The sequence below is a fragment of the Acomys russatus genome, chromosome 24 (genome assembly GCF_903995435.1).
Source record: "Acomys russatus chromosome 24, mAcoRus1.1, whole genome shotgun sequence".
NCBI lineage: Eukaryota > Metazoa > Chordata > Mammalia > Rodentia > Muridae > Acomys > Acomys russatus.
In genome coordinates, this window is record NC_067160.1 from 33,767,332 (window position 1) to 33,839,420 (window position 72,089).

At 40.6% G+C, this 72,089-nt stretch overlaps 2 protein-coding genes across 2 annotated transcripts; both read right to left on the reverse strand.

The window, feature by feature from the left end:
- Nucleotides 1-33,423: 33,423 nt before the first annotated feature.
- Nucleotides 33,424-34,418, reverse strand: LOC127206965 (lysine-rich nucleolar protein 1-like). The gene has a single exon (XM_051166274.1). It carries the CDS (start codon nt 34,416-34,418, stop codon nt 33,543-33,545), a length of 876 nt encoding a protein of 291 aa, XP_051022231.1. The 3' UTR covers nt 33,424-33,542.
- A 77-nt stretch (nt 34,419-34,495) lies between these two features.
- LOC127206966 (lysine-rich nucleolar protein 1-like) lies at nt 34,496-35,079 on the reverse strand (the record flags this gene model as incomplete). Its single annotated transcript, XM_051166275.1, has 1 exon — nt 34,496-35,079. A coding segment is annotated over exon 1 (552 nt), but the record flags the coding sequence as incomplete, so codon positions are not given.
- Nucleotides 35,080-72,089: the final 37,010 nt, after the last annotated feature.

Sequence of the window (72,089 nt, forward strand, 5' to 3'; positions counted from 1 at the left end):
AAGCAGCTATTTATAAAACACTAAAAACAATGACGAGGCAACTCAGCTCCTAATGGGTGTGCACAATGAAATACCACTTACAAGCATGAAAAGAGAGTGGAGAAATGGCTCAGTAGGTAGAGACACTTTCTGCTAAGCTCAAAGACCTGAAGTTGACTTCTGGAACTCATGGGAGAAGGAGAGTACCAATTCTTGCAAGTTTTCCTGACTTCCACACATGCACTGCACAACCCGGGCATGTCAATCACCTGATTCTGGGCAATCGTTTCAAATTCTAATATCTTGGCACTGAAAATGTCACCTTTTCCCCCTAACTTATCAGTAAGGAAAATGAAGTGATTGACACTTTCCATTGCTTTTTGGATTTCCCAAACATACCTATCAATGAATGCTGAGAGTTCTTCAGAATGTAGAGACTGGCGTGTGAGTAAAGAGAAATACATCTTAAAGCTCCTCTGCCCAGTTTTTCCTGGAATGCCATCTATCTTCCAGTTGCTTTACTGTGTGGATTCAGCTGTGTTTTCTGGCTTCAGAATTCCTCTTTGGGCAGATGTCTCATCTTCATCTATTAATGTGTTAATGTGGATGAGAAAACTGACTCTCCTCTTAATCAAAATGTTTTCTTAACTCAAATTACATATGTTCATTTTAGTAGAAGGACTGATGCTCTGTCTTAATAAATGTGAGTGGAAGCAACCTGAAAAGCTGTCCAGAGGTGAGAAGAAGCATGCAAAGACATTATGTTAAGAATTTTCCTCAAATTCCACAGCAGAACCCTTGCCAAACAACACAACTCCAAGTAAATCCCCTCTGTGCTAAGAGTTTTAGTGAGTGCATGCCTAAGCCATTTGCATGCTAGGAGCAAATGCAGAGCACATGTTCCCAACCATGATCATCTGAGAGCAGCGTGCACTCCAGAGCCAAGAATCTGAACACTGGCCGGAAACGAGAGAGGGTGTAAAACGTCCCCATGTAGAAATCTAACACTCGTCCTTAATGTCTACGCTCAACTCTTCCAACAATGGGAAATTGGTTTAACCAATGAGAGGGGTGTGGCTTGTTGGCTGCATGTGAGAGATTTTGTAAAGCAGAAAACACTCTTGCAACAGTACCTTAAAGCCACAAGGTAGGATTTCTGGTTTCATGTGTAGTGAAATGCTCAGGCAGTAGAGCAAATGCTTCAAATAACACCGAAGAGATTAAAAAAAAAAAAAAAAAAAAAAAAAACAAAAACAAAAAAAAAACAACCATAGTTATGCAAAGTTACCAATGCTAATTAATTAATAATAAGATTTATTCAGAATATGTTTATCTACTTCATAGTTGATAGAAGAGACAATGACGCATTTGTAGTAGACATGCCATTTTGTTAGGATAATTGGGGAATATTATAATCAATACAAATATTTTCACTGACTTGCTTGATTAATTTGAGCTTCAGCATGCTGGGGTGCACATAAGGTGGTCAGAAGCCTACTTTCAGGAGTTGATTCTCTCTCCTTCCACCATGGGCCCTCAGCATCAAACTCAGGTCATTGGGCTCACACAACAAGAATATGTACCTGCTGAGCCATCTTGCTGACCCCACAGTAAGATTTTTTGTTATGTATAGTGGAATCTGAAAGAATCTGGTTGTACAGGTCCATGGATAAATTAAAATTTGGCAAAGGGAAACAATTTCTACCTTGGCGGTCTTTATGAGTCAAACACTAGCCTTGAGATAGAGTGTTGCTGCCTAATTTTGCTTGCTACTACTTATTTTTTGTTCCAGTGTGTGATGAGCATGCTGCCAATAAACCCAGAATCACAGCTGTATTTTCCCTGTGGCCAATTCCCTTTACTGTGATCCATGAACAGGATCCTTCACACCCTCTGATCATCTCAGTACTAAGTGAGCAGTGGTGACGTGGAAGACCGGCTGGGGCTCAGCAAGATCTAGGTTTCAGTTCCAGGTGGAGGCAACGCTTCCTTAAACTTGGAGCAAGTTACGAGGCCCAGAAAGCTCTATCTCCACCCCTAACTATAGGGAGGATACTACCCCTTACCTTTTGGAATTGCGGTGGTAAAGGCTGCCTGGGAGACAATGTGGATGATAGCCACTCAGTAAATAGTAGCCATTCTCTTTCCTGGTGAGCATGGTAAGATAGGTTGGTTAAACACACAGGGAGTTTCTGCAGGGAGTACATCGCTAAATGAAAATCAGTGGCATGGCTTCACATCTGACAGGCGGAAGGCCAAGCCCATAGGCCACAGTGAGTGGCCAGCGCAGCCCTCTGCCTTCTCCCGGCAGCACATGGCACCATCTCTGTCCATCTCTCTCCTACAAGTTCAGTTTTCAGTGCTTCCAATGCTCTGCCCTCTGCAATAGCTCAAATCAAACAAAACGATACCAGAACAATCCTGTTCTGAGAAAGGATGAACTTTAGTCCTGACCCCTGATGCTAGGGCCAGCCTAGCTACACAGTGCAGGCTCAAAGGCGCTTTCCCCTCAAAGGAGTGAAACCTGAGCGATTATGTGGAGACAAATTAATTTATATTAGCACGTAAGCAGTGGAAGTAATCACTTTCTCCATTTACTTTTACATGGTCACCACTCGCTGGGAAACACAGAGAGAGGGGGTCCTTTTCATTTGTACGAATGTGACATGACGACAAAGGGTACTCAGAAGTTTCCATGCACGTGTGACAGTTCTTCTCGTAGTGAGGACACTCAGTGGATTAAGTAGAGCAGTTCACTGGGATGCAGAAATTTGGACTGTAATAAGAGGAACAACCATTTCAACCTTTTTTTTTTTTTTTTGCTAATAGTAATAGCATCTTTTAAAGAAAAACTACTCTTCTTCGTCACCATTTTTAGTGGTTCATGAAGGTAAATACGCAGGTACTGAGAGGCACAGATTTTTTTTTTTTTTAATGCTACGTCTATCATGAGACTGCTCCTTACAGCATCACTTCATTTTCAAACAGATCCTTGGATAAAGGAAAAGCAAAGGTGTCATTCAGAAAACAACCATTCAAGTTTAGCTACGAGAAACCCGGCAATCCCATGAGGAATGATTTATCTGAAAGGTTCAGAGCCCTCGCTGTCTCTGCTGAATGAGGCGTATTGTGAGCAGGCAACCGCTCTCTTGGAATCTGGTCACTTACATTGCCAGCTGGTCCCAATCACTGTAGAGATGAAAACCCCCGACTCAAACCGTGGGTGTGATCATAAAGGCATTGGATACGTCACAAACATTTGTTGAGCACTAGGTAACGTGTTAGGTGTTAAGGAAATGGCGGTGAGTGTCTTAGGACTGTAGGTTATGCCAGTGTTTTCTTCATTGAAATAATATATAAGAATGAGAATTCTAATATAGTAGTTAAGCCACGACACGGTGTTTATCTAAGAGTGGATGACAGGTGGTTAATCCTTCTGGGACACAGGCCATCTGGGTTGCACAGAGGGCTTGACTGAATAGGGCACAGCTCTCAGAGGGCACCCTTCGGTCTTCCTGTAGCTTCTGTGTTGTTCTATTTCCTGCAGTGTGTCAGATCCTTCCCCTACAAGCAGGCTCTCAGCACTCTCTTCACTGGTTCTCAGGAACCCTGCACCATTCATTCACTTCTTGCAAGCATTCTGACTCTGGAGGGGGTGACTGATGTGGCTCTGTGGCCTTGGGAATCGTGTCTGCCCTCTCGCTTTTGAAGGGTCTGTGGCTTTCTCACTGTCTTCAGTAATAAGGGCCAATCACTTCTCAGCAAAGCCAACTTGACCAAACTGTGGCGGTTTCCTTCTACAGTGACGTTAAACCAAATAAACAGCCCTGAAAACGCTAGCTGGGGGGGGGGGGGGGCGCATACTGAAATGAGTTTCAGTCACTTCGTATCTTGTTGAATTACATACAGACACAAAAGAAGACCTCGGCAGCCCAGAGGAAATTGTTAGAAGATGAAATGCTTAAAAATTACTAAAATTAGAATTATGTGCCTGTGTACAATCAATTAGACAAATGTAATACCAGAACTTTAAAGTCTTTTTCAGTGGAAAAGGAAATCAGTCATCAAAAGGAGTCAGTGAAAAAGAGCTAATTTTCTACCTAATACATACTTTTTATACTGCATATTGAGTAAGAACTTGGTGTCCGGACTCTAGCAGCCTAGAAATTAAGCCCCTTTTTACTGTGGAGAAGTCAAATGACCTTGGATAATTTATTTACTCTTTCTAAACTTGATTTTTGTCAGCATTGAAAAGAATCAAACTCTGTAGTGACCTCTAAAATAGTCCATTTCCCTTCCCCCTGGGAGTGGCCTATTTGTACAATTCTTTCTTGTTGGTACAGGCTGCAGGGGTGACTTCCTCCCAAACAGCAGAACGTTGCAGAAGAAACATAAGTAGGGACCCAGGTTAGGTTATAAAAAGATGGAGGCTTTCTTCACAGGCATCCATCACTCTCTCTCGTTTGTTTCAAAGTCCTTGCCTTCCAAGGAACAACCTGCCAGGCTAGCAGCAGGCCTATTAAAATTCCCAAGTGGGAAGCAAATACTGTCTGCAGGCATGAGCCAGTGGCGGCATGAACTGTGACCATAGCCAAATGCTTAAGCATGAAGCATGACTTTGCACATGCTCAACCTCTGCCACTGAGTGACACTCCGGCCCGCACACAGATTGTTCAAATCTTGCTAATAGTAGACATGAGCCCAAGGCATCCAGCTAAACTCTGCTGTTTTCCTAATCAACAACAGTAACTATGAGATTATAAGTGTTTATAGGTTTGCCAAAGCGGAGATATTTTGTTACAAAGCATTAGGATATGAGTATAAACTAGAGTGATAGTTCCAACTTCGTTGGGCTGCTGTGATGTTACAAAGAGCCGGAGCCAAGCAGGTACACAGCATAGTCACTGGTAACAATGTTACTCTTCTCTACATTGAGAGGAATCGGGAGATCTTATTTCTAATATTTTGAAATGAAAACAATCTAATCAAATCATTTCAGTGAGAGCAACTTTATCTTTCACATCCAATTCTTCCTATTTATAAGCTGTGGCGTTTAGTACTAGAATTTTCTTAACCCATCCCCTCTCTAAGAGGTGAAAATCTGCTGTGAAACAGTCCAGAGCTTCTGACTTCAGAAAGGGCTGTAGTTTTCTAGATAACCCACAAGCTCCTCCTACACACCCTGCCCACAATTCTCTGCGACTCCTAGAAAAGGAAGCTATCTGTCAGGCTTTCTGTGCTGAAAACATAATTGTGGAAATACATGCTTCTTTATTCATTTCTAAGGCACTCTGGGTGGGCTCTTATTAATAGCCCCATCATTTATGTTCTGTTGAATTCTGTCTGCAGACTTCAATTAATGAAGATACTAGTATTGTTACCGAGTCATTCATTTTTCTAGCCATCTCCTTCACAGCTAAAGTCATATGCTCAGGCAATGGAACATCTGAGCACAACTTACTTCTCTAGAAGTAGGTCATGTTTCAAGATGGGAATGAAGTATAGACAGAAAGAATTACTCTTATCTTTCTCCATGTTTCCTGCACCCGTCCTTGTAGACAGGTGGAAGAAATTCCTTTTATATAAACTGGAAAAAAAATAGCACAACGCTAGAATTTTTGAGCCTCCCCCTTACTCTTTAAGGTGCAACATAATTTTTAAAATGCTATAAAAGTTAGGCCATCTGCCCAGGCTGTGATTCAGCTAGGGCTGTGGCCAACCTGGGGATTCTGCAGACACTAATGGCTTAGTTGCAATACTACTAAGGAGACCAGGGCCTCTTCTTTCAGTAAGATTTTTATGAAAGAAAGCCATTAGTGCACTTGACCTTTCCCAAGGAGGGCGGGGAAACACAAAGGACATATCTTGGAGATGTATGCCTGCCAAGTCCAAACATACTCAGCAGGTGTGCTGGAGCTGATCATGAGAAATTCTATTTATTTTCAGCAAGATAAGCTTACAGACTCCAGGAGCAACCATCTTAGAAGATTGTGAAGAGAAGGTACTGTTTTGCCTCTGTGTGTATTAGATAAACCAAACTCATATTTGGAGAGGCTGTGGAGAACTGAGAAAAGACGTCTACAAACACACCAGGGCTGCCTTTGACCCCATCTTTCTATGCAAACTTGTACAAGTTTTAATCCTTTAAACTTTAAGTTAGAGTATCAAAGTCAAGTGAGTCTAGGTAAAAACAAAGCAAAATACATAGATTTTGTACTTTTTTCCTGTCAGCATATACTAGTTCTATAACAGAGTGGGTCTTTTTTTTTTTTTAAGTTTTCTTTTCCAAGACAGAGTTTTTCTGTGCAACCCTGGCTGTCCTGGAACTTGCTCTGTAGATCAGGCTGGCCTTGAACTCAGATCCACCTGCCTCTGCCTCCTGAGTGATGGGATTAAAGGTGTGTGCCCCCACTGCCTGGCTGATTCATTCATTCATACATACATACATACATACATACATACATACATACTTACATACATATATACATATTCATAATCTGATTTTTTCATATTTTTTAAAAATTTGAGATCATGATTTAATAACATTTGTACCTTGCCTTTTCTCCTTTCAAACCCTCCAATGTTTCCCCTCCTATTTTCCTAAAAATTTGTGATTCCTTTTTTCACTATTTGTTACTATGAATATCCATACATATTCCTAAATATAATCTGTTTAGATCATCCGGCATTGCTTGTATGTATGTTTTCAAGGCTGTCTATTTGGAACTGGACAACCAATTTCTACCTCATATTTTTCTTTTTCATTTCTCTTTTAAAGAATTTTAGACTTCTCACGGAACTAGATTACATTATATAGTGCTTTAACAATAACTGTACCCAGAATTCTAACACTTGCATTTTTTTTTTCATTTCTCTTCCTTTTAGCATGGATTGTTCACAAGGTTTTACATACATACACACACACACACACACACACACACACACACACACACACACACACACAGAGAGCTGCTGATAACACACAGGATCCATTTCTTACAAAAAGAAACCTTCTTTCAAAGGAACACACTGACTTAAGCTGGGTTGGGGGCATTGAAGCCAAAGGCTTAGCATGCCTCAGAGGGCTACACACTAGTCAGGAGGTGAGTGGAGGCAGTAGGTGAGGGAGGGCATGGGGGATGGGCTGGGAGCATCCTGGGCAATGAAACTCTGTACTCTAAGCTGAAGATGGCAAGGAAAGACAGGACCACAACAAAAAGAAAGGTGGTGGTTAAAAGTACTGCCAAATCATTCAAAAAGCATGGAGGTGTCCAGTCACTGGTTCTCAGGCAGGGTTAAAGATTTAAGTATGTGCAAAGTCTTCTTAAAAATCATGTTGTAAACCAAATCACTCATCTCTTTTGTAAGAATCAGCTGGGGACTTTGACATTTGGAGCATTCCGGAGCACCTCAGACCTAGCCTATAAGCAAATTGGAAGAAGATCCCCAGAGCTGGAGAGATGGCTCAGTGGTTAAGAGTACTCACTGCTTTTCCAGAGCTCCCTAGTTTAATTCCAAGCACCCACATGCCATCTCACAACAGTCTGTACTAGAGATTCAACTCCCTCCTCTGACCTCTGAAGACACCATGCACACATGTGGTACACAGACATACGTGCACAGAAAATCCCCATACACATAAAAATAGAATCATTTTAAATTTTAAATGAAATGTGCTCCACAGGGATGCTTTGCCCTCCGGAGTTGAGTCTGAGATCTGAAGCTTGGTGGTTTCCAATGTAGATGTCAGAGCAGGGGCCTGGGAGCTCAGCATAACAATTTCTCAGTTCCATCTCAGACTGCCTCCAGAGCCCACCATGCGATCCTCAGGGTCAGCCAGTACCTGTAGGCTTACTGAACACTGTGGAGTGCTTTGGGCCATCTCATCTTTTTCCCAGATCATTTTTGTTTTCCAAGTGCATTGCCCCTTGGTTTCATCATTTAAAATGTGTAATTAAATTAAAAAAAAAAAGTCCTTTCCAAATACGTTGTTTCAAAAATGTTCTTGCAATCCAGGGAGTGCCCTGATGCCATTTGAAACTGAATTTGTGCTTCTCCTACAAAAACAAAGAAAATAACTTTCGTTTAACAGACCCTCTGAAAGGCTAATTGGGACTCTAAGAAATCCCTACATTATTTGTTCAGATGGTGAATTTGGTCTAATGGGAATGGCTAATTTCAGACCCTTCCTGGCCAAACCTGAAGTGACATGATAATAAAGACATTTTCTATACCAGGAGAATGTGGTCCTACTTGGAGGGGGAGCCTGGTTGCCTCTAAATGCCCAGGACTTGGACTTCTGGCTTCCTAGGTCCTGCAGATGGTGCATTCTGCTAAGGACTTGGTAGACCTTTGACCTCATGGTCTCCATGGTGATATGGGCTCATCATTAAGTGGATTGGGATGAGTCTACGGCAGTTTTAAAATGTGAAAAAATTGGATGTGAGCTTCCACATCACCAAGGATGGGAATCTATTTGAAAATGGACCAGTATTGATCCTGCTGGAAGCAGGTTCCTCAGGATCTAAGAAGCCAACACGACTACAGTCATCATCTTCTTCCTAAATTGGAAGATTTCTTGTTCTGGGCTAACCATCGAGGTTTGGGATTTCTACCAGAAAACACACTTAACATTGTAAGCTAGGAGAAATGAGGTGACTGCCTTCCTAGTTTTGAGCGTTTTGGAGAGGTACTAACAGAGAACCAGAGAGTGAGAGTATGAGTCTCTCATAATAGGTAGGCATAAGAGGATTTTTCATGTGGACAACTTGCCCATTGTTAGCGTACATTTAAAGTAAGGATTGTGTGTGTGGGATGTCACTATGTAAGCATATCTCACAGGGTGTTTCTGGAGAGCTAATCATAGATGTCTTTGCATATTATGAGCCGCAGAGAGAGAAGATAGACATAGTCAGGCAGCACCTCAAACTTCATCACTAGATCAAATGGAACTAGAGATTAGCAGGGTTGGGAGGCAAATGCAGAAAGCAGGAAATGCCTCTCGGCCAGAGTGCGTGTCTAACCACAGGAGACAAAGCATCGCTGCACTTAAATGTACTTTTGCAGCAGGATGAGCATCACATGAAAAACCTACATTCATATTAATCATCAATTAAATGGTCCTAAATTTTTTAAAGAGACACTGAATGGTTGTTGCACATAGGATAATACTGTTGCCAAGAAATAATACTTATTACTACTTATTACTGTGATAAATCATGTATTTAATGATAAAAGAATGAGTGACATTCACCAAATCATACAGAAATAGCAAAAAAAAAATATATATATTGCTTTAGTGAAGCCATAAAGTGTAGTGTAAAACATTTTTAGAAATATTTCTTTCATTTTAATTTTATGTGTGTGTGTGTGTTTTGCCTGCATCTATGCACCATATGTATGTCTGTGTGGGTGCTGGGAATCCAGAAGAGTGTCGGATTCTTTGGAATTGGAATTGTAAATGGCTGTAAGCTGCTGTATGGATGCTGGGAGTCTAAGCCAGATCTGCTGCAAAAGCAACGAGAGAGCTTTAACTGCTGAGCTGTCTCTCCAGCCCCATGAGAAGCTTTTGATTTGAGAATGCTTATAAAACCTTTAGGTGGTAAAGCTTCTTTAAAAAAAAAAAAAAAAAAGTAAGCAATGCAGCTTGATTTTTCTAGTTCAGCTTCGAGCTCTTGTCAATCAGAAGGAGAAATATATAGAAATAAAAGTCTGGACTGCAGAACAACAGTGTAGGTTTTATTAAGTTTTGTGACATTTGGGTGGGCCAATAGTGATTACCTTTTTAAAATGTTTAGTGTTTTGACAATTTCCATCATGCATATAATGCATTCTTACTACTCCCTAAGTCTTACCTCCCACATCTACTAACGACCCTCACCTCTCTGGCTTACCTTTCCTAGGACTGAAATCTTTGCAGACCTCAGTGTTTCTTGAGTCTGACAAATGTGAAGAAAGACTATGCGAGACAGAATGCTCTAATGCAGAAGACTTGTTTTTCTGTCCTACTGATAGGGTTCCTAAGAGTGAGTTGTCTATTGAATAAATCTTAAAACACAACCTCAGAAACCTGCAAATTTTCTAATAAAATTTGACCCTAATTATAAATCATATTTTTCTTCTCTTAGGGCTTAGCACATGTTCTCTCAGTGTTGAGTTCTGATATGCACTTATGATCTCAATAACTTCACTTAAAGTAAGCCTGTAAACCCAGCACTCAGGGAGGCAGAGGGAGGTGGATCTCTGAGAGTTTGAGGCCAGCCTGGTCTACAAAGTGAGTCCAAGGCTACACAGAGAAACCCTGTCTTGAAACAACAACAACAAAACATTTGAATTATATTTTGCCAAATACAGAATTTTAGGTTAAGTTTTTATAATATAATAGAATTTTAAGACGTGAGTCCATTTAAAAATTTATTTTATTTTATTTACAATTTCTGTTATTTATGATGAAAAGTCAGCTTTAGTGTTGGTCTTCTGACTTTAATGTCACTTTTTCATCTGCCTTAAGGTTTTTCTATTTTTTTTCCAGGAAAGTATTATAAGACTTGTGCCTAAGTGGGATTTTATTCATGTTTAATGAACATGGGGTTCTCTGAGTTTCTTCGATTTGTGGCTTCATATCTTTCATTGATTTTGAAAGCAAACAACAACAAAACCCCTGCCTTGTCTCATCAAATAACTCCATTGCCCAGTTCTGTTTCTCCTCTCTGCTCATGACTCTACGTATACACACATTAGCTGTTTACCATTGATCTGCTCATTTCCAACTCTCTCTTGTCCCTCTCCTGGAAACTCACTGATGCACACTATCTGCACCTGATCTGCCAGTGAGGGGGGGGGGTCTCTGGTTCTTGAACTTAATTTGGTGATTTAACATGCCACCTCAGCTACTTAACTACTTAAGGTATTGCAGCTTTTACTTTAGGACTTTCCTTTGGTTATTTTTAGGTCTTTGCTTTTCATTGATGAAAATCCTCTTGTTTCACTTTCATTTTCTTTTCAAACCATGTTAGATTTACCTAAATAATCTTGGAAAAATACTTCTAGAACCAATCCCAGGACTAAATTATCATCCTTAGAAATAATTTAAAATATTGGATTTTAGGAGGATTTTTCTCCCAGGTGATGGATGATGTCAGTGGCTGTATCGGACATTGCTCATCTATGCCATAATTTCAATCTGTCTCAAGGACTAAAATGAATTCAAGCTTGAATAGGCATAGTGATGCATGCTTTTAGTCCCAGAACTTGGTGGCCTAAGGTAGGAAGACAGAGAGTTTAAGGCTAATTGGGATACATGGGGAATTCCAGGCATAGAATTTAAACTTGACTCTGGAATTCAAGGAACAACTGAAATCTGCAAAATTAAAATTGAAGTACAAACTTCAGGGGAAGTCAACAATATTTGAAGTCGTTACTGAGATAACAGCAGCTGATAAGCTTCTGTCTACAGATACAATCTCAGGATCCCAAGCAGAATCCTTCTTAATCTAACAGTGGGATGCAGAAGCCATCCTTGCACTCTGGGTGACATTTACACTCACAGTCTCAAGTTTCAGCAATCAAGAGAGTATCTTCTTCTTCTCCCCGTTACCACTCATTTGGAAGAGCTGGAAACTGCATCATAGTTCATATCTTTAAAAACTTTTAGCTTTTAGATAGAAACTTCATGTTGTTTCCAGCAAGACCGTACAAACAAACCATTAACTAAACATCTGCATTCTCCGCAGAGCCATGGAATAAGAAATAACAACGCAGCCCGCAAATTCCACTTCATTCTTTGGCATTATTTGATTATTATCTGGGCTTTAGTGCTCTGGCTGGTAACTGCTGTCCACTCTGAGTCAAAGTCATTCATGACCTAACAGGAAAAGGCTTCTGACATTTCTAAATCTTGCCAAGTCACAACACAGCCATCTTGGGATAAAAAGCAGCTGAAAATATTGTTAATTCTCAGTAGAGGAGTGGGCTTGCTCTCACTTCCATTTATCATGATAGCAGCTTTATTTTTCCTGTGCATTTTCTTTGTTTCTATACGTATACTTTGAATAAAGGCTGTGTTTGTTATTTCCTGTGGGTTTGATGCAGATGTAAATAGAGCAGGTGAAGATGTAAACAGAAAACGGGGGAAAGAGACCTGTGGGAACCAGGCCAGACCAGGCTGCCTGCCTGCCTGTCTTGCTGTTGCATGTCCTGTTTTTAGCAGCTTCCGTGCCTGTGCTTATGATGGTTAGCTAGTCATGTTTGCCACTCTGAGAACACACCCTTCCCTTCCTTGGGACTTTCCCTCATGTGGGCAATCACCTCTTGAGGGATTTCACCTGAGAGTGGCATGCCTGCTTTGCTGCCTATAAAAAGGCTCTCTGGACGCTGAATAAAGGCCTTCGCTCCCTTAGCATGAAGGACCCGCTGTTTTATTGTGTGTTAAATCTGCAGTCCCTTGCCCTTGACTCGGTACTGCAGTGGCGCAGGTGCCACAGAGACACACAAGGGATTGACTGGCCCTAGCCCCACTCTGCTGAGTTTCACCATGCCTTAAGGCCAAGCTGCAGATCACCAGGCCAAGAAGGAAGAACTGACATAAGGGGGAATGAGCAACTAAGTGAAGAACTGTACACAGCAAACTGCGTTCTTCCGTGTTTCATCTCCAGTTTGATTTTTTTTTTTTTTTTGATAAAGTACCTTCATTCAAAACTGAAAAATCTTATTGCTCAACAGATACAAGGATAACTTAAAACAGTGATACATCAAGAAGGCAAATACACACACACACACACACACACACACACACACATTGATTATTTGGGAATCTCATTTCGTGAACCTCATCACACTCATTTCCCAGTCCTCCCATGTCTGCCACCCCTTCTCCATGACCTCTCCCCCACCTCCACCCCTGCGAAGAAGAAGAAGAAGAAGAAGAAGAAGAAGAAGAAGAAGAAGAAGAAGAAGAAGAAGAAGAAGAAGAAGAAGAAGAAGAAGAAGAAGAAGAAGAAGAAGAAGAAAACAAGTCCATTTTGTGTTATCAATATGCTCACTGGACCATGGTCACATACCTAGTGGCCAGTCTCCCCAAAAGTAGATGAATCTTTCTCTACGGCACCTCCTTCAGAAGCCAGTCAACTGAGGAAAGCCATGCTGTAGCCACACAGGGTTGGGGTCAATGATCCTGTGAGGGGCGTGGCCAGCTGCAGCCTGAAACCACGTTGACCAAGGATATCTGCATGGGCTTCAGTGGCTACATGGGCCATACACATATCAACACAGCCCCGGCTATATCAGGACCAGCAACTCACCCATGACCTTCAGCAACTACACTGACCAGGGGCCTCAATGTGGCTTTAGGTGGCTACACAGTCATTAACCTCAGAATGCTCCCCTGTCCCCTAGACATCAAAACCCCAGGATGTCGCCAAGGTACCAGGTACCAATCAACAGCATGGCTGCATACATCCACATTGATCTTAAGCTTTATTACGGCCTGAGGCAGCAGCATGGACCACAGGCGCCAGCATGGTCACAGACAGCCATGGAGCTTTGAGGAGGTCCAATACCTTTGAGGGGGGATTCTGTGGGGCTGAGTCCATATCTTCATAAGCTCCAGGCTGCTGCACATCCTTCCATTTATCCTACCGGGCAATGACAGCATGTTGACCTCAGACTCTGTCTCACCTGTCACCATTGTCACTATTCCATCTCCAGTTCTGCCTCTCTTCATAGCACACCCATCACTATGTTTTTTATAACTTTCCCACCTCTCCATCACATATTTGTTCATCTTAGTGATGCCTGCTGCCCCGTGCCTTGAGGTGGGGGCGGGCCTGGATGTCTTCCACGCACTTGCACCACCAACAGGCCCCATGTGGTTTGAGTTCTATTCTGTGATTATCCACTGCAGTCTCTTACATGCTGAGAATAGGCAAGTACGTTTTCAGATATTAGCAAAGACATCTTTTGTAGATGATGCAATTACATCTATAACTGGTTAAGGACACCTAGACTTGGGCCATGGCCACTAAAGAAATCACAGCCGTTCGTGTTATGGTGCAGTTTACCATTCTTTAGGGCTTCAGATGCCACCGTAGAAATAAGCTTAAGGTGTAAAGTCTCCCCAACTTTGTAGCTGTAAGTTGTAAGTCATTGCAGAAGTATCATGATGTGGACCTTGATTTGTTTTAAATATTCTGAACATGGGTAGCCAGTTGCTGTTCCTAACTACTCTGAGATAGTTCTACTAAGACCCGAAGAATAACTGTCATGCTCGAATTAATGTGTTTGAGGCTTAATGCTTAAATACATTGAGAGGAACAGAAGGCCATAGTATACGTGGAGCTTATCTTTTTGTATTTTTTGCTTAAATAGATTGGAGGGGTTAGACGCAGGGCTCCATGGTTAAGAGCTTGAACTGTTCTTGCAGAGGACCCCAGTTCACTTCTGAAGACCCACGTAGGGCAGCTCACAACTGCCTGTAACTCTAGCTTTGGGGGTCCACCTCTCACTGCTGGCCTCTGCAGTCACTGAGTTCGCATGTGTGTGTGTGTGTGTGTGTGTGTGCGCGCGCACACACACACACACACACACACACACACACACACACCTTAAGAACAGATTTGAAAGTATAATCTGTTTTCTCCTCTCCCCTGTTGACTTTTTAAGAGGCAGTGTCTTAGCAAAGTGGGGTGTCTTGAAAAGACATTCTCTCCTCATGGAGCACCTGTGGCAATGATTCAGCTGAGCATGTGCTATTCTAAAACTGAAAATTTCTCCAGAAACGCTATTGCTGTCTTCTGCTTTATAGGAGAAGAAACTGAAACTTAGCATTCTTTCCAATAGTGCCGGAGGACCAGAGGCAGAGACCCACTTGAGAACTCCCATCCAGGGCACTTCGGAAACCCCGGAGCAAATGGGAGTGACTTGGTGTGTTTCAGTGTTCTGGTCACTTGTTTCCATCACTGATCCCAGAAGTCACTTAATTAAACAGTAAAGCGTTGGACTCCTCTAACATGTGTTTATTTACATAAGAAAGGAATTGTCTTTATAGATCATACTGAATTTAAATCCCCAATGTTCCTGCTCCAGTCTCCTTGGTGCTGGGATTGGAAATACGTGCCCCATGCCAGGCTATGGTCCACACTCATTTGTTCTAGATAACACGTCTAGGGGATGGATGGTAAAGGCTAGGTAAGTTATTTCTTGGGAACTCAGAGACAGAAGGGATTGCAACTACTGAGTCTTGTAATTGGCCTTGTGTGGACCACTGACATTAGATGGCCAAAATTCTACTCAAAGATGATGCTAAGCCACCGTTCCTGAACGGCACTGTCTGTTACATCGCTGCTCACTTTCGATTGTCGTTCCCTGTGTCTCCATAAACTCCCAGCCCTTGTCGTGAGGAGGCACATTTGAGCTGTGCTCTCCCGTCTCCAAATATCCTGCCACCTCATGAGTATGCTTTCTTTTGTTACAACACTCAGTGTTTCACAGATTGCACACTACACTGCAGGCAAATTAGCCTTGTTTGGTAGCAATGCTGCGTCTAATAGAACATAGCCTTTCAGTTTGTAGAATAATATATAAGACCAGTTTGGGGAAATTCTGTCCCTTCAGGCTCTAGTAAGCAACACAGAGACAAATTCATGACCGTTAAGGTACACAGTTGCAGGAAGTGTCCAGCCACTCATGCGACGTCCTTTAGACTTGAATAAGGTAACCAGGTACTAGCTAGCTTTTTCTCCATTTCTCCGATGGATTGATCTGTTCTAGCTTTAAAAAAAAAAACACCTCATTGGTAGCAGTAGACCGCAGGCAAAAACACCTATTCAGGACTTTGGCAAATAAATAAAAGAGCATTTAGAGCAAGTCGAGCTAATAAGTGCAGACTAGTTCTCCGGGAAGATTTGCTCTAACCCTGGCCTTCCCATTCTTGCTTGCAGATTTCAAAAATGACTGTAGACTGTGCTGGGAACGCAATGGTTTAGAATAAGGGGAACAGATGGTACAGCAGCTGGGGGCGGGATGGGTTCCTGTCCCTATAGGCTCTGTCATCCTTTAGGTTAGGGAGGAACTGCCTGGGACCAGGTAGGCGTTTATTCTTCTCTCACCTTCAAGAGGTAGTTTTTTTTTTTTTTTTTTTTTTACGTTTTATTTGACTTTTACTTCTCTTCCTTTCTTTGTTCCTCAGGAAGCTGGTGCATGTGTATAATTTTCGATATTTTTACCCCCATTATTCTCCTTCCCACTTTAACTATTTCCCTCCTTCCCTCAATAAGACCCCATTGTTTTTCTTTCATGTCTTCTTTTCCTTTTTTCCTTCCCCCCCCCCCCCCCGTTTTTCTCAATAAGTTTTTACTAGAGTTGCTTTAATGAACATTCTGGAGCACAGGAAACTTAATATAAAGTAGAAAAGAACAAACCCTCCTAGTCAAGACAGTCAAGAGAACGGACCATGTGCCTGGGTAGCCACCAGGCCTAGGAAGGTGTGTTCGGCCTACACTATGCTAAAGAGCTGGCGATTGCTCCTTTAATGAGATGCTATACTTTTCTTCCCCCGAATCTCTGCCACCCAGCGAGGTACCTGACTGGCCACAGCCATATAGCATCATGGGTCAGCCCCATTTTCTGAGTAATTCATAAAATTGAAACTTCTTTTTTCTGTTTCTCTCTCTCTCTTTTTTTTTTAAAATGCCTGCTTTCCTTAATGTTTGGGCTTTAACCCACCGTCTGGGACTTCCTTATTGATTCTCTAGGCTCTGCCTTCCCAGCACATGGCTGCTTGTCCACCATGTGGCTGACTTCCATGCTAACTTACTTGCCGTTGTCTTTTTCTTTATCTCTCCATCTGACCCTCCAAGGAGCTGTTATTTTTTAAGAGGTTTTCTGTTAAACTCTAATAAAATTGTCTTTGAGCGTCTGCTGGAGCCTATTCTTAAATTCTTTTATCAATGAGACTAAGACTGCCCCTGCCCCCCCCCCCCATGCCACCCTTGCCAAGCAAGAGTCTGCTTTTTTTTCTGTATCAGTACCACACAAACACTACTGAAGAAAATGACTTCCTCTCCACCCAAAACTATTGTGTGGCAACAACACCTGAGGGTGGGTGGGGCTTCTCCTGGTCCTCTCACTGTCCCTTTCTCAGTTTTATCGCTGTGGTTTCCATCACCTCTAAGGTATCTAAAACAGGATGGGCCGCCTTTCCAGGTCCCTCAGTTGCGATACAAGTGAAGCATAAATAATCAGGATTCTGTCTGTCCCACTAGGTTTCCTCGGCCTTGGGTACCAGCTTACAAGAGCTGCTGTGCCTCTTTTGTCCTTTGAGGCCTGTGTATGAAGCATACTCTGGCTTCTTACGACTTACCACCTGTGCTGCAGTCTCTCTCACAAAACCCGGATAAGTAAGTAACTAGTGCGTGATGAACTGCGATCCATTTTAGGGAAGTCAGCCAAAAGTTGGATTATGTTTTAAAATCCATATTTGAAGGGAGGCTTTAGAAAGTAGCTGTAGATAACCAGGCATGCTTTGATGACCGAGGCTTGGGGATTCGAAACCTGCCTCCTGCAATCCACATGGTGTCGTTGGGGGAGAGTATGGTGCTCTTTTGTGGCAGACAATTTAAGAGCAACTGCCCAGGTCCTACCTTGTCAGCCTCGCCACTGAATGTCTGTTTCAGAGCTGCAGTCATCTGAGAAGCCACGCTCTTTAAATGTGGTCTGATCGTCTTAGCCTCTAAGACCCGTCTTGTTCTCAAGATATTTTTCGCATCTTAAAAAGATTGACAGAGGTAGAGTTAAGTTAGGAAGTGCGCCTTGAGAACACTGCATTTTAATTTCACTGAATCAGATTCAATTTGGCAAAACAATGTGGGCTGGAAATCGTTCTCGTAAACTCCCAGATTTAGTGAACAGATAACCTCTCTTGTCAAAAAGGCAGGTCTTAACTGTAAATCTCGCGCTTGTAATAAGAGAACTACAGTAAAGTCTCCGGGGCTCAGTAGCTATGGCAACTGCAGATTTCAGTCAATGGCCTTTGATCTTCACCATTAGATAATCATGTCTGATTGCCACACATAATCCTTTTCCCCAAGGAGGTCAATACATTCTTGCTGAAATACTTCAAAGTATCCCAGTCCCCAGAAATGCCTGGGGCCTTCTATCAGTTACTCTCCTCATTGGTCAATAGTCCTACGGGAAAGTTGTGTGGTGCTTACATAAGCACCAGCACTGGCAAGCCTCAGCGGTGATGTAATCACTCTTATGTGTCTGTTTTATTGCTAAGAGGATGGCCACAGCTGGCTGTTTATGTGTAGGAACACACACCCAGCATATGCAAATAGCTCTCCATTGTGTATGCTGTGTATTAAAGTAATGCAACCACACCTGAGCATAAAAAGTTAAGGGAAAACTTAGTAGCAGGCATTTTAAATAATAAAGATTTATTTTATCGAGATGACTGGTGGCGGGGGGGGGGGGGGGGGGGCGGACAGTTCTTACAATACTGTCACCAAGATCAATGTAAGGGAACAATGACACCTCACTGGAATAGGCTGAACTAAGAAAAACAGTGAGAAGTCAATGTAAGTTCCTGCCTTAACTTGATTGTTACTCAGTCTATTTCCACCTTTTCGTGAAGGGTCATTTTATGGAATTCTTCTTTTTAGTGAGACACTGGTAAGCACCGTGAGAAACAAAATACCAAAGTGTGGTTTGTAATCTTAAGAAGCATACAATTCCTATTTAGAAGGCACGACTTACATAAAGAAAAAAAAATCACATATTCAGAACAGTGTGCTAAGTATAAATCCAAATCAAGTTTTTGGGGTCTGTGAATGAGAGGTGACATCAAGGAAGAGATAGCAGCTGATCTGGGCCACACAGCATGGGAAGAGCTTCAGCAGCATCAGCGTGCCCTCGGGTCGGGTCGGCTCAGAGCAGAGGGCTAGTGTGCATGAGCAGCTGTGGCTGTCGGAGTGAGAGTCTGGCTGTGTGGAGAGGGCATGTGACAAGACGATTTGAGGTGATTACATCACCTAAGACATTTAGAAAAACCAAGACAAATGAATGAATTTCCATGCCATCACAAAAGAGAAATTAAATGTGCCTCTGGTCTGGTTTATTAGACTTCTAAAAGTAATCTGTTTCTTATCCTGAAATGCTAACTCATATTTTCAAAAAACTTGGTCCTAGCAACCTTGCTTGCGTGTATTTCTTCTGTGTAGTGTGAGCAGGCAGTATTTTTGGAAGTGATAAGAAGGTGTTGGGACCTCTGACACTGGGGTCACAGATGATTGTGAGCCGCCATGTGGGTGCTGGGAATTGACCCTGGGTCCTCTGAAAAGGCAGTTAGTGGTAGTAGCCACCAAGTCATTGCTCCAGCCACATGGAATACTAAAACAGTTTAACTGGTAAGTAGAAGGGAAACAATTGGTTTTCCCTGTTTATGAGAATAATATTTAGCAACAATCTGACTGGTTTTCTTTCTTTTTCATAACAAGGTGTACTGAAGGCAGTAAGGAAGTCTGGATGGGGGGGTTGTTGAGAAACAAAATCTCAGAACAATGGGCCTAGAATAAGCCTGCTGTACCTAAGGACTCAAGGAGACCAGTGAGGCTGGAACACTGAGGGGAGAAGATCAGGAAGAAGGAGTTAAAGCCCAGGAAAGCTACAAAGTACAAGGATTGCTGGGATATTTGCTGGGAGTGAGACAGGACAGATAGAGACTTAAGAACAGACTTAAACTGCTCAAGATTGTGCTGTGACACTTATTTTTAAACAAATATAAAAGAGCCTTAGTTATTTGTGTAATAGTCAGGTTAAGAAATAAGCTAAGAGAAACAAACACTGTTTTATAAGAATAACTTTGACAAGGTCCCTATGACAAGATATCCTTTCCAGTGTTAATATATCAGCCCTTCCCCACAGAAACCACTGGCAGCTTAATGCATCGGATTGTCCTCAACCCCAGTATCATTCTAGTGTGCTGGTGTGCTCCATACAACTCAAGGCCAATCTAGGAAACATAGTTTTGTAATTAACTAAACCATGAATTCGACTGTCTAATAAAACATTTCTCACTTATCCTAAACAGTTCGTCATAGAGGTTTTCAAAGTGACTAGAACTTAACATTGCAGTTTTAAGAATGACACAGGTACAATACCTTAGCATTTTGTAACCAAACGTCATCTTAAATCTGCCTTAATATACAAAGATCTATACCAATGTAATATTTTTTTCTTATTAATATTCTTTGGTCTAAAAGTAGATTCAATAATCTACACTTTTATTTATTCAAATAAGCAACCCCTTTAATCAATAACAAATATCTATCACCCATAGAATAAACAAAAACCATGCACCCCCCCCCATGAGAATGGCTCATAGTTTTCCTTTTTTGGGGGGGCCCCAAGAAAATTGGGATATTGTCCAGTCTTAGGATTAAGTTAGCTGTAACTTTTGCTGTCCAGTCTCTGCCTGATGATTAAGTTCAGAGCTCACCTGAAGTCCTGACTGGAACAGTCTGTGATGATGGACGATCTAGAGAGCCTTTTTGAAATTGTCTCAGATGAAGATTTTCAAGGAAACATTTGTTGAGGCCATCTGTGAGGTAGGATCAGCTGGGTTACTTATCTTTTGGGGGTTCTGGTCCTCTAGCTGTCCTGTTTGGTCTTCTTGATTTCGTTCCTTCTGTCCACAGTCAAGATCTTCAGGAGGTCCCCCACTGTCAAATCTTGTTTCCAACAGTTTGGATGGAATGCATAGCTTTTTGTTTCTTGTTTAGACAAGAACACAGTGTCCTCCCCAGCACAACACATTTCCTGTTTTCCTTTTGGAATTAAGACCTATAGAAGTTGGTCTAATTCAGCAATCCTTTCTAAAGCACAGTGTATCTTAGCAGGTGTGCTATTTGTCTCATTTAAAAATTTTTAAGTCAATATGTCATTATTAAATGTATTTGGGGCAGATAGTATATTCCCCTTCTGTTTTATGACCATCTTTTAAAAATTGCTCTTAGATTGTTTTCACAATTGTTTGATCTACAGGATTATAAGTTATTTCTGTGACAGGTTTTATGTTATAATGTCTAAGAAATTGTTGTATTTCAATAGATATGCATGTTGAAGTACCATCAGCCCCAATTTGCAAAGGCTTCTCCAAGACAGTCACCATCTCTAACAAATGTATAACTTTAGAATCATACTCTCTAGAATTTAAGGCAAGAGCCCATTTGAATTCTGATTATGGCCCTATGGTATGGTGCATAACTTAAATTCTCCAAATTCTGTAAAACGGAGCACACAAGCCAGAGTATGGCCTTCTTCTAAGGCAATACAAAACAGGATTTGCATTTCTACTTTAGCATATATGACTTCATCCAGTAATTGAGCCTTGACAATACACACACAATATCCAGTCTGACCATCTTGGCCTAGAGCTGGAGACTTTCTATCCAGCATCTCAATGGGCTGCCAAGATGCAACTTTTTCAAGCCTTTGTGGATTTACCTCATCTGGAACTGGCTCTTTTGGTGTTATTGTAAGTTCCAGATTGGATTTCTCTGAAGCTTCCCTATTTTGATTCAAGGATTCCTCCAACCTCTTGCCTATGGCCTTTAAATGTATCTAATTTAGCATCTAATTTCTCTGTCTCTTCTTTCTCCAAGTCTGTCTTATTATGATCTCTCTTAAAGAGGATATACAAAACTGAAACTGTCACTGAAAACATTATTTGTATCCTAACAGAAACAAACTCAAGTGGAATCCAGAAGCACTGTGTCACTGTGTCTTTCTTTTTTTTTCAACACAGAAAAAATTCTTTAAACTCAAAACCTCTCCCCAAGGACTTTACTCTCTTAGATCCAGCTTCCCTTTTAAACCTTATCGGTTCTGAGGCTTGAGACTTTTCAGTCTGTCTCTGGCTCCTGCTTCCAGGAGAGGCCTTTTTTTCTGCCTCCCTCAGGGGATCCTGACCCTCGCCTCACTCTGGGAAGTTATTACGTCCACAAGTGTTTGCTCTTCTGGCCTGCAGGAGTCCAGCCTGCCAGAGCCCCTTCTCAAAGGGATTTAGTTTTCTGCAGTCTCACTTTGAGAAGCTTGCTTGTTGTAAAGAGCCACTTTTTTTCTTTACTTTGCTTCTCTGGGGTTTGTATATATCAGTTTTTCTTCCCTGTAGCCAACTGAAGGCCTTGCTGCTCTGTGTGTGTGTGGGGGGGGGGGGGGGGGGGTTTAAGGGCAGGGGGGTGGTCTGTCTAGTCAGGAAGCTGGGAGCTCCCACCTTAGAAACGGTGGTTCCCCTCTTAATGATCAGAACTAAGAAACTGCTCTGTAGTTTTATTTTCTACATACATTTTTGCTAGATTACTATATAAATTCTGGTCCTCGGATGCCAATTGTGGAAGTTATTTTTATAAATCAGTTTGTTTCTCTTAGCTTATTTTTTTAACCTATGACAAATAATTGAGACTCATATTTGTTTAAAAATAAGCTTCACAACAGGAATCTGAGCAGTTTAAGCCTATTCTTAACTATCTATTCTGTCTCTCTCCCAGCAATACTTGCACTTTGTAGCTTTCCTCGGCTCCAGCTCCTCCTCATCTTCCTGGGACCTCTCCTGGTACCTCAATCCTCTGCTTCCTCTCCTGACACTCCCCCGCCCCCCGGCAGGAAATCCAGCCCTATCCTCTTCCTTGCTCATTGATTGGCTATAAGCTGCTATGTTGACATAACAGGTGGACAATGGGGAGCAGAGTTCACACAACATTTAGACAGGAAATCAGAATATAAACTACATAATAACCTTCCGCCTACAGGACCAAGTGTCTGAATGAACTTTCAGGAAAAGTTAGAGGTCTGAAGAGACCAAAAGTTGGGAGGGACTGAGATGTCTACCACATTCCCCACACCAAGAAAACAGAGAAAGGGGTCTCACTTTGCAGACTCTGAGATTTCTGATGAGGAAGCCAAACATTGATCATTTTCCTGAATTCACTTGTTATTGACTTACATTCACTGCATAATCTCACTGCATAAATGAGAGATGACTTCTAAATGAGCTTAAGGATTTTTGGCTGTTAGGTGAAAACTCATTTGGATGGAATGATAGTGTCAATCAATCACACATAAAACATTATTCCAAATCTATTTTAAATGACATTTTTATAAATGTATACAAAGGGAGAGAGAGAGAGAGAGAGAGAGAGAGAGAGAGAGAGAGAGAGAGAGAGAGAGAGAGAGAGATAGAGAACTAGATAGATAGACAGATGAATCATGTAAGTAGAGGTCTGAGGATGTCTTGCTATGCGGCAGCTCTCTCCTTCTACCGTATGGGCCCTAGGGATTAATTAACCTTGGATCATCAGACTTGATCAAGCACCTTTACCCACTATTCTAGTTTCTTTGCTGTGATAAAAATATTCTAACCAGAACAAATTGTGCAGGAAAGAGCTTATACTTGCAGGTCTCAGTCCACCAACTGAAAGAAGGCATCAGGAATGCCAGGCAGAAATTTGAAGCAGAAACCAAGAAGGAAGCTTCTTACTGTCTCCTGGTTCACTAAAGCTCAAGGGTGCTCAGCTGGCCTCCTTATCTAGCCCCAGACTAGCCGCCCAGGGAACCATAGGGACCCCCTTCATCAGTATCAGTCAAGATAAGGACCATTCATTACTCATTGAGACTCCTTTCTCAATGGTTCTGGGCTGTGTCAAGTTGACCTTAGTGCTGACTGGGACACCCATTGAGCATCTCACCACCATGTGTGTGTACACGTGCATACACAGAGACACACAGACACACACTACAGATGGAAGAGACTTTAACAGTCAGATTGCAGAAAAAAACAAAGAGAGTTCCTGCCCTGAGATAGCTCCAGGTTCACTGGCAAAGTCTGCATATTGGAAGGCAGAATGGTTTTGGTTACATGGCTGTGCCTAATCTCATGTTTTATCCTGATGTGGCCATTCTGCCTGTGTGTTTTGTCTTTAGGGGGGAAAAACGTAAATGTGTATATTGCCAGAATCATCCTGTGTTAACAGTCTAGGTTGAAGTGGTCTTGCCGCAGGCTTTGGGAGAGACTGGAAGTAGCACAGAGGGATTGTTGTCTCTTCTGAGGGAGACTCCAGGGAAGACATTCGGTTTCAATGGAAAGAACGATGGAGCAGGGTTTGTGTTCAAGTAGAAATGTCAGGAGTTGCTATGGAAACATCCCAGGCAGGTTGGTTAGTGTGATGAGCAAGGACCATGGAATGTAAGTGCCTCTGGAGACTCTCATAAATTTTCTATAAAAACTGAACTTCATACAGATAGTAGGGGGAAATCGTTACCATCGAGATTCAGCTATCAATACCAGATAGTTGTTTGCTCACATTGGCCTCCATGACTTCTTGTAGAGTTCTTAGCACTAACAGAACTGGACAACGGTTCTAAAGTGACGTCTGTTACAAGCCTCTGTCAGAGGAGAAAGTAGAAGCTTCTGTTCTCGCTCACACACCAGACACGCCTGACGCTGAAGATGATTATACAGTCTCTGTCATGTGTACTGTGTATTTTGTGTGGGGAATGCTCACTTCATAAGTGAGTGGTTATTTTCAGAGTCTCCTTTTAATCTCTTAAGAATGTGTGTAAAAGTTTGCCAAGTAATGTAGGCAGCTTTAATAAGAAAGGATGGCCCTGGGCGTGGTGGCACATGCCTTTAATTCCAGCACTTGGGAGGCAGAGGCAGGTGGATCACTGTGAGTTCAAGATCACCCTGGTCTACAAAGCAAGTCCAGGACAGCCAAGGCTACACAGAGAAACCCTGCCTCAAAAAACCAAAAAATAAACAAAGAAAAGATGGTGCTATATCGAGGAGGAGATATTGGTTAAAGTATGTAAATTTTATTAGTAGTAGGTATATTTTTGGATATCCTATTATATAGCATGATTATGAAATATGTTTAAATTTTCTGAGAAAGGAGAAACGTTCTTACCTGACATAGACACACATGTAACTATGTGTGATAATAGACATTTTTATTTATTGGATTGAGGCAGAAACTTTATACCTATGTGTAAGTATCACATTGTGTACCTTAAGCTTTCTCAATTTTTGTTTGTTTGTTAATTATACCTTAATAATCATGTTGTGCCTGCAACTTGGCCATGATCAGCTTGCACCAGCAGATTGTTGTGTGTTCTGCTTAAGAAGAGAGTGTTTGGCTCTGCTACACTTGGGCTTGGATGCAAGTGATCTTAAGAAGTTCATAGCCAGGATAAGGAAATGAAAAAAAAAAAAAAAAAAAAAAAAAAAAAAAACCAGACACAAGGGAAAAGTTGAAAAGGGAGAATTTGTGTACTACTGGCTTGAAAATGGCACAGATCTCAGTCAAGCCCGATGGCAGTCCAGCCTGAAATCCTGACTTCAGTTAAGAATGGGGTAGAATATGACCTGATGAAATCTGAACTAGGTGTCAGCTCTTCCTTTACAAACTTATACACATACACACAGGTGTGTGTACGTGCACCTATTTATATACTTTAGTTGGGTGGGTTGAGTGTGTCCATTAATTTTCTTGCTATGAAGTGTGACAGTGGGAGAGGAGGTAGGACTATTAAGAGGTGACACTTAGCAGAAGGTGGTCATGGGGGCATTGCCCTTGCCAATAACTAATGTAGTCTCCATGGGGTTCCAGTTGGTCTCTGTAAGAAAAGGTTGTCACACAACACCCTTGAGTCTCTCTGGCTTCCTGTCTTGCCACGGAATCTCTCCCTGTTGCATGCGTTCTGACATAAGCCATTTACTATGTTGGGAAGCCCACCAGGGGGCTCTGGCTAGAGGCAGAACATGTACCGGGGCTCTGCTGCCAACTACCAGAACATTTGGATAAGTAAACTTGTTTTCTTTACAAAGTCCCCAGCCCTGGATATTTTGATATGGTAACAGAAAATATGCACTCATGTATGCATGGGTGTTGAGATATTTGTGTAGATATGTGTTTATGTAAATAAAAAGTGTGTATTATTCAATGAATAGAAGCTTATATTTGAAATGTAGCATTTGCACTAAAAGTGTTAAAATAATATACTAAAAAGCTCAAATACACCTTAAAACAGTGGTTATCAACCTTCCTAAAGCTGTAACCCTTTAATGCTGTTCCTCATACTGTGAGGACCCCACCCATAAAATCATTTTCATTGCTACTCTGCAACTGTAATTTTGTTGTTGTCATGAATCATAATATAAATATCGCTGTTTCCCAATGCTCATATGCTATCTCTGTCAGAGTGTCATCTGACCCTCAAAGGGGTTGTGTGGCACGCGGGTTGAGAACCACTACTTTCAAGGCTATTCTGTTGTTGTAGTCAAGGGGAAACCTGAAGCCCCAGTAGCTTTCTGAGTTGACGCTGGCTTGACATTTTGCACAGTATGGAGGGCTGGGGTATGTATTTTTGTGGTTTGGCCAGGGTAGTGGTATTTGTCTGTAATTGCTGTGAAACTTTCAGTTGGAGGCTGGTCTAGTTTTCATGCCCGTGGCTTAGGTTTGTTGGTGTAATCGCATCTAATAACTGTGAGAGCAGGACTTTCGAGAGCTGTTCTTGCAAGCTCTGTGGTTTGTCGGTTAGTCACGGTTCAGAGGTAAGTGAGGTAAGAAAGACAGACAAGAAGAAAAGGCAAGAAAAGATGTGTGTGGGAGGAGAGGAGAGTGTGGTCAGCATCAAGGGCAAAGGGCAAATTGAGACGCTTGCATTCCAATTGTTTTAGGTCAGTCTATTAGTTACATTTCTGTTACTGTCTAATGGAGGAGCACATATGCAAGGTTGCATTTCATTTTTTTAAAGATAAAATGAAATCCTTACCTTAGACTTTAACAAGGATTCTGTGTTTCCTTGCCTCAAGACTGCTTTCTGCTAAACATCTAGAGATGAGTGGGAGAGCATCCGGCGTCAGAGTGCCGTCCCTGGAGCTGGATTGGAGTTCCAACTGCACAGCCTTCACTTTCTATAAGTCTAGGTCCTCAGCTGTCCTGTGCTTGTGTAGAGATGCAGTTCCTACCAGTGTAAGGTCCACCATGCCTGAGAACTGTAGGATGTGGAGTCACAGCAGTCCCAACATCATCTGAAATGCATTCATCTAGTTGTTATTTTCTAAAATAGGTGTTTATTATTGCTTGCGTGGAGACTGGTCCTGGAGCCAAGAGCAGAGAACAAGCGAGGAGGTGCTCCTTACTAAACAGAAAAGAAAGAGTTCAGTGCTGGGATGGGATCCCTTAAAGGCACGACATGTGGGGGGGGGGGCAGGTGCAGGAGGGGATTATTTGGGAAATTATTGCTCAGTGCATAGGTTGCCTATAATTTGATTTCTGTTATATACTGTGTTGAAATGGAAAGCCCACAATGCTTTCCCCAAGTCTCTATAGTATTAACTACTCTCACTGGCCACAAGCCACTTGACTTGAAGGGATTATCTAGCTTGGGCAGCTGAAGTAGACAAGCAAACAAGCAAACAAACAAGCAAACAAATCCAAGTCCACCTCTCAGAGGGCTCTCTGATTGACTATCAGTCGTTGGTTGAACTTCTTGCCACAGTTCATGAACATACTTTTTGTTCTGTTCTAGTTTTGTGAATAGTCCTTGAATTCACCATGATCCAATCTAAAAATCCTTTCTGAAGCTGCTTCCTGCGTAAGGCAGGTAAAGTGCCAGCTCCTGGAGGCACAAAGATAATAATCTGGGCCATTTTACCACCTAGTGCAATAGCATCTGGCCAACGCAGACTAAAAAAAAAAAAAAAAAAAAACCAGCTATAGTAAGCAGCATGACGCACTGGCTTCAGCCCCGCAGAGATGCTCCCTGCCCTGGGCTCCGTGTTTCATCCCACCTCTGTCCCACAGCACAGGCTGATCATGTGGGAGTGGGTATGCTACAGATGTTCTGGGAAGTCATGTAGACCAATAAAGAAACAAGGGTGCTTTTGTAGCTTCCAGCAGGATGCTGAGAGGCAAGAGCTGGCAGCTAAGATGATGCATCCCCAGATAGAAGCCCAGAGCATGTCCTCAAATGAGCTCCTTCCTCGACAAAGAGATGCTTGGAAGCGAAACAGAAACGTACCCCAGTGTGTTCAGAACTCATTTTTGTCATCTCCATTGCCTGTGCATATAAACCAAAAGGCGGATTTTGTTGGCAGCGTTTTCCTAATTCTATGGGCTGCCAGTTGAGGATTTCAAATGTGGAGGTAGAACCAGAGACTAGGTGGGGACAGGTAGGGGTTAGCCTAGCTGAAGAGAAGAGAAAGTTTCGCTTGGTAGGTCTTTTTGGTTTGAAAATATCCTAGGGTTTCTACCCTGTCATTTTGTTCTCACTCTTGATGCTGTTTGTCTTTATTATTTCTGTCTTATGTGTCTGTGTGCCATGGGTAACCAGTGCCTGTGGAGACCAGAAGAGGGTATTGAACACCCTGAAACTGGTGCTGCAGACCATTATGCTGGGACGCAATCCCAGGTCCTCTGGAAGAGCAGCCAGTGGTCTTAACAGCTGAGCCATCTCTCCAGCCCCCGCTTCTGTCACTTTTGAGAGACAATGCTTAAATTATATAAAGGGCGATAAGGGTGTAATAAAATATGTATTCATAAGTAAACTGTGGTTATTTTTTCTTAGTGGGAGAGGTGGCAAGCATCAATTCAGAAATAAATCTGCAAGGCTACTTTCTTCTGTGGTGACTTGCAGGAGGAGAGAGAAAGTAACACAGTGTTCTTTGAGGCCACATTCCAAGCATTAAGGTGAAAGAGGGCCATGCCCTGCCACCATGTTTTACAGCCAGCTGGCGCGCTTGCGGTTTCTACAAGTGTATTCACGCTGTTCGCCTCTGACTCCAGCGCCTTGCTGTGGTCGAATTTTTGTTACCACAAGCCTCAGCTAGGCTCCCTTATCTCTGCCCTGGTTCCCTCTCCTTCAAACACTGGACTCTCCATTCTCTGTTTTGTACCCATAGTTTCCCTTTCCTTCATTCACTGGAGGAAGCTCTGCTGGTGGATGGGGGTGGGGGGTGGGGGCCCTGTCTACTGGGACTTGATGTTATGTAGCCCAGAAAGAGGGGCACATGCAACAAAGATAGCTTCAAATTTGAGTGTCAAATGATTTCCCGCCCCCAAAATATGCTTTGCTAGGTTTTTTTCTTTTCTTTTCTTTTCTTTTCAAATTAAGGCCTCACCTGTTTTTCTTCCAGGTTGATTTACCCTCTTTTTATATACATTTGAATCCCATGTGTCATAATCAGTATCTAACTTTAACATTCAGAAAAACTCAACGCTCTTCAATGTAAAAGTTCTCTTTCTTAGTACATGGTCCATGCATAATTGGAAAAAATGTGTTTTCTGCTGGGGCTTGGCAGCAGAAAATGTTATAAATGTCAGTTGGATCAAGGTTAAGAGCACTGTTCTTGCCTTCTTTCTTCTTGTCTTTCTGGGTGCTTGTTATAGCAATTATTTTATTTCTCTCTCTCTCTCTCTCTCTCTCTCTCTCTCTCTCTCTCTCTCTCTCTCTCTCTCTGTGTGTGTGTGTGTGTGTGTGTGTGAATATAGGTTCACATATGCTACAGTTCATGTGTAAAATTCAGACGACAACTCATGTGACAGTTGTTTCACCTTGTTTGACACAGGGTCCCCTGCCTATTTTTCTTCTTGCTGTATATGTCAGGCTACTGCCCTGCAAGGTTCTTAGAAAGCCCCTCTTGCCACCCATCCCTCCGTAGGAGTTCTGGGATGACAGATGCACACACTATCACAACTGGCTTCATGGGGATTCTGGGGGTTCAGACTAAGGCCATCATGCTTGCACAGCCAGTGTTTTATCTCCTGAACGATATCCTCAGTTCACATATCAATTACTGAAATGTTGGGTGAAAATGTAGATTTATTGTTTCCTGGCCTATATGTTACTGTTACCTTGCCCTGTCCTTTGAATTTAATGTCCCCCACAAGCTCATGTGTTTGAACTCTTGGTCTTCATCAAATGATGCTGTATTGAGAGACAGATGGAAGAAATGGATCACCAGGAAGGGAGAGAGCACAGGGTATAGGGTCAGCCAGCGCTCTTGTGATCTTTTGACACATGCATAAGCACCATCACACTTCCACCACGGTGTACCAAGCTGCCTCAGCTGTCATTCATCTCCTGCCATGTTAGACTGGCTATAACCATAGACCATGATAAATAATTCTTTCCTCAGGTTGCTTCTTGTCAGATAATTGAAATCAGAAATGAGAAAAGAAATTAACACACTGTGATTCACTTCATTTGCCACTATATAATTCACTTACACATACAATTTCTAAATATGTATCACCAATCAATACAGATATCTCTGGCAAATATGCTCTTAAATGATTTCACCACTACATGAATGTCATACATGTCTTTGCAAAAGTTTGGTTGATAGCTTACTACAAATCTAGGTTATATTTTTTATTAATTAATTTATTCTGATTACAACTCAATTGTTCTCCCATCACTTGTATCCACCCCACTCCCATCCTATTCCCCTCCCCTAGGTCCGTGATTGAGGGAGATCTCCTCTCCCACTTTATGGTCACAGGGCATCAAGTCTCATCTTGGTAGCCTGCCTATTCTTTCTTTGAGTACACCAGGGCTCCCCAGACCCAGGGGAGGTGTCAAATATAGGGTACCAGAGTTGATGTCAGAGTCAGTCCCTGCTCTCTACATAACTGTGGAGAATGTCCTGTCTGTTGTCTAGATCAGAGTATGGGTTCAGTGTTTACTACTTGTATTGTCCTTGGTTAGTGCAATAGTTTGAGCAGACACCCCTGTGCCCTGATCCACCCATTACGATGTTCTTCTTGTAGGTTTCTAAGATCCTCTGGCTCTTTCTATTCCCCCATCTCCTATATCTGTCTTATATAGAGTCCCAGTGGGATGTTCTCACATCTGACCCAATCTCCTGGTAAGTGAAGACTTTCATGGGACATGTCTTTTGGGCTAGTGTCCAATTATAAGTGAGTATATACTATGTGAATCTTTCTGCTTCTGGGTTAACTCACTCAATATGATTGTTTCTAATTCCATCCATTTGTCCATAAATTTCTGGATTTCCTTGTTTTTTTATAGCTGAGTAGTATTCCATAGTGTAAATGTACCATAGTTTCTTTATCCATTCTTCAACTGAGGGACATTTAGGCTGTTTCCAGGTTCTGGTTATTATGAATAGGGTTGCTATGAACATGGTTGAACATATGTCCCCGTTGTGTGGTGGAACATTTTCTGGCTATATTCCAAGGAGTGGAATAGCTGGGTCTTGAGGAAGCCCTGTTTCTAGTTTTTTGAGAAAGTGGCAGATAGATTTCTAAAGTGGTTGTACAAGTTTTCATTCCCACCAGCAATGAAGGAGTGTTCCTCTTTCTCCACATCCTCACCAGCATATGGTGTCACTTGAATTTTTGATCTTAGTCATTCTGATGGGTGTAAGATGGAATTTCAGAGTTGTTTTGATTTGCATTCCTCTGATGACTAAAGACACTGAGCATTTCTTTAAGTGTTTCTCAGCCATTTGATATTCATTTCTTGAGAATTCTCTGTTTAGTTCTGAGGCCCATTTCTTAATTGGGTTGTTTGGTTTGGTGATGTTTAATTTCTTGAACTCTTTATATATTTTGGATATTAGACCTTTGTCAGATGTAGGGTTGGTGAAGATCTTTTTCTAGTCTGTAGGCTGTTATTTTGTTCTGTTGACAGTGTCTCCTGCCTTACAGAAGCTTCTCAGCCTCATGAGGTCCCATTTATTAATTGTTGACCTTAGAGCTTGTTCTGTTCAGGAAGTTGTCTCCTTTGCCAATGTGTTCCAGGCTCTTCCCCACCTTTTCTTCTAACTGATTTAGTGTCTCTGGTTTTATGTTGAGGTCTTTAATCCACTTGGACTTGAGTTTTGTCCATGGTGACAAACAGGGGTCTAATTGTATTTTTCTACATGTAGACATCCTGTTAGACCAGCACCATTTGTTGAAGATGCTATCCTTTTTCCATTGAATAGATTTGGCTTCTTTGTCAAAAATCAAGTGACCATATGTGTGTACATTCATTTATGGGTCTTCAATTCTATTCCATTGATCAACCAGCCTATTGCTGTGCCAGTACCATGCTGTTTTAATTACTGTTGCTCTATAGTACAGCTTGAGATCAAAAATGGAGATTTCTCTGGAGGGTCTTTAATTGTACAGGATTGTTTTAGTTATTCTGGTTTTTTTTTTTTTTTTCATATGAAGTTGAGAATTGACCTTTTTTTTTTTTTTTTGGTTTTTGTTTTAGGCATGGTTTTTATTTTATTTTAATTCTGAAACATTATACATGACTAATCTCATAAAGTAGAAGTTAAAATCATTTATATACAAATTTGTGTGCTTACTAGTGTTAACACCAGGGTTACTGTTGTAGACTTGGGGCCAGTCTGATGACAGTCCCCTCCACCCTAAGGAACTGAGAAAATTGTCTTTAAAAAAGTCAGCAGATGAGCCAAAGGATGGGGCTCAGTTGGTGGAATGCTTGCCCGACACACACAAGGCCCCACATAAAACTGAGTGTGGTGGTACAGGTCTGTAATCCCAGTGCTTGGGAGGTACAGACAGGAGGATCAGGAGTTCACGGTTCCCAGTTACATGCTTTGAGGCTAGACTGGGATATATGAGCCCTAGTCTCAAAACAAAACAGAAACACAAGCTGAAGAACACTTCTGTTGGGAACATGCCAGAACCCAGAAGGCACTGTGGTACTGTTCAAAATACTTCCAAGTGGCCTTTACTTCACAAAATTGTTTCTACTAATTCTATGAAAAATAACTACACAGCAAGTCCAGGACATTGGATTTCATCACACCAGTGTCTTCTCTCTTGTGAACATAAATATGGAACATGCTGCTGAGAACCTGCCATGTGTCTCTATGCAGGATTACCCCAAAATGCCTTGTTTGAGAGCCAATCAGTGCAGAACCATGAAATCCAAGCACAGCAGTCATATGGAAGAATGGCACCTGGAAAAAAGCTAGCTCAGAGGTGTATCTGCCAAAGAGGAGCTTGGCCTCGGCTGCCTCCTGGAAAGGGGAAAGGAAGACAAACTTGCTGGTCCCAGTACAGATCATGGCGAACACTTGCTTTCTCCTTTCACTGATCATTGAGTGACTCTGGGTGAAGTGCTCTTGATGGCACTTAGTGGAGGGTGACCCTGGGCAGTTTTATCACTTTATCCCTGAACTTTTAAGTTGTTGCATCTGTAAGATGGACATGAGAATAGCACCCATTCCATAATCAGGTTTAAGTACATCAATGCAAGGCAAACACTTTAGTTAGGGCCCTATGTATGCACATCAACAACTGCTAGCTACTATTAAAACATTGTCACCCAAGGAGGTGGGAGGTTTAACACAGAAAATCTTAAGGCTCTAACCATTCACACTGGCTCCTGACACAGCAGCCTCCAGCAGCTTGTCCAAAGCTCATCATGAATGGTCCTCAATAGCTGCAGGTGACTGGTTCAAGCCAACTGGACAGATGCAAAACTGATCAAGAAATGCAGTTTGAGCATCAGGACAATAAAATTTAATCTTGCAACTTGATAGACTTGGAGGCGTTGCGGTCAATGTAGAAGACCTTGCGGGCCTCAGAGAGGAAGCCTAAGCCAGCCCCACAGCTGTACTTCCAGCTCATGGCCCGGTCATAGTCCTGCTGCAGACTCTGCTGGAGCATGTCTGAAGACTTCTTGTCCAGGGCCATGTTGGACCTGCTAGTCATGCTGGGAGGACGGCTGAATGACGGGGACAGATGCTTAAAGCCACCCATAAGCTTTAGGAATTTCAGTTTCTGGTCTTCATTTTCAAAGCTGGCAGTGTCCCACTGGCCAAACTGAGTTCCTGTCCACTTCTTGGGTTCTAAAGCATCTGTCTTGCCTGACTCACGATCAGTCTCTTCTTGCAAGGCCTTCTGTCTCACCTCATCTATGCAGGCCTCATCCATGCTGCCTCTCTTTTCCAGTACCACCTCCAAGTCTGTGTCTGACTCCTCTTTCTCCTGCCAAGGGTTTTCCTTTACTCCGCTCTCTTTCCTCTTCTTCTTTTTCTTCCTTTTCACAGCCAGCCCTTCACCAACTGGCTGCTCCACCTTTTTCTTGGACTTTACTTTCTTCTTCCCAGGGGCCTTTGGGCAGTCTATCGGGATGAACTCCAAAGCTTCACTTTTGACTGACTTCTTACTTCCTTTCCTCAGGCTGTTCTCCATGGAAAGCTTGGAGTTGACCAGGAGGATGTCTCCCTCCTGGTGTGTCTTCTTTTTCTTCTTTTTCATGCTGTGATCTCTGGGGCTCCCCTGCTTCCTTTTCTGTCCCAAGGCCATCTGATCCTTAGCCTCTGCCCACTCTGAGTGTGGGTGCAGAGCATCCCCAGCCCCATGGAACCAACAGTCCTGGGGGGCAAAGGCCATGATGTGGGGAACTGCTTTATCTTTCCTGTGGTTTTTTTGTTTTGTTTTGTTTTCTTTTGTTTTGTTTTGTTTTGTTTTTTTGACTTCTTACCAACTTTGCTTACCTCCTCGGGATGCTTGGGGTCTGGGGAGGTCTTCAGCCCAGAGGCTCGGGAGGTGGTCTGTGGTAAGGACTTCCACCTTTTCTTTTTCTTCTTTCTGATGAGGCATTCTGCTGACTGCTCAAGGACCTGCCTTCTAGGACTGGACGTCTTTCTCTGCCTTGCCCGTGTGGGCTCAGGCTCCAGGTGCCCATCCAAGTGAGTGCCAGGGGACCTTTTCTTCTTCTTTTTCTTGCCCAGTGGCACCTCGAAGACCTGCACTTCACCCACATTGTTAAAGGGGGATGTGACCCTCGGAGGAGAAATATCTACAAAATAATCATTACTATTTAAAACTGAGTATTGAGTCTTTGGTTCTGGGACCTCTGTAACCACCTTCTTCTTCTTCTTCTTCTTCTTCTTCTTCTTCTTCTTCTTCTTCTTCTTCTTCTTCTTCTTCTTCTTCTTCTTCTTCTTCTTCTTCTTCTTCTTCTTCTTCTTCTCTGGGAGCCTCAGACCCAGGTCTGTTTTCTGAGTCTTGCTGACCATTCCTAGTCTACCTGCAGGCCAAGCCTCCCCACGTGAACCGAGAATTGACCTTTCAATGTCTATAAAAAGTTGTATAGATATTTTGATAGTGATTGCATTGAATCTGTAAATTGCTTTTGGTAAGATGACCATTTTTACTATGTTGATTCTCCCGATCCACGAACAAGGGAGCTCCTTCCATCTTCTCATGTCGTCTTCAATGTCTTTTATGGGACCACTATCATACTTGTGGTTCCCTGATGACTAAGATGTCATTATGTCACATATATCTGTAACTACATGTGTATTCATTAACTCATGTAGTTACTCATTTCGGAACTTTCTGATATTTGTGGTAAATATATATTGTTATATAGTATCCTTATTTCTAGTCTAAAGGATTTTATTTAACATCTTTAAACAACTTATTTTTATTGGTTTTTAAATTATATGTATGAGACCAGACATCCTCAGAGTCCAGAAGATATTTTCTATGTTTACCTACTATTCTTATGCAAGATTCCATAATAGACATTCTTTTAATTAAAAAAAATATTTTAGATTTTTCATATATTTATCCAACTTCATGTTCTTTCTCTCTCTCAAAAAAAGTATGCACACGTGCAAGCGCGGGCACGCACACACACACACACACACACACACACACACACACACACACACACCCCATATACACCATGAGGTCTGTTTGTGTTGGCTAAAAATCTCCAAGCATGGCCCATGCCCTGGCGTGCAGCTGATATAACCAGTGTCCCTCCACTGAAGGGATCTGCTTTTCCGCGTTCCAGCCGTATCAATCTCAGATAGCTTTTTGCTTGTGAGTGGGACTTTGTGGCCAGCTCCCTTCTTCCTCCTTCCACACCAGGGCTTTGGTGGGTGTGGACTTGGGTAAGCTGATACCGTCTCAATGGCTTCAGCTGTGCATCAGCTCTGCTGTGTCTGGAAGACTGTTTCCTTGGAGTGGCTGACTACCTCTACCTCTTCTAATCTTTCTGCCTAGGTCTTTAAGTCTTGAGGGTAGGTGTATGCTAAAGACATCCTATGTAGATAGAAATTGGAGGTGACATCAGAAGTTAGAAAGACTTCCCATGCTCCTCATGGATAGACACTCTCATGTTAGCTTGATCTCTGGCATCCTATTATGCCACCAGATCTATTCTTGTTTGTTTATGGGTTGGTTATTTGAGACAGGGTCTTACAGTCTGAGCCATTGTGGCTTTGACACCTCAGTACATTGGCTTCAGCTTCTTGGATAGTAGAATTACAGGCATGCACCACCATACTTGGCTTGTTAAATCCTTTTAAATCCTTTTTCCTTCACTTACTTCCAAAATATAGGATCTTTCTGTGATTTATAATTACAGCTTAATAGTTTAAGTAATCAGTAAGTTGACAAAAAAAAAATCACAAATACTTCAATATAACAATTTATTAATGTAAGTACTTTCACATTAACTGAACATTTTTAAATACTATTTTAGTTCCTCCTCAAACTCAATGTGTTGCTTAGGACTATCAAGGCTGAGCAGCAGAATTCAGTTACAGCATGGGAGACCCTCTGGGCATGGAACACTGATTGAGATCCAGACTGTTGGAGTCAGTTAAATGCTCTAGACACATTTGTTCCATGACACTAGTTCCCTTCCACAGAGTTCCCAGTAGTGTCGTCTGGGGAGAACGCTCCAGTTTTAGGATAAGCGTTCTTAGCTATTGCTGGTTAGGGGCCCTCACACCTGCTTCCTGACCACCTTGCTGTTTTCCTTAACTTCCTTTGATATCCTTGGCTTCCTCACTACTTCAGTTTTAAATGGAAATACCTCTTTCTTTAAGAGAACTTGGACAATATTTTCTCCCCATTTTTTTTTTTTTTACAGGGGCTTAGAATTTCTTAAAATTATTTTCCAGTTGGAGAGTTTGGAAGGAAGCTTGAGAGCCTTGTGCCCTCTCTTTTGGAGATGTTTTCTGTGTTTCCATGGAATATGTGTGTGTGTGTGTGTGTGTGTGTGTGTGTGTGTGTGTGTGTTCCATGTAGACATGGCTACTTCATAACACTGAAGATCATATAATGCCATCATTTGACTGCTTTCCTGCATTTTTCAGTAGTCAAAAGTTTCTTTCAAAGTTTTTATTTTGTAAGGCAATTTTAGGTTCAGACTAAAATTGGGTGGGAAGTACAGCAAGTTTCCACTCAACCCTACTCTGGTATGTACACATTGTACCCTGTGAGCCGCAGGCTACACAGTCAGGCACATTAGTTGCTATCAATCAGCTAACATTACTATGAAATGAAAGTTCCTGGTTTACTGTAGGGTTAGTCCTTGGCACTTTATATTTCATGGATTTAGAATAATGCATCATGACACGTATCTATCATTTATTCTTATTGCCTAGAAAGCTTTGTACTTGAACTGTCCATTTCTCCCTCACCCTCAGGGAACCACTTATCTTTTCCTGTCTCCATAGCTTTTTCTTTGCCAAAGTGTTGTATATTTGAAATTATGCAAAATGCTTTTCAGACTGAGTTCTTTGACTTAATAATATGCATTTCAAACTCTATGTTGTTCTATGGCTTGACAATTCATTTCACACATATTAGTATTGCACAGGGTGGATATATCTTAGCTGAATTATCCATTCACCTACTTAAGGGTCTTTTATTTGCATCTAGGTTTTGTCCATTATGAGTAAACGCTGTCATAAACATCCATTGTGCAGGTTCTTATATGGCACCAAGTCTCACTGTATTTGGTTAAATAGCTGGCTGTGGTGGGTGGGGTGCAGGTGAGCACGGGCAAAAATTCATTGTTTTAAGAAAGTGTCAACTGTCTTTCAAAGCAGCTGTGGTGCTTTAAATTCCCACCAGTAGTCAGGTGCTCACCATTCCCAGCCATGTGTGAAGCTGCCTGTGTTAGGGATTAGGGCCTCTCTGCTAAGGGTGACATACTAATACCTAGATGCAATTTGCATTTCCCAACAACGTACGAAAGCAATATTTTCTAGTTTTTGGCATCTGTAAGCTATATTGGAAGGGATGTTTATTTAGGTCTTCTGCTCATTTATTTTATTTGATCACTTTTATTTCTTTTCTCACTGTTGAGGGTTTAGAGTTCCATATATGTCTGTCAGACGCACCTCTGCCAATACTTTCTCCACAGTCGGCCTTGTCTTATTCTTTTAAGAAGCGCAATTATTTTTTTATTTTAATGAAATTAGTTCATTAATTATTTCTTCCATGGATCAAAGAACAGCTTTTGAGGGGAGGGTCACCTCGTTTTTACTTCTACTTTTCACTGCTGCCTCAGGGATAGGCACCTTTAAACATTTGGTATTGAAGGAATGGATTAGTGTCCTCCCCTGGCCAAATAATCTTTGTTCAAAGCAGGCTTCCATGTTCTTACACTGATAAAAAGAGCTTGATGAATTTAGTAAACAGAAAACACTAACAAGCTATTGCACTTGCTTGTCAAGATGACTCAAGGTTCTGACTCAGGCTCCTTGCTGTTTTCTCCATGAGTGTACTGGAACACCCCTGTTTCCAGTACTTGTCAGCTCTTGTGTCCAGATCAGCAATCCCCACTCTTCTGCCCTCATCAAATTCTCCAGATTATCTTCTGTGATTCAAAGGTTATCTGATCCTCCATCATCCCAAACCTAAACCAGATAAGGAAGCCTCAAGCTACAGTGATACGGCACTGTCTCATGTGTGACATCTACTCTCCGCCTCTCTAGAGGATTCTACTGTAACACCAAATGCTTGATGAGTAATGAGAAAAATGAGTGATTTCATAAAAATAACGATCCCTTGCTGATTTACATTTGGTAAATCATATGCTCCACCAAATGGCTGATGACTGAGACCTACATGAATGCAATATAGTGATAATGAAAATATTTTTCAAAATAAAAATGAGTTCTGGAATTGGAGTTGGGAGCACATGTACTTAGATATGTTCATAGGTGCACACACACATTTTTTTAAAGGTAAAATTTAATCTCACTTAAGAAATTATCTTAGTAACAAAATAAATAGAAATTATTTTTAAGAAAATCAAGACTTATGATTCAGGACCCTTAATTTGAACCACATTAATTAGGGATGAAAGAGGACCGAATAAGAGCATTAGTGGAAGATGTTTTCATTTCAGGTATTTTCTCAGCGAAGATGTAAAAATTCAGCCTTTCTCAAATTACTATGGTGGATATTTCAGTAATGATTTCAACCTGCCCCTTCCAAGAATCCATGAATAGGCAAAATGAGATTTTTGCTTAGATCATAATTCTTTAGTGATTTTTGGTCATATAGATTCATCTGAACTTTTTCACAGTTGTTTTTAGCTTTTGAGAATGAATCATATGAATATACATTTTATAATGTTTTTAAAATGTAAATTGTGTTATAGTTATTGTCAACAAAGGCTGTAGCGTGTGAGCTGTAAATTTTTTGCACTCTATATTTTAGATAATGCAGTTTCATACAAGGATATACAATGTAGAGGTAGATTCATTTGTATTTATGTAGTAAATAAAAGCTAAGACAATTCCACAAAAATAATTGTGAAGCTAGGTGGAAGTTAAGAAGGCTAAAATAAATAACACAAATAAATAAACTGGAAGTTACTTAATAAACACTACATAATTGAAATAATGAATGGTCTTTAAAGATATTCATTATTTCTGATGGTTTACTTCAGGAGAGAGCGCCATTTCTACAAATGACCTCACATAAGCAAATCTTACAAACAATGAAAATAGATTTTTCTGAATTTACTAACTAATTTTTCCTCTATTGAAATCTTATTAAAATAATGTTTTCATTATTTTATTTATTCATCATTTATTTCATTATTTCATTAAGGTAGCCAACCTTTTTTTTATAACTTTTGTTATTATTAATCACCAAGGATAATAAAATATAGCAAATTAGTTACTCTATTTTAAGTGATCAAAGACTAGTCTTCGTGTAGAGTTTGTTTTCTGCTGTTCGAAGATTTCTTTTCTTTTCTTTTTTCTTTTTTTTTTTTGTCATGTACATTTTAGGTGCCACCACAGTCTACTGCATTCATGTGCTTGTCTTAAAGTGAGATCCTGGCTCCATCAAACTTATTACTTCTAATTTGCTCTTGGAAAGTACAACAGTTACCAAGCTTGTTAGAAATGTCTAAAATAAGAGTTAATAGAATCTGATTAGGACTCTCCTAGTGGTAAAATGTATGATTTTAATGGAGGTATATTTTGGTAGTCAACACATAATGGATCATTAATAATTTATTTGCAGTTTTTATGATTTCATATTTAGCTTTATATTTGACTATAATTGTAGCTTGCCTGCTCAATATTAACAAAATGACCCATGAATATATCTTTCATGCAACATAATAGTACATTTATGTGTCTGTCACCTGATTTACATTTTTTTCCATTTCAAGAAACACGAACAACAAAATCAAGCCATTGCACTGGAGCACGTCAAAACTGTTTTTAATAATTCCAAATGTGTTTCTTAAGTGTAAAATTAAAATATTATGCCAGGTGTGGACAAGCTTAAAATTAACAGTGACATGGTTGAAAACTTCTTTTCATTTTAAATTTAGGGGCCTAAAAAAATGTCTTGTGGAATTCTGCCAGTTTCTCCTTAACAATGTGACTATAGCTGCCATAATTAGTGTGAAACCTGGAAAGCTTTCACTGCAGCCTTTCTCTGCATGCAGATAAGATGGGGCCTAGCTGAGTGGTCGGCATGCATAGGTGTCTGTCACAGACTTCTTCCAATGGTTGCCAAAGCAAAATGTCTGTCAGGTCACCTGAACTCTTGTTGGCATTGATGTTTCAGACAATGGGGAACATTTTAACTTTGATGGATTGTAATTCTCAAGAAGATATTTTGGGGAGTTGTTTTTTCATAATAAATTTCTATATATGTTGAGATTACTCTTCCTCCATATTCTTGGAGTACACATCTTAGCCTTTAGATTCTAGTTTAGCACTTTGGTGATTTAACCAATTAATATTTATGTCAGTCATCATCTGCTTGCTGAGAATTTGGAGTTCTAGTTCACCTTTTTCCTATCGGATCTTCCATGCCTGAAATTCTTTCTTTCATCTCTTGTATTCTGTTGGTGATACTTGTGTCTGTAGTTTCTGTTCCCTTACCTAGGTTTTCCATCTTGTTTCACCTTCTGAATTCCGGGCCCATTACACAATTACATATTTACATTTCATCTCTTTCTACTTCAAATAAATGTGGAAAGTAAAATTCATATTGCTATTCTGCTGAGACGACCCCTTTCTGTGGCAACAACCAATTAAAATAAAAACAGAACAGAAACCCGAAATTATTCTTTACTGTCTGTTTATAACTTCAGTCTTCCAAATAAATTCCCAGCCCTAGCTACTCAATGTTTTAACTGCACTTTCTCATTTCTACCTCCCATATCTTTAGGAAAGGATACAACTATATTTGCATTGTAGTAGATGTAGCTTCCTGTGCCCCCAACTGTGAAACTATCCACAATAAAACATTTACCACACAGTTTTTCTTCTATTATGTTTTAAAAGTTGGTATGTAAGTTGACATACAACACAATTTACATGTTTAAATTATAAAGTTATATACATATTTTATTGGTATATATTCATTGAACAAGTGATAAGTTTCATAAGAAATATTGCTATTCAAATATACCATGCACTTTTACCATATTTTCCCCTACTCTAAGCTATTTAAACCCCCTTCTTTTCTCACTAATGTTCTTCCTTTCCCAGATAGACTGAATTTTACTCTCAGAATGTATATATGTAAGTTAGCATTAATTTTTAACTTGATACAACTTAAGATTGCCTGAGAGGGGGGAATAAGAGTTTCAACAGAGTAATTGTCTTTATTATGTTGGTCTGTGAGCATTCCAGAGAGGTATTATCTTGCTTACTAATTGATGTAGGAGGGGCCAGCACACTGAAGTGGCACTGCTCTCTGGGAAGCTGGCCATGAGCTACATAATGAAACTAGATGAACATCAGCTCAAGGAAGCAATTGGCAGAGCCAGTAAGCAACATTTTCCCATGGTTTCTGCTAATAGCTCCTGCTTGAGTTTTCGCCCTGATGTCTCTTAGTGATGGAGGCTGATCTAGGAGTAGAAGTCAAATCCTTTCCTTCCCGCCAAGTTGCTTTGGTCAAACTGTTTTATCACAGCAACAGAGAGGAAACTCTCTAAACTGTACATTTTGCCTTCCTGTCTGCCTCACTTGCTCATTTTCATTGTGGACCTGTACAAGGGTTACCAGTAACAACCATGCAGCAGATTCCACAGTCCTCATCACTCTGAATACTACATTGTCTTCCAGCCTCCAACTAGGATGTCCCTTTAATCTCTACTTACAGCCTTCACCTAGCTTTCTAGTACAAAGTTCTATTTCTCCCAAAACCAACTTGTTAACTCCTTCACAGCGTCAGTCCACTATCTGGTACCAATTGCTATATTAGTTACTATGTTGCTGCTGTAACAAAACACGGTGGTCAACGGAGCTTATAGAAGAATGATTTTATTTGGGCTCACTGTTCCAGAAGGAAAAGAGTCCGTCATGCAGGGGAGGCACATCAGCAAACATCAGGTATGGCCGGCTGCTGCAGGATACTGGGAGCTCACATCTTCAAATGCAAGCATGGATCAGAGAGAACAAACAGGAAGTGGCATAGGCTTAAATTCTCAAAACCCACCCAGAATGATGTTTCTCTTCCCTCAAGCCCACACTTCTTAAAACTCTCCACACAGTGCCACCAACTGGGGACCAAGTGTTGAAATACCAGAACCCGTGGGGAATATTCTCAATCAAAGTGCCACAGCGTCTTCCTGACCTTTGGAATTTCTGTTAGAGCAAGTTTAGGAAAGGTACTCTGTTATTTTGATAGATTTTGACTTTATATTTGGTGCTTCTCCCTTGCAACTTTAGGTAACTTTTTTGGCTCTGTGTGCTTAGCATAGACAATATTTTAATTATATTATGATGTATGGATCTTTTTTATTCATAAAGTTTGGCATTTTAAATATTTTTAAAGATGTCCCCTAGATATGACAAGTTCTGTCAGCATTTCCTTATTTATTATTTTAATTTTAATGTCAAATTAGTATTCTAATTCATTCATGTTCCTCCAGTCTCTGATGTTCTCTCTTATACTTGATTTCCTCTATTGGTTAAGGTTTCCACTGATATTTTCTCTTTAACTTACTGAAATTTTCTTTTCCAAAATTTTAATTTTTTATAAACCATTTCTACCTCTTTATTGAATTCTGTTTCTCATATCTTTTATTGAATTTCTGATTACATTCAGTTGTTTATTTGAATTCACTTAGAGTTTGCTGAAAATTCTTATCATTCTTTTGAAGTCTCTGGGGTTTCATATACTTCACTCTTACTGGAATCCATCACTGAGGAATTGGCCATTGCTTTTTTTATATTAACTTATTTGTGTGTGTGTGTGTGTGTGTGTGTGTGTGTGTGCGCGCGCGCGCATGTGTGCATGAGCTTTCAGGAGTTGTTTCTCTCCTTCCCCCATGTGGGTTTGAATTTAGGTCATCAGGCTTTATGGAAAGTGCCTTTACTTGCTGAGCCACCTCACTGGCCAAGAATTGGACATTCTTAGAAGAGTCATGATTCCCAGACCTTCAGCGGCTTTTGATTGTTTGTTCATTTCTTCATTAGAGCACACATATCTGGGATTTGGCTATCGGCTGGATTTTTCCAATACCCATTACTCTTCAGTTGAACCATTTGTAATGTTCAAATGGGGTTAGGTTATAAAAGGGATGAGAATAGTTTTGTATCCATGGCACTGGGCATAATTTCTAAAACCACTCTGGGCATGGAGTACTGACTATAGAAACAGCTACAACTGATGAACAAGCCCAGCAGGATAATGCAGTAATAGCCAATTAAACTCAATCACTCCTTCAACTGAAAAACTTTTTGTGGATAAAGGAGTAAGATAGTAATTACTAAGGGAAAGAAGTAAAACAAAAGCAGTGTGAGGCTAGCAATTAGTGATAGAAATACAGAAAGTAGGAAAGCAAAAAGTAAGTGTGCTGATGAGACAATAAAGAAGAAAAATGAGGGAAATGGTCAACTAAAGATAGAATGAGAACGGAAAGAGAAGAATAAAGGCAATCAAGCAACCTCATGTAGCCATATCTTGGAAGGCTAAGAAGAGGCGATCCCTTGGCCTCAGCTTTACAGGAGCACCCTAAGGGACAGGAACATCAGAAACAGGGATGTGGTGCAGCACAGCAGCTCATAAAGTCAAATTTTTCTTTCTTTATTTTTTTTTTTATGTGTATGGGTGTTTGGCTTATATGTGTGTCTGTACACCATGTGTATGTGGTGCCTGTAGAGATCAGAAGAGGTTGGTGGATTCCTGGGGACTTGAGTTACAGACCCTTATGAGCTGCCATTGTGGGTGCTGGGGATTGAACCTAAGTCCTCTGGAAAAGCAGCCAGAGCTCTTAACCACTGAGCCAACCCTCCAGCCCCCACAAATAAGGCACTAAATAAAACGATTATCAACATGAAGGAAAGAAAACACAAACACGCATAATAAAAATGTATGTGTCAATACTAAAACTGCTCTATGTCACTGAGTCTTCATCACTAATACTAACAAACCAAAAACCAAACAAACAAAACAATAGGTGTGAGGTTGATAGGAATTTAGAGTGTATTCCAGAAAAAGTAGGAGAGGGAAATGGGAGTTAATGTGATAAAAATGTATCACATACATACACGAAATTGTCAAACAATAAATATAAATATTATATTTAATTTCAGAAGCTTATAATCAGGAGAGGGGAATATAGGCCGAGTTTTGGCTACTATGTTCTCTTCTTTTACCTATCATCCTTCTCCACCCCAATTTCTTCCAACCCCTCAACATTAGGTAGGAGAGAAAGAAACATAGAGGGGAGAGGGGGGTATAGATCTTTTTAGACTACTTCCTGCTGATTAGGGGCATCCAGTTCCTTGGAGCAAGTTCAGTCTTCATTGTCAGGGTATCTCTACCCAACAACGAACAATCCAGCAAACAGCAAAAGCAGCAGCAGAGGAGCAGCAGGCACCAGAGTTCCCCTGGGGCACTAGCCTTGGAAGAGCTCCCAGAATTCCAAAAGTAAACTATCCTCAGCTGGTAAAACCACGCCCCTGCTAGAGCGTGAGACAAATCACAGTTAGCTGTTGTGGTCAGTCTGAAGCAGGCCCATATCTCACACCTGTGACAGAAACAAAAACATATTCCCAAAATAAATTAGTTTTTTAAGAAGCCAAAATTCTCAGTACGGGGCAAAAAAGGAAGCAGATAGGAAATGAAATTGAAATGTATATTAAAATTTTAATTAAAATATAAAAATACTGACAATAGTAACAGAAAAATTAATGTAAAGATACAGAGGGTAGGTTTTTCATCACCAGGGATGGTACCAGCTTGGGCTATGGAAGAGAACATAACCTAAGGTCATTAAATTTTTACCTTATGTCCTCTACAAGATTTGTACTTTTAAGAGTTACACTTAACTTTATGGTCCACTTGAGTGTTTTTTTATATCTTGTGCAAGGTAATTGAGATTTGCTACCATGTACACACGTGGGTTTATTTTTCTTAGCAGAAATTGGTGAAATAATTATCTTTTTTTTTTTTTTTTACTGAATTTCCTTTCACAGTATTGGTAGCTAGTTGTTCATACGTGCCTTCTCACAGTACTATTTGGGTCTCTTTTCTATACAACTTTATTGGATTTATTGTTGTAGCTTTGTAATACTTTGGCTCAGGAAGCATTAAGTACTCCAGATTTATTTCTTTATTTTAAATTTAATGTTTAATGGTTGGCTTAGTTATTTTGTTTCTGTGGCACCACTTGAATTTTAGAGCCAGTTTTTTGATTTGTACGCTAAGATGGAGCTGGGTTCTGATCAGCCTTGTGTCACTCACACACTTTGTTATGAGCAGGTAGACTTTAGTGTTCTCTGTTTCTTAAGTATTTTTGTATTGATAAGACACCCTTCAAAGAAGCTATTTTCTTCTTGCGCTTTATTTCTTTTCCTTTGAAGCACTAATTAAATAAAATTCTTAAGTAAATTGACTTTTATTTATATAATGGAACACACTTAACATATATCATGGTGCCATTTTCAAAGGATGCCATCTCTCGATGCAAAGCTTAAATTATTTTTAGACTTTCTTAAATTCATTTTCTAAATATATAGACAGAGTTAACCAAGCCCTAAACATTTTTAGTTAATATCTTAAGATTCTCTACAAAAGGTTTTTCTAAATTGTGGGTTTGTTTGTTTGTTTTGTTTTCTTCCTTCCTCTTCTTCACTTGTTTTGTGTATTCCTGACACAATATGATTTAGATCCCAGGTAACCTGTTCCAGTCCTAAGAGTAAGCTAATAACTTTGTAGAACATTTTTTTTTTTAAATTCATAGCCTAATCTTGCAAAGAAATCAGACCTAAGAGAGGCCAACGTTGGAGAAGAAGGGACTGTTCAAGTCATAGTGAAACTACTCATTAAAATATACTGAAGGAAAATGAAGCAAGGCTATCAGAGGTTATCTTAGAATTTGATTGTTATGATAAAATACCTTGACCAATGCAACTTGGAGAACAAAGGGTGTATTTCATTTTATCCTTCCAGGTAACAGTCCACCTCTGAGGGAAGTCAGGACAGGAACCTGGAAGCAGGAACAGAAGCAGACGCCGTGGACAAGTGTTGCTGACTGGTCTGCTCTGCTTGTTTCCTTACACCACCCAGGACCATAGGCTCAGGGGTGTCACCATCTACAATGGGCTGGGCGTGCCCACATCAAAAACTAGGTAAGAAAATGCATCACTGGCTTCCCTGTAGAGCCATCTGGTAAGACATTTTCTCAGTTGAGTTTCCCTCTTCCCAAGTGGGGAACTTTACTGTGTCAAGTTCACATAAGTTCATATAAAACTACCCAGCATAGAGTCCAACAGGAGATAAACAGAGCATCTTGCATATTTCTTGTCTGCAATCAGTGAAACATAAAATAATTTAGGACATTATTTGAAAGCCAGTCTTCAAAGTCCTCAAATGTTCTTTTCAATTGTCTAGAATTGCTAGCTGTGGCTATGCAAAAGTGCATCTATGTTTATCTGATACATCATATTAGTGGAGAAACTCATAGAATCCAGGAGTTAGCTGTTTGCCACTGTGACATAAATAGAAACTATGGTTTTAGTGTATAGAGACGAAGAGAAGAGCTATGAGGCCCCTGATCAGCCTGGGGGCTAGGGAGAATGCTGGGCAAAGTCATCAAATGTTACTAAAAATTGTTTCTTAGTGGTTAGAAACTAGGATACAGTGTAGTAAGAGAGATAGAGGCAATTTCACAAATGAACAAGATGAGAGAGGGAGAGAGAGAGAGAGAGAGAGAGAGAGAGAGAGAGAGAGAGAGAGAGAGAGAGAGAGAGAGAGAGAGAGAGAACAAGAATGCACATGCCTTTAAAAACAAGAGCCAAGCGGTGTGGGAGGTCTCCCAAGGACAGATCTACTGTGTTGCTTTTGACAACCTAAATAATTTCACAGATAATTGCTAACAAGCACGGAATACCCTTTCACCTTTTTGTGTGTTTGTAACACTGGGTGTCCAAGGGTCCAAGGTAATTACATGAACTATTCCTTTTTAGGTGGAGAAGGTGGATGGTCCTAATTAGCCTTGCTTGACTGATGAGCAAGTTCAATTATAAAGGTTGAGACTCTTGTTTGAGGGCATCTAGAGTTCTTTTGCTCACTGAACTGAACACATTTCCTGGACAGCCTGTAATCTAGTCTCTCCCTCTCACACTGTCGTGTCCCAGCCCCCGGGAAAAATTGAATCAGGGTTCACCTGAAAGAGGGAGTGGGGATTGAAAATAGGATACAGACATGTGAGAAATAAAGAATCAAGTTAGGAATTTTCTGATCAAGATTCACTTTAATGCTGACTAATAAGAGTCTATATAGAGCAAGGTCAATAGAATCTATTCTCATCTCACTCACCCTAGCCCCTAGGCAAGAATACAATAGCCTGAATCCCTCCTTGTAGAACTTCCTAGTTCTCTGGGTAACTCCCTGTAAGAACTTCCTATTTCTCTGAGTAGTTCCCTGTAAGAACTTCCTTGATCCTCTGGGTGGTTCCAAGTTGGGACTTCCCTACTTCTTTCAAAGGTAAGTAGTCCAAGGATAGCCTAGAACACAAGACCTCTTGAGGCAAAGGTCAGCAACTCGAAGGTCACAGCATGCAGCCTAAGCACAGGATTTCTGACATGGCAGAATGTAGCACAGCTCCCCACATCACACCCTTGCTGTCCTTTCCTCCCTCTCTCGTTCCCAGCCTCCTTCCCTTTATTCTCTCTCTCTCTCTCTCTCTCTCTCTCTCTCTCTCTCTCTCTCTCTCTCTCTCTCTCTCTCTCTCTCTCTCTCTCTCTCTCATTTTATCCAAAATGAAGGCAGTCGATGGTGGGAGAAGTCTATTCCACCCTCAGCATTGACCAGCATCCATCACACAAGGAGTTGAGCAGCTTCTACTCTGTCCTTTCTTTTAAGCTGCTTAGCTTCAACAAGATGGAGAGTTTTCTTTGAAGCTGCTGTACTGTCTTGGCACACAGAATGAGGACAGGTAAAAAAGAATTACTAAAAAAAAAAATTCTGTTTCTGCTTGCTTTCAGTTATGAGACTGTTGTTACTACAATTGTCTTCTGCTTGTTTTGAAAATATTGTTTCAAAATTATCAGTGAATCTCAAACGTGAGCCTCAGCTGAGATCCACTCTTTACCCGTCGCTGGCATGGCTGTTGGTTGCTCATACTGACATTTGCCCATGGTTGGCAATTCTCTGACTGTAGCAGTGCTATACAGATGGCAGTCTGTCTCTGTAGATACAGGGCCTTCATTTCTTCAAACTTGTGTTGAGCTCTGCCTTGGGTACTGTAGTGCAGAGATTCTTTGGCCAGTTATTACATCATAGTGCTTGTATCCTGTGATTTGTACTGTGTTCTGGCCCACATCAAAGACAGATGAGCCATATGGAGTGTAACAGCGTAAATGAAAGGCAACAGGAATTTGTCAGAAGCAGTTAACCTGAAGGCAGCATTGAAAGACAGGGGTCAGGCAAGGGGCAGGAGGTAGAAGCGCAGCTGAAGGAGGCAGGGGTGGGACATGCGCTGGGTCACAGAGCAATATTCTCTGCAGGAGAAAGATACTTTTAAGTCTTTGGAAAGAAATGTAATAAATATTTCACAAGCCTGCCATGAAGAGCCAAAGGTGGTGAGTTATCTATTATCTAAAGACTTCCATAGGGCTGCTTTCCTCCCATACCAGACATGGCGGGGGTGAGGGCAAATCTTAGGTTATCTTGGCAATATGATTATTTTTTTTTTTATTTGCTGTGATGGAACTGGTCTTTGAAACTAGTATGAGCTGTGCAGTGTCGACAGTGCTAAATGAATAATGAATGCATGTTTATTTCACTGTGTATGCAACCCCATGGACTTGTAATATGGGTAAATAATATAAACATCACCTGGTAGTCATGAATGCAGAAAACAGAAGTAGTTATTTGGGATCAGGGGAATGTGGATGTGGTGGGTTTGTCTTTGTAAGGCCCCAGTAGATCTGGGAATGGACACTCTCCTCATTTCAGTCTCAGGTTTCCTATCCACACACAGTGGCTAACGCATTTTCCATCACATACCATACCACAGCTATGATAGAGACAGGCTGCGGGGAAAGTGGCTGACTCCACAGAAGGTTTGAGAGTTACCTTAGAGAGTGACTATTGAAGCAGTGGAGGCAGGAGCAGAAAGTGTGTCTGGAAGAGAAGATTGTTGGGGCCAAGGTTGCTAAGGTGATAGATTACTTCCGGCTGAACTTGGGACCCGCAACATGCTTCTATGTGGTCATCTGGCAATGAGGTTAAAGTTCTCATCACAAAGGGGACACAAAACAGCAGACAGAAACTACTGAAAGTCTGACCATTTGGCTCAAAACATGGCTTTGATGGTTCTCATTTCATGACTCTTACTGGTGTGTTTGGCCTCAGTTTCCTAATCTGTAGCATGGGAAATCATACTAGTACCTCCTGCCATGCCTATGCTGAGTATTGGAAATGGCGTCTGTCCAGGAGTATTGAGACAAACCTTTACCGCACTGTAGGCAATAATTGCCAGCATCTGTGTTAGTCGTTTGCCTCCATGGTAGGTTCTGCCTTCAGTGGAGATGGTTGCTAAGTTACTTCATTACCGCAGATCGCTAGGACTTTAAGTTTTCATCCGCTGACTTCAGAGGTTTTGCTACGAATGGCAGTAAGATTGGTGTCTATGTTATATTTGCTGCTTGTGAACTAATGAAAGAATGGAATACACATTGGAGAGGATTTCCTGTGTGCCTTGTAAAAGCTTTTGTTAGTGTTAGTTGTGGGGTTTAATCAATTCCCTGGAGAAAGGACTTGGTTTATGACTTGCACCTCTTTCTTGTCAATCTTGCTGCTGCACTGACCATCCTGGGCCTAGGATGAACCAGCCTGCCTGGAACGGGACACAGGAGGAGACAGGTCTGTACCACAAGCAGATGAAAAGGCAACACTGGGAACGTATTTCTGTTGAGCTAACTTTAAATAGTTCAAATTCTTTGAGATCTAAAAATAGAAGTCATATTACATTTTTTTTTTTTTTAAAAAGTAGAAATTACATTTATGTGACAATTCTGATTCCTTGTGTGGAGCTACAGAAGAAAACAGTAATGTGACTTGAGTAGGTGGGCTATTTCTACCCTGAAAAATTAATGTTATAAAAATTATATTAAAAAAAATGTTGCCAGTGGTGAGCAGCATGGAAGAAATATTTCATGACGTAGCACCACTATCATCATCAATTTTATTGAGGACAGAATAGTAGTTTTCTACTGCAAGATCTTTGGAGAAATGAAATGATACAGCATTTGTAATAATTCATATAGGACAAAGAACATGGGAAGCCTCAATAAGTGGGTACCTGGCTACCGCCTCCAGGGGCAGGGTATGGAGGGGGCAAGGCTTGGTGATTGGAGGAAGTTTCACACCCAGTGCTAATCACTGAGGGTTGGCAAGCAATGGGCAGTGGCTGAACACTCCTGTACTCAAGTTCCTTTGGCCTGCCAGGAGACACTCACTGTTACCCACCTCAAAGAAGGCTCTGAGGAGCACATGTGCATCTGGCCCACAGAAAATACTAAACTACAAACTTTTTGCTATAGTAGTTTTATTGTAAAAATAAATTATACATGTCAAAATGCTCAAGATTAACTATATCCTTTGATTTTTTTATATATCTGTCCAAATAAAGTAGTTCTTTAATAGATTATAGATTTGTGCGTTAAAGTAATTTCGTTTGTTCCTATGGAGTGGTCATGGGCTTTATATGACTGCTCTGTGTAATACTGATGCTAATATTAACCAGCTTTTCTCTAGACATAGTCATATTTTATACTTTAGGGCTATATTTTCCTAAAGATGTAGGTCAATAAATATTCATGATGTCCCTTCTGTGATCCCTGGGGTCTCCGCAGTGCTATGCAAGGCAACATTGATTATTTACAGTTTTCATATTTATTTACACAGTGGAAATGCAGACAGGTTGTGTTAGGCACCAGGGACACAACCTCAGGAGATAAAGGAACACCCACCTTTTCTTGTTTTTGCATTGTTTTGTTTTATTATTTATTGTTTAGTAAGACAGCTGGGAATGTAATGTTAACCAGGACCTTAAGAAACTATTTCTTTGGGGGTTGGAGTTTTATTATTGTTTCTTCTAAATTCTGCCTACTGTTTTCCCTTTACCTAACTCTCTTCAAATATATATATATATGTAACTTCAAAACAGATTGACATCAGGGAACTGAAACTAAAAAGCTTTCCTCTTTGCAGTTTCCATGCTCTGATGGACGTTGGGACAGTTAAGTCCAACATGGCTGTAGCTGAAAAGTGTGTACAGAAAACACCAGAAGGGATGGTAATGCCAAAGAGACGCTCTCTGGAAAGTGGTGCACAAGTTGTGGTGGGAGAGGGAATGAGGCATGTTCCCCACACTGGGACTCAGACTTTCTAGAAGGATGTCAAAAGGATCACAAGGCATAAAGTTGTTTGGCAGACCTGGCTTTGCAAAAGCACTGAGCATACATACATTAGAGGCATAAAGTCTCAAGGGAGGTGATTCCTGCCAAACAAGGTTGCAGCCATCTAGGAATAAGGCTTTTTAGCATAACTAAAAAGACAGGCAACGTGGGTCCCTGACACTTGGTCATGCCTGATTTGGATTTCAATTATTTCTTCATGTGTGAATATTTATTGAGTGGCTGTTATGTGCCTGTAGATCCTATAGACATAGGGAGGAAAGAGGAAGACAAGATTGTGTTGTTTAAAGTCTAGTGAGGTGAGTTAAGTTATCAGTACACAAGCTGATGGACCAGAGCTGAGAGGAAAAATAACTAGGAAGTTGGGAAGGCCCCTGTTAAGAGGTTGAGTAAAGCCTGAATGAGGAACACAGCCACCCATTCATGAGTGAGTCTAGAACTAGAAAAATCAAGATGGAAGAGTGAATGTGTGTGTGTGTGTGTGTGTGTGTGTGTGTGTGTGTGTGTGTGTGTGTGTGTGATCTCAGGACTGACCATTGTGGCTGCAAAGAGTGAATAATGCCATCCAAATGAGGCCAAATCAAGGTGAAGAATGTGGATTCTGTTCAAATATCAGATAAATGACTGGGGTTTTAAGCAGAACAATGTCAAAGCAGGAAACATATCTTGAGACTTTCTCTTTGGTTGCTGGGGGACAAGGGGCAAGAGTGGCAGCTGGTCTCTTTGTGGGGAAGTTGGTACTGATTGAGGGATGGCAATTTCCCGAGTGAGGGTGGCTACAGGGACATGGGAAGCTGTCTGACTTAGAATGGACCGTGGGCACAAACCCTCAGGGCGTGGTGACGCTTAGATTAGAAGGGCAAGCTTCCAAAGAGAATCACAGGATTGGTTGTGTTTTGCTTGAGCCATGGAGTGTACTGAGCATGCACAGGCATGCCTGAAACAGGGTTATTTGAAGAGAGAGAGTTAAATTTGGCCATGTTAAATTGGAGCTGTAAGTGTAGATATAAATATCTCAATTAAGTATTTGAATGTAAAGCATGATGCAGATGTAAATGTTGAAAATTGAAGGGCATGGATATGGGATATTTAATGGATATTTATACCCAGGACACTGTGTAAAGAACCCTGATCAGTCTCTGCTTTTAGACAGGCATCTGCAAATAAAAGAAGAAAACACCCAATAGTATAACAACAAAACCCCCAAATATTTTATATTCATCCAGACTCTCAAACAGGCATTTGTCTTCAAGGGTATTGCTGTTAAATATGCATTTCATGGAATGTTTTCACGCTTCCTGTCACTATCATAGATGTGCTCTTTCCTTCCTGTCTTGTTCAGATTTCTGTATCTTGAGTTCTGCTCCTGCACCTCCCGACCCTTAGACAAAGGCAGTTGATGTCTGCAATTCCCCTAAGCTATGAGAGCCGTAATGAGGGTCCAGGAGCAGCATCTGAAGACTTAGACAATAATTTATTTGAGCACGAGCAGGAAGATCCATATTTAGATAATTCTCTTCCCACAGAGTCATTATCTCAGAATGCCTCTGCTGACAGCCTTAGAGATAATAGCATTCAAAATGTAAATAATGAAACAATACACATGGTAATGAAGGAGACTGGGAAAATACAGTAGTAATGAAAAAATAACAAGACAGAGATTCTAATATTGTAAATACACAACTTTGCATTAGTGACAGATTATCTCTGCAACGCTAAGCTGAAATAATTTAGAAGGGAGTGCAACATTCCCTGAACAAAATAGAAGATGTCAGCCTCGTGCCTGTTAATGTATTTAGAGAATTAGGCAGGTCTGAATAATTAGGAGTGGCTGAGAATTGGGAGTGAGCTGGTTGCTTCTAAGCACAGAAATGGTGGAGATGTTTCCAGCTCATCAGATATCAGAGATGCAAAAATACCTTATCAAAGGTGATGACTGGGGAATGTCTGCCATAAACATACACATCCTTGTTGCACTCTACTGAGTACACTGAGATCTGTGACGTGTACATGGGAGACGTTCCCTTGCTCTGCGGCCTCACCCTCCCAGCATGCTGTGTTGGATTTTGTTGTCCCCTCCCATGGCTGCTCCACAGGCAGAGTCCTATATCTCCAATATTAGAACACTTGTGGGTTGTTCACCAAGACTGGAATTGGAAGGTAGGTACTGCCCAATTAAAGATTTCAGTCGCACATTGAACTCATGTGCTCTCTCTCTGTGCTGGCTTAGCCTGGCCTACCTGAGAGGTTGGGCTTTGTATTGCTGTCCCCTCTCTTTCCTTTTATTCCTTAGGTCTCATGGGGCCAGGGAGGACAGAGATTACTAAAGGTCGTATCAAATAGCTTGGGCTCTCAGACTGCAGCATCTCACTTTCTATAGCGTAGAGGTCCATGTGGGCTCCTTCATGAAACACTTTGATGAGCTGTCTTAGAGTCACTCTGAGTGTCCCTCTCTGATAATAAGAACTGCCAGCGTTCTTACCCACATGACTCCTCATGACTAACAAGCTTCCTTTAACTTATCATACTGTCCGTATCCCAACACTCAAACCTATGAATGTTTTTTTTTTTTTTTTTTTTTTTAAACCTGGTAAATGGGGTTCTTGGTGTGTGGTCACCTAACAGATTTTGATATGAGAAGGTAGTCATTGGTAGTTCAGGTGGACTTAATGCAATCAAAAGAGTTCCTATAAAAGGGAGGCAGCAGGAAAGAATGAGAGAGGTTTCAGGATGGAAGCAGAGGCAGAGACCATAGATAACGGCACTGAAGAAGGAGGAAGGGCTATAAACCCAAGGAATATAAGCGACCTTCTTTACGTGGTCCAGGTAAGGATGTAGATTCTCACTAGGATAGCGGTTTCAACCTGTGGGCCATGACCTCTCTGCGTGCCACATATCAGATATCCTGCATATCAGATCTTTACGTTATGATGTACAACAATAACAAAATTAGAGTTATGAAGTAGCAGCAGAGTAATTTTATGGTTAGGGGGTCACCGCAGCATGAAGGACTGCATTAAAGGAAGGTTGGGAACCGCTGCACTGAGCTCTCCTGGAGGAAAGAACCCTTACAGTTCTGATCTAAAATCAGGAGAAGCCAAATTTGTATTATTTAGACCACAAGGTTTATACTTCATTACAGAAGTAGGTGGCTTAGGATTTGCGCTGCAGCCTTTTGGGCTGGATCTACAAAATAATCAGGATGGAGATTGTTTTCAGATCACTCCCCGACTCCTTTCACAGTGGCTTCTGCCAGTCTTTCTTCTTAAGAATTCAGGAGGTAGAGGCAGGATCCAACGGACTTTCAGGGGTGCTGCTTGTCTTACTCAGACAAATGACAACCGTGACTCCTCTCGTCTATGAGTAGCTTTCTTTATATGATAGGGAAAAGCCATCTCTACCCAACTACATGGGAGAGGAAAGATTCCAGAGCACCCAAGACAGGATAGCTCTAAGAGTAAGACTTTCCACCACTTTTTAATCTGCTTTTTATATATAGTAGCCTCTTCAGAGTTTAGAAGTAAGGATCGATTCCTTCACACCTGTACTAATTCCCAGGGTGTACCTAGTAGCTTCTCTTTAGACAGGAGCCTATTTACTGCTTCTTGTTCTGCTTAGGATTAACTCTGGAATTCCAAGGTAACAGGGAAGCTTCACCCGAAACACTGTTGAACAGCTTGCATACTGTACTCAAGACTGATCCGAATGGCCCCTCCTCATGCTCCGTCTCTTACCATTCTCTTCCCTCTCTTCCCCATACAATCCTCCTGCCCCTTGTCTCTCCATAACTACAGATTCAATTTTCTTCCTTTGGAGATTCTTCCCTCCCCGCTAGTCCTTTATTCTGTACCTAACCTCTTTGGTTATATAAATTATAGGATTCTTGTCAAAGGCTTAAAACCTGATATCCACATATAAATGAGTAAATACCGTATTTGACTTTGGGGTCTGGGTTAGCTCAGTCAAGATAATTTTTTCTAACTCCGTACATTTACATGTGAATTTTATTTTTAGTGGCTGACTAATATTCCACTATGTAAATGTACCACATTTCATTATCCAGTCATCCATTGATAGACATGTAGGCTGTTTACAATTACTGGCTGTTATGAGTACCAATGAGCATAACTGAGAAAGTAACTCTGTAGTAGAATCTTTTGGTATATGTCCAAAGAGTGCAATAGTTGGACCTTGAGGTAGGACAATTCCCAACTTCCTGAGGAACTGTCACACTGATTTCCATGTGGATTTACAACTTTGTACTCCCACCAGCAATGGATAAATGGTCCCCTTTCCCCACAAAGATCTTTTCATCTTCTGATATCTTCTTCAATTTAAAGATTTTTTTATTAATACAAGACTTTCAGTTTCTTGACTAGAATTATCCCAAGATATTTTGAGACTATTGTGAAAGATATAATTTCCCCGATTTTTTTCTCAGTCTTTTTGTCATTTGTATATAGAAAGGATACTGATTTGAGGGTGTTAATTTTATATCCTGCTATTTGCCTAAAATGTTTCTGTTTGTAGGAATTCCCTGGTAAAATTTTAGGGGTCTTTTATGTATAGAATCATTTCATCTGCAAATAAAGATACTTTAAATTTTTTTTCTATTTGTATCCCCTTGGTTACTATGTTTTATCTTATTGATCAAGCCAAGACTTCATTGAATAGGTATGAAAAAGAGGGCATTTTGTCTTGTTCTAGATTTTTTTGGAAGTGCTTTGAGTTTCTTACCATTTAGGTTGATGTTGGCCATGGGCTTTCTGTAAATTTATTTTCTGGAGGTATGTCCCTTGTATGCCTAATCTCTCCAAGACTTTTATCGTGAAGGTGTGTTGGATTTTGTCGAAGTCCTTTTCTGCATCTAATGAGATGATCGTGTGATATTTATCTTTAAGTCTGTTTATATGGTACATTGTACTTATCGATGCATTTTTGTATGTTGAAATATCCTTGTATCTCTGGGATGAAACCTACTTGACCATGGTAGATGATCTTTTTGATGTGTTCTTAGATTCAGTTTGCAAGTATTTATCTGATGATTTTTGCAGGATGGTTCATAAGGGAAATTGTTCTGTAATATCATTTTTTTGTCCAGTTTTTGTTTAGCTTAGGTATCAGAGTAATTTTGGTCTTGTAAATAGGTTAGTTAATTCTCCTTCAGTTTCAAAAATTTTGAGTATTGATGTTAATTCTTCTTTGAAAGTCTGGTAGAATTCTGTGGTGAATCCATCTGATCTTGGGCATTTTTTTTTTTTTTTTTTTTTACTTTGGAGATTTTTGATTAACTGCTTCTGCTTCACTAGTAGTTGTGAGCATGTTTAAATTACTTATCCTATTTTGGTTAAACTTTGGTACATTGTGTACATCAAGAAATTATCTATTCCTTCTAGATTTTTCAGTTTCGTAGAGTACTGATTTTTTAAAGTATGTCCTTCTAATTATCTGGATTTCCTCTCTGTTGTGATGCCCTCTTTTCATCTCTAATTTTATCAGTTTTGATTTTTTTCTCCATTTTTTATTAATCTGGTAAAGATTGTATACTGGCTGGCTTTGTGTGTCAAGCTAGAATCATCATAGAGGAAGGAGACTTAATTGAGGAACCGCTTTCATGAGTTCCAGGTGTAAGGCATCAATGGGGGAGGGCACAGCTCATGGTGGGCAGAGCCATCCCTTGGCCTGGTAGTCCTGGGTCCATGAGAAAGCAGGCTGAGTAAGCCATGAGAAGTAAGGCAGTAAGCAGCACCCCTCCATGGCTTGTCCATCAGCTCCTATATCCAGAATCCTGCCCTGTTTGAATTTCTGTCCTGACTTCCATCAATAGTGAACAGCAATGTGAAAATGTAAGCCAAACAAACCCTCTTCCACCCGATTTGCTTTTTGATCCTGGTATTTTGTCACAGCAATAGAAAACCTAACAAAGGTTGATAAATCTTATTGATTTTCTCAAAGAACCTACCCTTTGTTTCATTGATTCTTTGCAATTCATTTTGTTTCTATTTTATTGATTTCAGACTTGAGTTTGATTATTTTTGCCATTTACTGATTTGGGGTTTTATTTCTTCTTTTTGGTCTATAAATATAATATATGCCATTAAATTACTAATAAGGTTTCTTCAAATTTCATGTACTCATTTAGTGTTATGAACTTGCTGGAGACAACACCTACATATCTCATTGAACATGGAGAAGATAACTTTGTGCCTAACTGGAGAATTCATGCCTACCGACTGGTGTTCATAATACTGGAAGGTAGTCAGCATGCTACCAGATCAGAAACTTAACCCCCAACCCAGCTATAAACTCTATGTTCTACAACAGTGAAATACTTGCATAACATGATGGTGCAATAGTGGCACAAATTTTGTGGAAGTAACTAAGCACTCTCTTATTGTTTTAGGCACACTCCATGAGATGGAGCCTATATCTGATAGTGCTTGTGTGGCCAAGAACCCGAGGATAGATGGGACATGGACCTAGGGGAAAATCAAATTGTTCTACTAATGGAACATAGTTATAAAATGACTCCAAACAATATTCTGACTTACCCAATAGATCAGTGCCTTTCTCAGTCATCATTAGAAAATCTTTTTTCCTGCAAATGGGAACTTATTAAATGAGCACTATGATAGATACCCACAACTGGTCACTGTGCAGTCAGTTAGAGAATTGGAACACTCAATCCTAAATGGGATATCTTTATAAAACTCCTCCTCTCAGGGCTTATAGAACTATGTTGAAGAGGATGCAGAAAGATGGTAAGAGCCAGGAGGATGGATGGTGTAAAGGAAACAGTCTCTTCCAGATCTGACAGGACACATGTGAACTCATAGACACTTTGGCAGCATTCAAAGGGCCTCTACAGGTTCAAGATAGACTGAGTCCCAGTGCTGAGAGGAGGAATTGAACATGAGCTCCCATCCCTAAGCAAGAAGCTATCTCCAATTGGCAACCACTGGCAAAAATACAATTTCACTGGGTATACAAACCACACTTATGGGCAGGGCCAATGCCTAGTAGTAGGTGACAACATAAAGTGAACTCAGTTGTGTTTTTGTTGAGTTTTCTTGTTTCATACTGCATTTCATTTGGCAATATTTTTTTTTTTACCTCACTGCTCTTTTGCTTGCATATTACTGTTTCCAATTTTGTGATTTTATGAGTTTTGTGTGTGCTGTATGTGTGTGTCTTTGTGTGTGTGTGTCTCTCTCTGTGTGTGTGCTTTCTCATTGTTGTTATTATAGTTGTTATAGTTACTTTTTTATTTGTCTATTTATTTTATAAAAAGAAACAAAAAAGGTGTGGGATGGATCGGTAGAAACATGGGAAGGGTGTTGGAGAGGATGGATGAGGGGAAACAGTGATCAACATATATTGTACGGATTTTCAATAACATGTTAAAAAACAAAGAAAGGTCAGGTCTCATGACGCGCCTCCTCCAAAGTCACACCTCTTAATCCTTTCCCAAATGTTCTACCGACTGGGGACCTAGTTTGAAAACATATGAGTCTATGGGGGCCGAGTTCTTAGCTCAAAACAAACGTGTTTGCCAAGTATAGAAGTGGATGTAACCTACCTTGTTCTATCCACTCGTTTGTGAATAAATACCTATACGGTCCCTAAGAATACCCACATAGAAGACACAGTGGCATAGGTGCTCTTAAAAGCTGGACAGTATGTCGATGTGCTGGAGAGAGAGAGGCACATGGAGCTCTGTGGGCCACTGATGAAGGACTCACCAGCCTTTTCTTCTTGGTTTCATACTGGCTGTCGCAAATATACAAATGTTTGTTGATGTTTTATTACGACATTTATCCCACTAGTAATGGGAATGCCATATAAAGAGTTCTGTGATTTTCTCCCACCAAATGTAAGGGTCTAAACTAGGCTTTGCCTTGACTCAAAATCCTTGTGTTGAGTGACAGTAGTACTGTCTGGCCATGCAGTTATTTGATAACCACTTTGGGAGAAATTCTGTACCTCTAGATGTGGAAATACAAATCTTGGCCGAGCTTGCACAAACCACACAGAACCCCTGGGGAGCTTTTGTTTGGTATTCCACACAGGACCCTGAGTAATGTTAAAGTGAAATATCACAGATACTCTTGTCTGATGTTGTCTTGCTCATTTTCTGTCCTCTTACATCACTGCCTATGTCACCTTGTATCCTACGATGATTGACACTGAGATTCTTTGAGGGATTGGAGAAAGCTAAAAATGCAATCCTGTACGTATTTCTAGCTAGTAAATGGACTTTTCAGACCAGTTAATGTTTACACTTTATTTTGAAATTCAGAACATATGAATACAGCCAGAATCTAGATGCCCAGGAGAGATATATGACTATTTAGCCATAGAGAATTGCTTATTTATTTTAACTAGAAGTTCATGATGATTAATACTTGAAGAAAAATATTTTCTGTGGTTGTTTAATTGTACTGTGGGCAGAGTCTTCACATCTAATCAACCACTTAGCAATACAAAACTGAGCTAAAACTATGCTTTAACAAATACAGATTTAATTTATTCTCTTAAAGTTAGTTAATGGTATAGGCAATATGGTTATATATTTTGATTGTTCAAATATAATGATATACATAGCCTTAGGGTAAAACATTATGTCAAATGTTTTCTTTGAAGATGGAAAAAAGCCCTTAGTCTTAAGCGGCAGAGAATATTTTGTATTTGCATTACAAACCACAAATGCATTGGTTAGTAGACACTTCTGTATGAAAACTCTGTGGAGAGCAAAGCATTGAACTTGTTGGAGTATGTTTGGAGATAATTTATCATACGTGTTGTGATGCTACTAGATTAAAAAAAAAAAAAAAAAAACCTTTACCCTTGACAGTGATGTATAGTCTTTAATTGAGCAACTCTGTGCTAGTAGGCATTTGAGCCACTCAGTAAACAAAACAAAAAAACAGAACAACAAAAGCTATTAAATTTATAAATCTTGGCCTCGAGAAATGGTTTGTATGTTGCACATTTTTATACATGAAAAAAGACAAGAGAAGAAGAGTAACATTAAAATGTACAGCAAGGGAGATGAGCACCGGTCTGGTGCCATGGAGCCTGAGCAGGAAACAAGCCAAGTCAACTACCAGTCCAGTGCTTTACAGGCCCAGGTGAGCAGACCTTGACCAAGATGATCTCTGCCAGTGCCACACTGCATGGTCAGGACATAGCACTCTTGAGACCACTCCTGAGATGACCCAGACACTCAGAGGCTCTGAGTGTCATTAAGAGAAGTAAATAAGTAGTGGAGAAGAAGAAGGATGTGGGCACAATGAAGATAGGCAGAACTGGAGACTCAAGGTTAGTGAGGACCAGCCTTATGTGAATAGCTAGTGATGCCACCTAAGGCCATGGTGAGGTCCTGGCTTGTGCTGCCACGGAGGGCCATGTCTTGGTTTGTGGCTCTGCCTTAGCAGGGGTCTGTTAACACCAAAGGCCAGACAGAAGTCTCTGGTCTGGGCTGCTACTTAGGGCCATGTTGATGTCTGGGGAGATGTACAGAAGTGGACTCAATCCTCACCTGGGGTATATGAGAGAGCTGGCCCTGAGGGCATGAAAGCAGGAGATCTGGTCCTACCCCTCACTAACTGTAGTACTTGGGACAGCATGTCCCACACATTGCTCAGGAAGCGAGGTAGAGCTGGCCCTGGTAGCAGGAATTGCAAGTGAGCCAGTCCCAAAGGTGTAAGTGTGGTAGAGCTTACCTTGCCACTCATCTGCCCTGTAGGATCACAGACAAGGGGAGAGATGCCCCTCCCCTACCTTGCCTCTTGCCACTTACCACAAATGGGAGAGTTGGGCCTGGGTTTATGAGAGCAGGAAAGCAATCCCTACCCCTCATAGGCTGCAGCACTCCAGAAAGTAGACCCCATTTTATGCCTGGGCAGCACAGCAGAGTTGATCTTGATGGCAGGGCCGAGCCCAGCCTTATCACTTATCTGCCATCCAGTGATTACCTCTGCTATAGCAGGCAGGAGAGCTGGCCCCAAGGTCATCAGAGGCAGAGAGTTGGGTTCTGTTCCTCACAAGCTGCAGCATTTGGGAGAGCGGACCCTGCAGCTCTCCTTGGCATCACAGGTGAGTTGGCCCTGCTTGCAGGGGTTGCAGGTGAGTCAGCCACAAGGGTGTGAGCATGGGAGAGTTGTCCCTGCCACTCATCTGCTGTGCAGTGGCATGGATGAAGGAAAGATGCTTTCTCCACCCTTACCCCTTGTCACCTGTGACAGGCAGGAGAGCTGGACCCCAGGTCATGAAAGTGGGAGAGCTGGCCCTGTCCATCACTAGCCGCGAAACGCAGGAAAGCAGGTCCTCAACATTGCCTGGGAAGCAAAGTGGAGCTGGCCCTGTGGGAATTATGAAGGAGCCTGCCCTGAAGGTTATGAGAACTGGCCCAGATCCTCTCCTGATGCAGTACCTGGGAGAGCAAGCCCTGCGCCATGCCTGGGAAGCACAGTAGATCTGGCCCTAATGGAATGGGCATACGTGAGCCAGCCCTGAGTGAATAAGAGTGAGAAAACTGCATTTGCCCTTTGCTGGCTGATGCATTAGATGAGCTCGCTGGGCAGTTCTGGAGAGCTCTCCCTGGTGGTTAGAGTGGGGAAAAGCCGGTAGGCAGACCAGCTATGATATCTTCCAGGCCCAGATCCAGGCCTTTGAGTTGGCCCACCCCAACATTTATCCCATCTAAGAATTGCTATAGTGAATGAAGGGGCTGGTTACACAGATCCCAAACTACAGGATCTCTATGACACAGGAAACAACAGGATATCCAAGCGGAGTCTCAGTTAGCTTCTAATATTGAAAGTGTAGCAGAAGCCAACGGCTTTGAACCAGACCAATGACTCAGTGCAATGAACGTTTGCAAGCCAAGAAGTACGGTCAAAAGAATATACTGTGGGACATACTGTGACATACTACAACTTGTGGAATTGGGGTGCATGATGGGAAATTCATAAAGCTCCAATAAAAACTTGTTGTTTTTTAATGTAGAGCAGGGATTTGCTTCTTAAAGATCACATTTACCTTTTGCTGGCTCTTATTAACTGTACATACTGGCATTAGCAATAACTCTTTTATTTTATTTTGTTTTGATTTTCAAGGCAGGGTTTCTTTGTGTAGCCTTGGATGTCTGGGAACTCTTATTCACTGATAGTTTATTGCTCTCACATTTTTTAGTTTCATAAACTTTAAAATAATTCTGGGATTTCATGAAAGCTAGATAAAATATGGATATAAGCTACTAGTTTAGTGCCTGGAATACTTTTGGCACAATAAATCATAATTCCTCCCCCTTTAAAGACAGTGCTCAAATATGAGCTGTCCAAATAGAACAATAGAAGTAGTTTCATTGCTGCATGGTTGACTTAGAAACTTCCTAGTAAAACTTCCTTTAATCTGAGAAAGCAGAAGAGGGACCCATTTAAAAAATTCACTTACTTATTTATATATGTGTGTGCACGCAGGCCATGGTGCACACACAGACATCAGAGGACAACTTGCAGGCTTTGGTTTTCTCCTCCCTCCTGTGTGTCCTGAGGAACAAGCTCAAGTCAGCTTCGGCAGCATGCATTCTTTCTTACCTACTGAGCAAGTGCCGCATCTAAGAACAGTCTCCACAGTTGAGTGGAGAGTGGGGTATGACTTTCTCACGCACTCTGGTGCCTCACATTTGACCATGTCTCCTAGAGGGGGAGGCCTGGTGGCACTCAGGGGAAGGACAGCAGGTTACCGAGAAGAGACTTGATACCCTATGAGCATATACAGGGGGAGGTAATCCCCCTCAGGAACAGTCATAGGGGAGGGGAATAAGGGGAAAAGGGGAGGGAGGGAAGAATGGGAGGACACAAGGGATGGGATAACCATTGAGATGTGACAAGAATAAATTAATAATAAAAAATTAAAAAAAAAGACCCATTTCCTTTTTCTTAAAAGAGAAAGTTATTCTTTATCTCAGAACACTAATGTACTTTTAGTCTTTATTGTACTTTACAAAATTATACACGATAATGGTTTTGCAAAGTTTTGGTAGCGGTGTCATTTTCAATAATCATAGAATTGTAACATGTAGAGTGAAGAGTTCTTGTAATTTTCTATTCTGTCTTTGTGCTTTGAAAATGTGGACATGTTGTTCAAGATCACATCAGTACTGATTTGGGAGGTGGAGAGAGTGCTCAGGCAGCAGAAGTTGAAGAAGGGAGAAATTATATAAGGAAAGGCACCAAATGATGAGATGTAGTCTTGTTAATGGTCGCCCTTGCATGGGGAGGCCACCCAGCAGGCAGAGTTTCTTGGGGTATAGAAAATTTTCTGGAATAGTTGCAAAGAAAATCAGTGCCTCTACCATTCCATGAAGAAAGAAAGAAAGAAAAAAAAAAACCCAGAATACAACTGCCTGGTCATATTTTAGTTCTGATTTCCCAGTGGGGGAGGGCTATGGTACAAGGAGCCCATGCCATGGCATTGCTAGAGTATCTCAGGGCTCATCCAGTCAGCTAGATCCTGTTAACCAAGGCATCCCATTTCACCTAGTCACAAATGCACCAAGAGGTCTGCCAACCAAGAGGCATTTAAAAGGACTCAGCCAACAAAGGCTGGAAGGAACAGATGTGCATATCATCTGTGGGCTACCAAACTGGATCCTCATAACAGCCTTATGAGGCACTGTTATGGCTCATCTTGTATCACCACCACCATCGTACCAGGTAGATCCAGATATGCCATCTGAAGGAATGAATGCTTGAATTTGTGCCCAGAACACTGTCTCCTATAGCCAAGTCAGCACACGCCTCATTAGGTTTCAGTCTCTTAAGCCAAAGGAGTTTTGCACTCATGCTTTGTCAACGTCTTGGGAAGTAGGCAAAACCTCGTGCCACATTTAGTTGCCTGCTACGTCTCTCTTAAGCAAACATTTGTCCTCTGAAACAGATCTCCACCTAGAAGTGGAAAATAAAATGACAATGTAAGCAAATAAAGGGACATGAAGCAGTATGTGAGGATAGTTCATGGGCTCCTGAACGTCATTCACATTAAAAATGCTTCCCTAATCAGTTTGTTCTTCCCTTTGCATTAATTTTTTCTTTCTTTGGTTAGTATTAAAAAAAAAAAAAAAAAACCTTAGATACCTCTATTCAAAATAGATAGCTTTTCTTTTTCCAAAACACAAAATCAAGATAATCTTACAAAAATCAAGACTGCATCTTACCTAACACAGAATCTTCATGCACAATAGCCAACATACTACAAAGCATTTTAGGAAAGCTACACCTGCTGGCATTTCTCCCATGATCTCGCTCCCATTGTCACTGGACTTTGTCAGCCGACTCAGAGCTCAAGTCTCACATAGTACAACTAAGAGGCATTGGCATGCATATTAGGACTATGTAATGAATCTTAATAGCATTAATTCATTACCCTCCCATGCTCATCATACTAATGCAGGCTTGCTTCCGCATGCACGTGCTCATAATTAAGGAAGGGTTGTTCTTTGCCCTCCTATCTGGGCTTCTCCGATAAGTTGTTATGCAGCTGGCATTTGATGCAAATTGGAGTTTGTTGGCTTCTGATATGCCTACTTGCACTAATCAGTGGATTACTTGTGTGGCACCTGCCCACCTCTAAACCTAGGCTGTCACATTTAGAATAAATAATGGAGTTTTCTCTAAATTTATGAAACATAACAGGCCTCTAGTGGAGACTCATACAGTGGTGATAAGTGCAGTTTTCATGTAAAACAAATGATGGCTAGGTATTGTAGATCCTGGAACCCGAACACCACCGAATTGCTATAATACCAATCACTCTGGATAAAATTTGGCAGAAAGAGTTTATGGCAGCTGTAACATAGAATAGATATTAGTGCAATGTCTCCTTGTGGACTGGGCAAATAAGCCCCTTCCTAAAAGTTCTAGGTATCCTGTTGACAGCTAGAGGACTGAGTTGAAGACACATTTTTTTTTTTTTTTCAGGTCCACTGTAGCTTATTGATAATGATTCCTTAGCAGATGTTCTTAGGTTGTACTGGTGCCTTCAGGAGCATTACCTCTTTAAACTCTTTAATGCTAAGTAAAGAGTTGTTGGTAAAAAAAAAAAAAAAAAAAAAAGCAACAAGGCTCAGAATAATTTATAAGTTAATGTCACAATTAAGTATATTAAAAAACTTTGGTGAAATGTGTACTCAGTTGGAGGAATGTAAAGAACTGCATTTCAGAGTAAGTATTAGTAAGAATGGGCCCTATGTGTTAGGGCTGGACTTTTCTTTTTTTTTTTTTACTTTTTAAAAATATTTTTTGTTTATTATATATACAGTGCCCATCAGATCATATTATAGATGGTTGTGAGCCACCATGTGGTTGCTGGGAATTGAACTCAGGGCCTCTGGAAGAGCAGTAGGTGATCTTAACCACTGAGCTATCTCCCTAGCCCCTGGACTTATTTTCTTAAGTGACGTTCCCCATGGCCATGCAAAGAAATCATCCTCATTGTGGCACAGTAAGAAAATGTGCTTCCTGGGCAGACGAGGAAACTGAGACTCAGCTGTGATGCAGTCAGCTAATAAATTGTACTTTTCTCTCTCTCTCTGCCAGATGTTTGCTCCTAGGTCTGTACCACTAGGCTCTCTGCTTTGGGTTAAGAGTGGTAGTTAGGTGAAGAGAGAGGTTCTTAATTTAGAAAACAGAAGTTCTCTTTAATGTAATTAAGTACTTGCACAGTGCATTTTCACATCACTGCTGATGTGCTGCAGCTTAACATTAATGAAAAATATTAGCTGGATGTGGTGGTGCACACCTTTCATCCCAGCACTCAAGGGAGGCAGAGGCAGATGGATCTCTCTGAGTTCCAGGCCAGCCTGGTCTACAAAGCAAATCCAGGACAGCTACACAGAGAAACTGTGTCTCAAAAAATAAAAAAATAAAAAAATGAAAAAATAAATAAAATAAAATAAATAAAAAAATAAAAAGAAAAAATATTTTCAAACCTCTTAGAAAATGAGTTTTCAATAAGTATCCTCTTCTGAAACAACTCAGCCCTAAGCAAAGGTTGGTTTATACAAATAATGGCAGATGTTGACTTCAGACTAATGAGACACCTGTGGAAAATATTTGTGTATTATAAGATGTCCAACTTGTCCCAGAGAACCAGAGTTTTAATCTCTCAGAAAAGAAACTCACAGCTAACTGTGGATAAACTTCTAATAATTCATCATGCAGCAATAAACGCCTCCTCTTTGCAGCTTTGGCCAATTAAAGGCAGTACTTACTGCTCTCTAAATAACCAAGACCTTTCTAGGGTATTGATACATTTATGTTTGATTGTAACTTTAAATGTACACAACAGAACTAAGGAAGGCAGAAGAGATTTATGATAGAACATAATCTTCACACTTTTGGATTACCCTGTCTGGTAACGCTTGAATAATAAAGGGGAGAGATTGGTGTTTTGTTTAAATGTGAAGTTTTTATTGCCATGTGTATTCTAGTTTCCTTTCTGATGCTGTGATAATGCACTCTGGCCAAAATCAAGGTAGAGGAGAAAAAGAGTTTATTTAGCTTGCACCTCCAGGTCACAGTCCATTAATGAGAGAAGTCTGGGCAGGGACTCAAGAATTTAAAGCAGAAATCATGGAGCAACAGTGCTTGCTGACTTCCTCTCTGGCTTATTCAGGTTCCTGCTCTGCTGGCTTTCTTATATGGCCCAGGACTACTTGCCTAAGGAAGAGTATCACCCAGATGAGCTGGGGCCCTCCTCATCAATTAACAGTTAAGACAACCCCTTACAGACATGCTTACTGTGTAACCAAATCAGTATAATGACTCAATGAGCCTGCTTTTCTGGGTGACTATAGGCTGGGTCAAGTTGAAGGTTGATGCTGACTAAGATAGTGAACATCCAGACACTAAGGCGGTCAACCATTACCAAAGCACTGTTATTCTTGATTTTGGTGTTCATCTTTATCTTGGATTTACTAGTTTTCCCTTTCTGTTTAACAAGTCACTGTGTATCTAACAAATTAAAGCAACATGAATTTATTAGCTCACAGACTTTTGTGTCATAAGACAGGGCTCTACTTGGAGGTTTCACATGGTCAAAGTCAAGGAGTTAGTGTAGAGCTGTACTTTTCTTTGAAAAATGAAGAAAAAAAAAATCATGCTTCTAAACTAACTTATGTTGGTGAAATTCAGTTCCATGAGGCTAAAGGACTGAGGTCCTTATTTTCTTGCTGGCTGTCTACTTTGAGGTGATGCTGTCTTGTCCTTTCTTTGTGGCCTCCTTCATGGAAAATCCAGAAACATTGTTTTGATTTTAATTCATGCTTGCAATCTACCAGCCTTCTTCAGGTGCCCCTTGCTAATCAAAGGGCTCAAGTAGCAAGTATCAATTCTCTTGAAACCCCTTCTGCCACCTGACTTTAGGTAACTGAGGAAGGTGAGCACATTCTTTCCACTAAAGTGGGCGTGAGTGGTGCCAGGCCTTGATCAGAATGTCTCTCCTGTCTACTTCCGCCTTGGTACAATCATGCATTACAAAAGGGCAAAACATCAGAAGTAAAAACAATCCTTTGCCATAGCCATTACCTGTTTCTGTAGGTACTCTGCCTTTTAATGTGTTGGTAATCTATGGCCCTTAATCTGAAGTGTTAGTACAGTGTCAACCGAGCAAATGTTTTATGTACTGTTGCAGTAACTTACTACTTACTTAGGAGAATATTTCCCAAAGAGAAATTTCAGGAGAAATTGTTAATACTTGATTTTTTTCCCAATGAACATTGATAACCAATAAATTAGCTGTTTATTGATTTTTCTTATCATATTAATTTCTGGTTATATTTTGAGAGTCTGTTCTTTATACTATCATTTAACATAAATAACTGCCAATTTTTTATATGACTAATTACTTAAGAAAGTAGTTATTAATAGTTTAAAAGTTCTTACTTTCTTTTTCTTAAGTAAAACTATATTGATAGTGGGGAAATGCTTTTGGTTAGTATATAACATTATCCAAAACACTTTTGCTCTCATTATAACAACATGAAAAATGTATTAAAAGTTGTATATTCTCCTGAGTGTGGTGGCCCATGCCTATAATCCCAGCAGTTGGGGAGGTAGAGGCTGTTGGATCTCTGTGAGTATGAGGCCAGCCTGGTTTACAAAGCAACTCCAGCCAAGGTTACACAGAGAAACCCTGTGTCAAAAAACAAACAAGCAAACAAAAAATTTTATATATTCCAACATGGTAGAAGCTCTACAAAAATAACTTAAAACAGCCTGTGTAAAGATGATAGAGACACTTAAAGAGAAAATGAATAAGTATTCCGTAAACCTATGCAGGAAAATACACACAGTACAAGGAAATAAATAAGACTATTTAAGTCCTGAAGATAGAAATAGAATCTGTGAAGAAAACCCACACTGAGAGAATACTGGAAATGAAAAATTGGGGAAATCAAACAAGAACTACAGAGGTAAACATTATCAACAGCAAACAAGACATGGGAGAATCCCAAGCACTGAATACACAATAGAAGAAATGGATACATTGGTTAAACAAACGTTAAATGTAAAATGTCCTGATACAAAACACTCAAGAAATCTGGGACACTATATACAAAGTCTAAGAATAGAAATAGTGGAAAGAGAAGAAACCCAGATCAAAAGCCCAGAAAATATATTCCTCAAAATCATTGGAGAAAATTTTACTAACATAGAAGTAGATGTCTATAAACGTCCAAGAAGAAAGGTACAAAGCATCAAATATATTGGACCAGAAAAGAAAATCATCCTGCCATGTAACAATCAAAACACTAAATGATGTACAAAGCAAAGAAAAAATATTAAAAGCTGAAATTTTAAAAGACCAAATAACGTATAAAAACACCTATTACAATTACACCTGACTTCTCAATGGAGACTCAAAAACCCAGAATATCCAGGAGATATGTTCCGCTGATTCTAAGAAACCACAGATACCAGCCCAGGCTACTATACCCAGAAAAACTTTCAATCATCATAAATTGAGAAAATAAGACATTCCATGATAAAACCATATTTAAGTGATAGCTACCTACAAAGCCAGCCCTACAGAAAGCATTAGAAGGAAAACTCTGATGTAAGGAGATTAAACACACAGGGAATAAATACTCGTATACCAGCTAAGTCAAAAGAAAAGAAATACACAAAACACACACACACACACATTCACCACCACCACCACCACCACCACCACTACCACAAAAATAACAGGAATCAACAATCATTGGCCATTGCTATCTCTAAACATAAATGATCTCAATTCCCCAGTAAGTTAATACAAACTTACAAAATGAGTTTAAAAACAGGACTCATCCTTCTGCTACATCCAATAAACATACTTCAACATCAATAATAGACATTACTTCAGGGTAAAGCATTAAAAAAAGTCCCAAGCAAATGAACCTATGAAACAAGCTGGTGTTAAGTATTTTAATAGCTAACAAAATAGGCTTCAAACCAAAACTAATCAGAAGAAATAGGTAAAGACATTACATACTTAGCAAAGGAAAAATCTACCAAAGTGACATTTCAATTTTTAACATTTATGTTCCAAACACAATGGCACCCATATTTATAAAGGAAATGCTACCACAGCTTAAATCATATATTGGCCCTCACACAGTGATAGCAGGAGACTTCAGAATCCCAGTCTTACCCATAAACAGGTTATCCAGACAAAAAGTAAACTGAAGCTAATAGCTGTTCTAATCTAAATGGACCTAACATATTTACAGAACATTTCACCCAAACAAACAAACAAAAAGAATATACATTTTTCACTGTACCTCATGGTGCTTTCTCCAAACTTGACCATATACTCTGATGCAAAGTAAGTCTCAACAGATACAAGAAAATGAAAATAACTCCCTGAATTCTACCAGACCATCATAGCTTAAAGCTGGATATCAACAACATCTGAAACAAGAGAAATCTTACAAACTCATGGAAACTGAACTCTCTACTGAGTGAAGAATGAATCAAGACAGAATTAAGAAAGAAATTAAAGAATTTCTAGAATTGAATGAAAATCAATATACAACATCCTTCAATCTATGGAGGACACAATTAAAGAGGTTCTAAGAGGCAAATTTATAACAAAAAGTGCCTTACATAAAATTTGTAGAACTTTTTTTTTAAACTAGGAACATAATATAATACCTGAAAGCTCCTGAATAAAAAATAAAAATGACACTAAAAAGTAATAGCAAGAAATAATCAAATTGAGGGCTGAGATCAATAAAATGGAAACAAAGAGAATAATACAAACAGTCAATGAAACAGAGAGATAGTTCTTTGAGAAAATCAATAAGACTGCCAAACTTCTATACGAATTAACTAAAAGGCAGAGAGATAATATCTCAAATAACATGACTGGAAATGAAAGGAGGACAACAAAAAATAAAATTGCAGAGCAATTTTCTTTATTAACATAGATACAAAAATGCTGAATAAAATATTTGTAAACAAAATTCAAGAACATTAAAAAGGTCATTCACTATGACCAAGTCAGTTTTATCCCAGAGATACAGGGGTGTTTTAATATAGGGAATAAAATCAATGAATATAATCTACCATATAAACAAACTGGAAGATAAAAACCATATGAACATTTCATTACATGCAGAAAAGGTCTTTGATAAAAATCTAACATCCCTTCATGATAAAAATCCTGGAGAGATTATGGAGACAAGGGATAATATAATAAAGGCAGGTTACAAAAAGCCTATGGCCAGCATCAAGTGAAATGGATAGAAACTCAAAGCTGTTTAACTAAAACCAGGAACAAGACAAGGTTGTCCACTCTCTCCATAGTTGTTCAACATATACCTGAAGTCTTAGCTAAAGCA

Coding starts and splice junctions, on each gene's coding strand:
- LOC127206965 (XM_051166274.1), bottom strand. CDS start 34,418: ATGGCCTTTGCCCCCCAGGACTGTTGGTTCCATGGGGCTGGGGATGCT.